The sequence below is a fragment of the Lactuca sativa genome, chromosome 1 (assembly GCF_002870075.4).
Source record: "Lactuca sativa cultivar Salinas chromosome 1, Lsat_Salinas_v11, whole genome shotgun sequence".
Taxonomy (NCBI): Eukaryota; Viridiplantae; Streptophyta; class Magnoliopsida; order Asterales; family Asteraceae; genus Lactuca; species Lactuca sativa.
Genome location: NC_056623.2, coordinates 68,203,655 through 68,275,743, shown reverse-complemented (window position 1 = coordinate 68,275,743; position 72,089 = coordinate 68,203,655). Strand labels below are relative to the sequence as shown.

Genomic DNA, 72,089 nt, shown 5'->3' with positions numbered 1-72,089 from the left:
ACTTTTGTATTTCCACATATAAAAGTAGTTATAACATTAGACAGTAAAGTGGCCTTGAGATTGTGTGGCCTTGAGAGATTGTGTTTACCTTTCAAAATTAATATATATATATATATATATATATATATATATATATATATATATATATATATATATATATATATATAAGAAATGAATCTTATGTGTAACACCGTGAATTTCAAAATAATTTTTCGCAATATAAAAAAAACATTTCTCATTTAATTTCATAAAAACATTAAATTTCAAATTCCAATCTGTATCATACAAATCCCAAGATCACATAAATATATCAAAGTCCCCTGCGTGTGTACAGATCATGCCGGCGCCTTCCCACGGTCATCGCTAGTACCTGAAACAACAACACTAACACTGTAAGCACGAAGCTTAGTGAGTTCCCCAAAATACCACACATAAAACACATATTAGCCACTCGAGGCTATAACTCTATGGGTCCGTGCACCCAACTCTGTGAACCCTCAGGTTCTAACTCTAGGAACCTTCCGGTTCCAACTCTGAAATCATGCACAGCATAAATCACATAGAAATAATGCAGTACAACACATGGCACATACATAACATACATACACTAACACATAGCTCTGATTACCTACTCAAGGTAAAGTATAGTGAGAAGACTCACCTCGCGTGTCTCGGTATCTCACGAATCCTGGAAATCCCTCGTGCTCGATCCTACGAGCTCTAATCCTCCTATAACATCACATGACTCTAATTAGCACTTTTTATCTCTAAGGTTGACTATCCCTAAGAAGTCAACACAGGTCAACGGTCAACGGTCAGCTTTGACCGGACTCGGCGAGTGCACACGGCAACTCGGCGAGTCTAGACGTTCTCACCAACTCTCTAGGATTCCCTTTCTACACGTCGAGTACTCCCCCCGACTCGACGAGTTTCACCTGGCAGAAATCGCGGGGCCACCCCGACTTAACTCGCCGAGTCTCAAGAACGACTCGGCGAGTCCCAGCTCGACTCAGTCCACATGACAACCCTCTCTAACTCACCCTGACTCACTGAGTCAACCCATGACTCGACTGGACCACTCACTGGCCGGTCCAAGGCAATCTTCAAGATACTCGCCGAGTCTGCTCATCGGACTCGGCGAGTCCATGCCATGCAAACACTCACACTTGCTTCTAAGGTCAGATCTATTCCAACAATTCATAGATCTGGCCTTCCTAGATGAATGAGGCTCTCTGGACCTCTATGGATCCAGATCCGAAGTCTCATCACTAGCAAGGGACTATTTGGCCATCCAATCAACTCAACAAGGTCACAAGAAACCCTAAAATCAATTATACTTCACAAAACAGGAGATGAGCCGAAATCATACCTTTAGATTGAAGGGCTAAGCTTCAAATCCACCGAATAGCAGTCTCCTTTGCCTCCCCTTGGCTAGAACCTCCCTCTTCTTTGCTAAACAACACACAAATGTCAAGGAATGCTTCCTTTCTCTCTCAAATCGCTAAAGCACTCTAGGGTTTCTTTCTATGGACTGTTGGGTGCAAATGACGGCCATAAGGCCCTTTAAATAGGTCCCAAACCCGAGAAATTTAGGGTTTCATTAAACAGCGTGGACTCGCCGAGTCCAGACGAATCCCGCGTCCAGAATCGCGACCCTACTCGGCGAGTCTGAGCTCCAACTCGCCGAGTCCCCTCTCAAAACACCAATAAAAACAAAACAATAAAATACCTGGAAATCTGGGCTGTTACATTATGAATAGTAAACTTGCCATTTTTTTGGCAACTTTGCTCCTCATTCTTTGGCCATTTTAACACTTTTGGTCCTTGCAATCAATAATTTTACATTTTTTAGGAACCTTTTAATATTTAAAGTTTGGTCATAAAACTTTAATGGTTTGACAACTTTGATCCATTTTCGAAAAAGTTGCTAATTCTTACCCCTTTAATTCTTTAGCCATTTTGACACTTTTGGTCATTGCAGTCAAAACTTTTATATTTTTTCATAAAAACATGAAAAAAACGGTCCGTGGAAAAGCCCGAGCTTTTCATCCTTGCACTTTCTACGTCTGTCATATTTATCGATTCGGAAACAACATTAAAAGCTTATGGCCCCCGCGTAATGATGGGTTTTGGCCATATGAACATTCCTATGTGCACATGCAAACCCTAATGCTTGGATCTAGGTTTCTCTAATTAAACATGCTTTGAATCCAAGACTTCTAATGACTAATTAGGTATAAGAACAATAGAAAATCAGATCTAGAAGTTTACCTTTGAATCTCTTGTTTGATCTTGTTGTCTTGGAGCTCTAGAGCCACAATTGTCACTCCTCTAATGGCTTACAAACACCAACTAGCAAGGAGGATGATTTGAGAGAGAGAAGAGGGATTAGAAATTGGCCAGGGTTTCTTTGCTTTAGCAGAGGTGCCGATTTCCCTTGCCCTAGGGGTCTATTTATACTTATAAGGCTCCTAGGGTTTCACCCTTAAACCCTAGTTGGATAATCTTTCCTTAAAGCAATCCAAATCCTTTCCATGATAATGCCTTGGACGAATTTGAGGCTATCCCAAGCCCTAGAATTCGTCCAACCTCTATCCAAGAAGGATTTACAGCCCAAAGTGTAACTATCAAACAATTGACAGTTTATACCCTCTTATTTAATTAATCTCCTTAAGTCACCAAATTAATACTAATTAATCTATGACTTATATTAATCAAATAACAATATTATTATTCCTTATATTATTCTCATAATATATTAATAATATTTATTCTCTCATAATAAATCATCCTATCAAGTTGCTATGGTGAAGGCAACCCAAAAGGACCATGCACAATCGGGTCAAATACTTGCCTAATATAGTTGCATTCTTAGACACTATTCCAACAGTCTCCCACTTGGATAAGTCTAGTAACTATATGCACAAGTACAATTCGATTTGCAATCATAGTTCTTAAAGACGCTGTCAAACTCTGATCTAATCAATCTTGTCCTTTAGATAAGGGATCGTACAGTCCTCTGTCAGATATCATGCTGACAATTCTATGGAATGATTAGTCAAGCATTTAGGTTTCTCGATCTCCGATTTATCTGACAGAGAACTTAATCGAACACATCAATTCAGTTCTGACCGGGCCCGGCACATAAGTCAAATCAAATCATCGAGCGGTCGAGATATCACTTTTACTCTCTTGGGATAAAAGTTACAAATAAACTTCAACTTATATGCATTTACTTATTCATTAATCAACTATACACAACAATGTGTTTTATAACATCGAGTTACCAATGCGTTTTCGCATTATCAATGTACAATCAATTAACAAATAACAAACCATATATCTAGGTTTTAAGACTATATGATATTATCGTCTTACGATCACCCTTTTATATCATATTCCATAAGGTGATTCCAACAAGCGTGGGTTTGTTCCAATGCTCGAAACTAGTTCATAAGCACTCATGAATGTTGCAGCAACCCTTTGCTATGTCTAAAACCATTTAGACAATCTACACACCAATTCATGACAATCTTCATTCATATCTACTTCCAACATATGAACGATTGTGGATAATTTGAATAATTCGATTATTCTTAATAAATTCAATTATTCTGGAAGTCAAAACATGCAAAATGAAACAATAGTTAAACAATTAACATAAGACAGTAACATTACTCATAAATAAAACTCCTTTATTTAATCATCAAATGTTAATTACATTTATCTATTACACGTTTCTAATACTATCTAATCTATGCTAATATCATCCTTCAGCCCAATACTCCTAGCATGCTGCAAGTGCTTAACCCTACTCAGTCCCTTCGTAAGCGGATCTGCTGGGTTATCTTCTGATGATATCCTCTTCACTACGAGTTGTCCTTCTTCTACACGATGTCTAATAAAGTGATATTTTCTGTCGATATGTCGAGATCTGCCATGATCCCTTGGTTCCTTGGTCAAGGCAACCTCTCCTTCATTATCACAGAAAATCTCCATGGGCTCCTTTATGGCAGGTAAAACTCCAAGATCACCAATGAAGTTCTTTAACCATATTGCCTCCTTCGACGCTTCCCTCGCTGCAATATACTCTGATTCGCACTTTGAATCAGCTACGGTTTCCTGCTTGGAACTTTTCCAAGTCACTGTTCCTCTATTTAGGGTAAAGACCCAGCCCGACTGCGAATGGTAGTTGTTCCTGTTGGTCTGAAAGCTAGCGTCACTATACCCTCGCACCTTCAAGTCATCACTCCCTCCGAGGACTAAGAACCATTCCTTCGTCCTCCGAAGGTACTTAAGGATATTCTTAACCGCAATCTAATGGGCTCTGCCAGGGTTCCCTTGATATCTACTAACCATGCTCAAAGCAAAGGCTACATCAGGGCGAGTACAAGTCATAGCGTACATGATTGAGCCAACTGCGGAAGCGTATGGTACTCGGCTCATTTCTGCTATTTCAGCTTCGGTACTCGGACTTTGAGTCTTACTCAACTTGGCATTACTTTGTATCGGTAATTCTCCCTTCTTTGAGTTTTCCATACTAAAACGTTTTATTACCTTCTCTAAGTAAGTGTTCTGACTAAGTCCTATTAGTCTCTTACTTCTTTCTCTCGCTATCCTTATTCCCAAAATGTAAGAAGCCTCTCCGAGGTCCTTCATAGCAAAGCACTTCCCGAGCCAGGACTTAACCTCCTGCAGAGTCGGGTTGTCGTTTCCTATGAGTAATATGTCATTGACATATAGAACGAGGAAGCTTACTATACTCCCATTGGCTTTGACATATACACACGATTCATCTTCGCTTCATACAAATCCAAACTCTTTGACTTTCTCATCGAAGCAAAGATTTCATCTACGAGATGCTTGCTTAAGTCTATAAATGGACTTCTCAAGCTTACACATTCTATTCGGATGCTTCGGATCCACAAACCCCTCTGGCTGAGCCATATAAACATCCTCAGCCAACTTTCCGTTAAGGAAAGCGGTCTTGACATCCATTTGCCAAATCTCATAATCATGAAATGCTACAATAGCTAGCATTACACTAATAGATTTTATCTTTGCAACTGGTGAGAAGGTCTCATCATAGTCAACACCGGGAGTTTGAGTAAAGCCCTTCGCGACCAATCGCGCTTTATATGTGTGTACGTTTCCATCCACGTCTGTCTTCTTCTTGAAGATCCATTTGCACCCAACGGTCTTACGTCCGGGCACATTATCAACCAATTTACAAACTTGGTTATCATACATGGATTGGATCTCTCTATCCATTGCCTCTTTCCATTTCGCAGACTTCGGGCCTGCCATGGCTTCCTTATAGCTATTAGGTTCATCAAGGTTTATTAGTGTACCATCACTAATATACATGTCCCCTTCGGTAGTAATATGAAAACCATAAAACTGGGGTTGAACTCTAACTCTTTCGAAACGTCTAAGAGGTAAGGACTCGTCAATCGGTTCAACCGAAGTTTCCTCGTCGGGTTGAGTGCCAGCGGTATAGGTTCCTTCATCTATCGACTCTTGAATCTCTTCAAGCTTGATTTGCCTCCCACTGTCTCCTTGGCCTATGAGTTCTCGCTCTCAGAAAACTCCTATCCTCACAACAAAGACAACATTGTCCTTCGGTCTATAGAAGAGATATCCAAAGGATTTCTGCGGGTAGCCGATGAAAGTACATCGCTCACTACGAGGTTCGAGCTTGTTGTGAGTATCTCGTCTTACGAAAGCCTCGCAACCCCAAACCTTGATATGTGCCAACGAGGGAGCTTTCCCTGTCCACATCTCGTGAGGTGTTTTGGCAACCTTCTTAGTAGGGACTCGGTTAAGGATATGGGCGGCAGTCTCTAAGGCATACCCCCAAAAAGAGATTGATAGTGAAGCACGACTCATCATAGAGCGAACCATGTCCAACAAGGTTCGATTACGCCTTTCTGCCACACCATTCAATTGTGGTGTCCTAGGTGGCGTCAATTGTGAAACTATTCCACACTCCTTGAGATAATCGTGGAATTCAAGACGTAGGTACTCTCCTCCTCGATCGGATCGAAGCATCTTGATTTTCCTGCCCAATTGATTCTCCACTTCATTCCTGAACTCTTTGAATTTTTCAAAAGTTTCTGACTTTTGCTTAAATAAGTATATATACCCATATCTACTATAGTCATCGGTAAAAGTCACATAGAAGCGGTTCCCATCCCTCGTGGTTGATCTAAACGGTCCACATACATCGGTATGTATTAGGTCCAATAGACCCTCACCCCTTTCACACGTACTTATGAAGGGTGACTTAGTCATCTTTCCAAGTAAACAAGACTCGCATGTGTCATCTTCCCTAAGGTCGAATGACTCCAACACTCCATCATTTTGGAGTTGGGTTATGCATTTCTTGTTGACATGTCCAAGACGACAATGCCACAAGGATGCTTTATCCATACTATTGGAAGAATCTATGTTCAAAACATCATTTCCTAAGTTATCAACAATCATAACAGTTTCATAAATTCCATTACACGGTATTGCTTCAAAATAAAAGACACCATTTAGATAAGCCAAAATAGAATCATTCTCATTATTAAAAGAAAATCTAAAACCTTGTCTAAACAAACCATGAAATGAAATGATGTTTCTAGCCATTTCTGGCGAATAGAAACAATTGTTCAAATCTAAACTTAAACCATTCCTAAGCACTAAATAATACACTCCAATCTTGGTCACAGGCGACGATCTTCTGTTCCCCATGATTAGATTAATCATTCCATGCTCCACATCCTTATTTCTTCTTAGTCCCTGCACATTAGAACAAATGTGGTAACCATAACCGGTATCAAGAACCCAAGAAATAGCATGAGATGAATCGTTAGATTTAATTGTGTATATACCTGCGAAAGACGGCTTGATCTTTCCTTCCTTGATGGCTTGCAGGTACTCTGGGCAACTTCTCTTCCAATGTCCTATCTTATGGCAGTGGTGGCACTCTGCCTCCTTTGGGTTAGGGTAGGGCTTAGCAGAATCAACTTTGGTTCCACTAGAAGAGGCATCATCTCGGGCTTTAACCTTGCGATAGCTCTTAGACGAAGCCTTCCTCTTCTTTCCCTTTCCTTGTCCAATAGCCAAAACAGGAGCAACGGGTGGATTGGGAGTTGGTGCAACAGACTTGTCCTTGAAGTTTCTCTCAGCGACCCTCAAGAGACCTTGGAGTTTGCTTAGGGTGACCTCCTATTTGTTCATGTGGTAGGTCATCCTAAATTGATTGTAGCTTGGAGGCAAAGAGTGAAGCACCATGTCGATCGCCAAGTCTTCCCCAAAGTCAACATTCAACTTGCGAAGACGGTCGACATACCTTTGCATCTTCTGCAGGTGCACCGTAAGAGACTCTCCATGACCCATCTTAGCGGAAATCATGTTAGTGAAAATCTCATAACGCTCTTGTCTCGCGTTTTGGTGGTATCTCTCCAATAAGTCTTGATGCATCTCGTACGGGTACATGTCCTCATAGGACTTTTGGAATTCGGAGTTCATAGTGGCAATCATGATGCAATGTACCATCGTTGCATCTCGCTCGTGAGTTTCAAAAGCGGTCATTTCAGCCGGAGTAGCGATTTCGGGATTGATTTTCTCGAGCTTCTCATCGAGGACATACTCCTTGTCCTCGTAGCGAGCAATTGTGCGAATGTATCTTATCCATTCGCTAAATTTCGTCCCATCGAAAGTGACCTTTTGACAAAGGCTCATCAATGTGAAAGAACTAGTAGCAGCGTTGTTCGTGTTCGACATCTACAAATAGAAAGGACAAAGATAGATTAGAATATGAATCTCTAATTATCACCCAATAAGAAAAATTAGGGCTAGGATCCAACAACAATATTTACATATTAGAAAGTGGATGTCGTAATCTAACATGAAAACAATTTGAAGGTAAGTGAATGACGATTCACTAATTCTCCACCATGAAAACCTAACTTTAAGTTCTAAATGAATTTGAGAATTCCTAGGTTTAGATGAGATTCACTGAAACATTTCAATGGCATGTTTAAATCTCGATATGCCCCTCTTGTTTGTGACTGGGATACCGAGGATCACAAAGCGGGTGTGAATTACCATGCAAATTCACATGGTGCCTTCATTGTAACGATCACCTATTCGATGTGCCGGTAAACCACACACGCTCCAACGAACTATGATAAACAATGAATCACCCTTCGCCACCTTCGCTTAGAACCAATTAGTGTGCCAGTAAACCACACACGCTCCACTAACTTCTTAGCAAGGTGCAAAGTGTAATTTCATGGGATTGCATCAATTCACTTTTCCTAAAGTAACTAAAATTGAGAAATTTTTGAAAACATGTAGTTACTTTGTATTTCATATTATACTTTTAATGAGAGGATGAGGTTGCCCTATCCTACCCGTTCGGCTAACGACCCTCCACCGATCAAGCAAGCGGTGGGTGTGAGTGTACATCCATTAAGCGCCATTTTATAGGCCGCAACCTTATACCCACCTTATAGATCAGCTTCGTGAATGAGGCCTACTAACGGTAAGACTAGCAATTTAGTTATATATATATATATATATATATATATATATATATATATATATATATATATATATATATATATATATATATATATATATATATATATATATAACTAAATTGCTAGTCTTACCGTTAGTAGGCCTCATTCACGAAGCTGATCTATAAGGTGGGTATAAGGTTTATATGTTGTAATATTATATTAGTATAGGGTTGTATTTTAAACTTGTAAAATTCTAGGGTTTGAAATTTAAATTTTCTAAATTAAAACTTTTAATCACAAAACATAAATTTCAAAACTTGAGGACAAGTTTTAAACATTTAAAACATGGAGGATCAAATAACAATTAATCTTAATTAACAATTAATTCCATAATTATCCATATTTGATTTATTTAAGATTTCTTGCATAATAATTTACCAATTTAATCAAAATAATTAATTAATTATCACATAAGGAAATTAAATATTTTATTAATTGATAAATATCTTTAATTAGATCAAGATTATAGTCATATATATCAAAAAATCGGATTATGGTTTATCTAATATGATAAAGGCAAGTTTCCATAAGTTAAATATCAAAAAATCCCGAATTTGGCCCTTCCTGACGCTCGGACTCGCCGAGTCAGGCCAACTCGCCGAGTCCACTATGGGACTCGCCGAGTCCATGACTCAGAAACATAAAATTCGAATTTTTCAAGCAAGATTCAAACAAACAAGCAACATGCAAACCCTAATGCTTGGATCTAGGTTTCTCTAATTAAACATGCTTTGAATCCAAGACTTCTAATGACTAATTAGGTATAAGAACAATACAAAATCAGATCTAGAAGTTTACCTTTGAATCTCTTGTTTGATCTTATTGTCTTGGAGCTCTAGAGTCACAATTGTCAGTCCTCTAATGGCTTACAAACACCAACTAGCAAGGAGGATGATTTGAGAGAGAAGAGGGATTAGAAATCGGCCAGGGTTTCATTGCTTTAGCAGAGGTGCCGATTTCCCCTGCCCTAGGGGTCTATTTATACTTATAAGGCTCCTAGGGTTTCACCCTTAAACCCTAGTTGGATAATCTTTCCTTAAAGCAATCCAAATCCTTTCCATGATAATGCCTTGGACGAATTTGAGGCTATCCCAAGCCCTAGAATTCGTCCAACCTCTATCCAAGAAGGATTTACAGCCCAAAGTGTAACTATCAAACAATTGACAGTTTATACCCTCTTATTTAATTAATCTCCTTAAGTCACCAAATTAATACTAATTAATCTATGACTTATATTAATCAAATAAAAATATTATTATTCCTTATATTATTCTCATAATATATTAATAATATTTATTCTCTCATAATAAATCATCCTATCAAGTTGCTATGGTGAAGGCAACCCAAAAGGACCATGCACAATTGGGTCAAATACTTGCCTAATATAGTTGCAGCCTTAGACACTATTCCAACACGTAGCGGGGGTAACCTTTCTAGTTTATAGCAAGAATTCATAACCTTCTTGAACCTTGCTTCATCAATGTTTGTACACACAAAAAAAAAATTACAATTTACATAAGTAATGTCTGTACACACACACGCATAAACATAACAAAAACGAAGTAGTTGCAACCTAACTGGTTTGACTTTAACACTTTAAAGAGAACTCATACTAACTAAAATTTTTAGAAGATATGGAAAACCTGAAAGAAGAGCACACAAAAGAGTTGAAAATATATTTGGGGGATTTACATGCAGCAAAACATGCAAAATATGCAAGAACTGACAAAGCAAAAAATAATTGCAAAAAATAATATTAATCGAGGAGTTACGTGATACTAAAGATCAAGAAACAATAAAGAGAATTCAACACCAACACTTCATAAATGATCAAATCGAAGCTTAGGAAGCATCACATAGACTAAGGATCATAACATTAGACATGGAAAATGAAGATTATCTGATTTCTAATCATAACGTAGAGCATAAATTTTAAAAACAAAATTGAAAAAAATTAAACATGAACTCATTTAAATTAATAATGTTTGAAATAGTAAATGTTTTGAGGACTTACTCCTTGGCGGCCAAACAATGCTTAAAAAACAATCTGACCCCAATTAGATTATGTTCTTCACATAAATTTCATCCATAAACCCATAAACACATATTCGACTGGACATATATGTATCACTATAGAAACACATATTCTAATTGTTTTAGATTTCTTGATTTGTACTCCTAGAGTGATAACTTATACAAAACACCACAAAAAATTTATTGGACCTTAATTTCTTTCTAATAAATCTCACCGGAAGGAGCTTTTCTTATCAAGAATGATAGATTCGGTGTTGTAAGTTCATAAAAGGGAATAAGAAATCACCTCGATTAAACATGTAATGACAATGGAAAGGTCCAGGCTGTCGACGAGGATGTGGGTGTAGCGCCCGATTCCTGGTACGTATTTAAACTCAAGGAAAATGTTGCAATTTACTCTGGGATGCGGCGAGTTGGAGGCCCAACTTTTCGAGTAGACTTGACTATTGATCGGGGGCTTAAGTGACCTGCTCGACGTGTCGGAATACCGACTCGACGAGTAGGAGCTATCTGGACAAAACCCTAATATTCAGGGTTTGCATCCTATTTAAACACTTTATCTCGTCCCAAACCAACCTTCATCACCCTCCCAACTCAGAGAAACCGTAGATTGAAATCCTAAACCCTTTTTGAGTGATTTTGAACTCTTTGTGCCATTTTGTGCAAGTTAGAAGGTTGGAGAGAAGAAAAAGGAGCTTGGGATTTCAGAAAGAGCAAGGAGACCCACAGGTTTTGCTTCATTTCCTGTTTTATTGGAGGTAAAGGTCCATACCTTGTTTCTTCTTTCATTAGATACTCTTTTTGGAGTAACTTAGGGTTTTTAGAAGCCATTTTGGAGCCTCGCTTGGATGCAACCACGATTTTGGGATAAGGACTTCAGATCTGGAACCATTGAGGGTTCCCATGGCATAAAGGTGCCAACTTTATGGCCATGGGAGACCCATGCATCATATAAACCCCTTTTTATGGCTTTTTGAGCCAAAAACCCCATGCATAGACATCAAGTTCATAACCTTACGTATAAAAGGGACCCTAGGAGGTCAGATCTATGTTTTGGATGAATTAAGACCCAGTATAATCGAGTGTATAGTCATGGACAAAAAGGGACTCGGCAAGTCGGGACGGTTTTTCCCCCAAAACGTCTTCTAGAAATGGTTTTGGTTGAGTAGAAGGAACAATCAGCCTGCTAGGGGTTTGTCTTGGAACTGGAGATCATAGGACTTGGCGAGTGTATGAACAGACTCGACAAGTCCAAGGAAACCTCCTAAATCATGAAGACGGACTCGACGAGTTGTTCATAGAACTCAGCAAGTCATAGACTGGACACGTTCGTATGATGAAGATGAACTCGGCGAGTCAGTTGAAGATGGTCCCGATACTATGGATGAAGGTGAACTCATCGAGTTCTTGCTAGACTCCGACAAGTAGAGTCGGGGGTTGTATCATTTTGAAATAATAGGGACTCGACGAGTTGGCGGACCAACTCGGCGAGTCAAGTCAACTGGATGTTGACTTTAACCAAAGTTGACCTTGACTTTGACTTTGACCTAGATTTGGGTTGACCATTGTAAGGGTTATGAGTATGCATTAGTAATCAAAAGAGGTAATTGTGTAGGGATTGAAGAGTGGAGTCGAGGACTGTGCAGATACTACACGATATCTAGGTGAGTTACCTTCCAGTAGAGGTGGGTGTACAACCACAATGTCGGCCCGCTAGTAGGGATTGTTTGTCGAGTAGTTGTTTTTGTGATAATTCCTTGGGTTTGCCTCTATCTGATGAGTTTTGCATGCTAGTATAATATGATGTTATGTGATAGCGACAGTGAGGGGGATAGTCCCCGATTACCAGTCGATAGGGCCGAAGGAGTGGTATGGTACCCGACTATGCTGGATAGTATGGTTATGTTATATTATTGTGTGGTAGTAGTAGGAGTGAAATAGTACCCGGTCGAGATAAACTGGAGGGGTAGGTCGGACACCCCGATATGTCTGACATGGGTAGGTTAGGCACCCCGGTATGCTTAGCAGGGTAGGTCGGGCACCCAGATATGCCTAACATGTAACACCCCAAATTTATAATGTTCAAAGAAGGGCCAAAAGTGTAAATTTAGGAAAGGGACTCGACGAGTAGGTCTGCTTACACGCCGAGTCGGAGCGGGATTCTGTCGCGGTTTAAGCGTCCAACTCGCAGAGTCGGCGGCTTGGACTCGACGAGTTGGTGATGGAGAGAGAAAACCCTAATCCCGGGGGTTGTGTCCTATATAAAGCACATTATAACCCTAATCCCAGGGGTTGGGCCAGGTTTGAGTGGTTACACGTTATGTTTGGTTGATGGGTTATGGGAGTTGAAGGATGCAGTATCCTGTCAGCGCGTAAGGGATAGAACCAGAGGGCAAAACAGGATTCGTTACAGGTTGCATGTTATCAGGGTTATCGCCAATTTTGGGTGAAGGAAGATGGATTAGTGTCTTAGCAGAGCTTAGTGGGTGTTTGTGGTATCTAGCGTTCGCAGGGCGCGAAGGTGTGTTCCTGATATGAAGGGTAAGTATTATCGGGTGATTCGTGGTTAACTCGTGGTGCTATTGAGTTGAAAGGCCGATGATCGGCTTGGAATAGTGGCAAGGATGCCACGTGAGAATAGGCCATTTTAAGAGAGATGCAGAAGTAGGGTTTGTAAGAGCATGAGTTGATTGAGAAGTCAGAGTCTGCAGTGCAAAGGGTTTGTTCTGAGGCGTATACTGCAGTAGGCTTCGAGGACGAAGCCTAATTTAAGTGGTTGAGAGTTGTAACACCCCAAATTTCTAATGTTCAATGAAGGGCCAAAAGTGTAAATTTAGGAAAGTGACTCGACGAGTAGGTCCGCTTACTCGCCGAGTCGGAGTGGGATTCTGTCGCGGTTTAAGTGGCCAACTCGCCGAGTCGGCGGCTTGGACTCGACGAGTTGATGCTGAAGAGATAAAACCCTAATCCCGAGTGTTATGCCCTATATAAATCACATTATAACCCACCCTCAGCCTCTTTGCTACCCTTTTGAGATCCAGAAACCCTAAATCGTGAGTGAGAGCCCTTGGAAGCAATTTGAAGCCTTGATAAGTGATTTTGGTGGAAAGGGGATTGAAGATCAAGAGTTTTGCTGCAAAGGAGGGGTGTAGATCCAGGATCTACTTCAGTTGGAGCTTATATTGGAGGTAATAATTTGTTGCTTGGGCTCTTTTGCATCTAGATCTATTATCATGTGAGATTTGGGGCATTTTTGGTATGATTAAGAGTTATTTCGAGTTAGAGGCTTAGATCTGAGGTTGCCACTTCATATCTAGGCTTGTGATGATCCATAATGTCATAAAGTTTCAGTCATTGAGTTGTTGGTGAAGCCCCTTTGTCTAAAACCCAAGCCCTAGTGTGTTTTGGGCCTATATCTCCTTGATTTCACGTAAAGTTTGCAACTTTATGTGAGGGTTAGGCTGTAGAAGAGTGGATCTATGGATTGGAGCCCCTGTATAGCTCGAAAAGCCTCTATATGGATTAAGAACTGAAGAGACTCGACGAGTTACATGGGTGTACTCGATGAGTTGTATGAACATGTGCATGGACTCGGCGAATTGGGAGAACAACTCGGTGAGTCTGTTGAAGATTGCCTTGGACTCGGCAAGTTTGTTCTTGGACTCGACGAGTCTGGTTGCAGAAACCAACCTCTTTTGGTTAAAGCTTTGGATTAGTGAGTCAGTTGGCGACTCAGTGAGTTGGTCAGGATGGAATTCCGAGATCATTCAACTCGGCGAGTCTTGGGGCGACTCGGTGAGTTGAGTCGTGTTGTGGGATTTTCTTAGGTATAGGAACTCGACGAGTCGACGGGCTGACTCGGCGAGTAGAGTCAACCAGGAAGGTTGACTTTGACTGAGGACTTTGTCTTTGACCAAGAGTTGATGTAGCACCTGGTTCCTAGTATGTATAACCTATCTAAGTAATTTACATTTTTAGCCTTGGACTCGGCGAGTTCTAGTCCCGAATCGCCGAGTAGAGTCGAGATATTAAGCACGTTTAAGTTGGTGACTCGGTGAGTCCATATTCTGGACTCGGCGATTCCCCGTTGTCTAGATGAAACCCTAATTTCAAGGGTTTGCACCCTATTTAAACCACCTTATGCGCCCCCAAGCTCGCCCCCTTCACTCTCAGAGCAACCTTAGCCAAACCCGAACCTTCCCCTTTGAGATTTGAGTGTTTGTGTGTGCTTCATTGAAGTTTTGAAGAAGATAAGGAGGGAAGATCAAGGAGAAGGAGGATGACAGAAGTTGTGAGCTCATTTCAGAGAATAGTAAGGTAAAAACTCGACCCCTTCTTCTGTTTCTAAGGTTGAACCTTCACTGGAGCATCTTTAAGACTTTTTGGAACCATTTATTGGCTTGGTTGTGGTTTAGAGGACTCCTTGGTTCGTTTAGCCTTCAGATCTGACCACATCTGGGCTCTAGAGGCTCATATCTACAACCTTTGTGGGCCATTTTCATGAACAAGCCTAAATCTACACTTCTAACCCCATAAAAGTCCTTAAATGGCTTGTTTGAGCATGCATGCACGTAAAGTTGGAAGCTTTACGTGTAAAATCAACCCTAGGAACCCAGATCTATAAATGGTATGCACTGGATTCAGGCAGAATCGAGTATACAGTTTTTGCATGCATGCAACTCGGCGAGTCGTTCTTTAGACTCGGCGAGTCGAGTCACGAGTCCTTAATTTTCCCCCCTTTTTGCGTGTATGCTGAGTAGCAATGAGTCATGGGTGGACTCAGTGAGTCGGAAGCCAGACTCATCAGAAGAGAAACTCGGCGAGTCAATGCCCTGACTTAGCAAGTCCAAGACAATCTTCTTACCTCAAGAATAGACTCGATGAGTTGTTCATATAACTCGGCGAGTCTCAACATAGGGTGTTCATCGGATGAAGATGAACTCGACGAGTTGTTCATGCAACTCAGCGAGTTTGGCGAGGCCTTAGGACAAGAAATACATTTAGAGTATGTTTTCTTTATGTGCTAGTATGAGTATATGATATTGTTGTATGTGTATAGCTAGCGGGTCCCAGAGATAGGCGGAGCCTAAGAGAAATAGAATTGTATACCGAGCGGTGCTCGATGTCAGGCGGGGACCGATGCTGGATTCGTCCGATGTCGGGCGGGGTTCGATGTAGCAGGTAGGGGCCCAATATATGTGCTTATGTGTATCGTATGTGGTAAGTTGGGAAACTCACTAAGTTTGTGCTTATGATTTTCAGTTTTGGTTTTAGGTACTTCCAGTTGCAAAGAGAAGAGCTCAGGATGACTGCATTGCACACACCAATATGTTTTAGACTGGGATGTTTACTCTGATGTTTTGAAACTCTGATAACAATGTTTGACATATTTAAAACGAATTTTTGGACCGTATTTTTGGGATGTTTCACATTCCATTTTTGTGATCATTTCATTACCTTGTCCGTTCATTTATTTGGTTATTCTTTTTCATCATACTAAAGAGAACCAATGTGTTAAAGATGATAAGAGCCCATCTTAGCACCATAATCTCTTTTGGTGTGGATATCAATCGAAGGAGGTAATTTCAGTTCCTTTTTATACTAGGTTTTCAATCATATATCAATCGGAACACGCCTCAGTTATATACTAGTGTAATGCATTGTGGTTGTTTTAAATATGTTTGTATGAAAGCATGGTCAATATCATGTGTCAATATTCCATTTTATAAAAAAAAGTGTTGTATTTATGCAAATGTTTTGCACGTTATAAAAACCTAAATTATGTATGTTATGCATTTGAGATGTTTAAGACATTATGATTTGTTTGATGACGATATTAACATGATATATATGACATGTTATACCATTAATAGCTTACTTATAAGTTAACATGGGTAAATGCTAAAGAGTTTCGTGAAGGAAACCCTAGCAAAGATAATATTTTGTGGTGAAAAGTATAAGCTTTTGAGCCATTTTTATTGTACAACAGTAATGTGACAAATTACATAGGCGTTGATTTTGTACTTAGTGAATTGTTATTAACAAATTTAGTTGAACGATGAATAACCATATGAAAGTAAAAGTGTAGACTTCATCCCAAATTGAGGTTAAGAGAAACTTGCATGTGAGTTTAATAAAACCACAAAAGGTTATTCATCGGTGACCAAAATTTATTTAAGATGTATGAAGAATATATATATACATATAGATTAATTGTGTATAAAGTATATTTTTATTGCTTATTAAAAGCTCAACCTCACCTAAAACCATATTAAAACTCAATATTGATACATCAAATCCTTGAAGACTTTGAAAAGAGTCATGATATGTAAGTACAAGTTAAAATCGTTGACGTGTAGGATGCTCATAAAACAACATGGCAAAAAACAAGACTCGTCTCAGTGGGATCGATTATTTGTCATCGGACGGGCGTAAATGTTCTTTCTTATTATCTTTTAATTAATGTGGACATGTATCCTACATTGCTAGATACTCATAGAGGATGCCTAATTGGGGAAGTGAAAGGATCTAATCGTAGTGGCGTAACAAAGATTTTGTTTTAGGGTAGGCCACATAATATACAAAATATAAACGAATGACAAAATTCTTCAAACGATAATAAAATGTAACTATATATGCATTCTTAACTAAATTGTTTATTTTAATTTGCACAAGATCTTATCTTGCATCATTAAAATAATATAAAATAGATTCTAATCGACATAGACAACAATATATTCTTTTCTACTAATTTCAAGTTTTGAATGTAATAGGCCATATCACAATCCTATTTCCTTTTATTTAACAAAAATATATATTATAAATACCCTATATATGTAACCTTAATTTTGTGTGGGTGGGCCAAGACCTAATATTACCCTATATTGGCTACACCCCTGTCTACCGGCCCGCTGTTGATGTTATATGTTGATCTCATGATTGTGTTACATTAATGGCATATGACGCCATGATGGGTTGCATGCCATGTACCATCGTCGGGTGTGTCGACAGTAAAAAAACATGAACCCTTCTTATTTAACCCCATATATCTTCTACTGGAATCTTTGTGTTTATATAGTGGATTGACACTTATTATGAAAAACAATCGTTCGGCGCCATTAACAATAAGAGAGGTGGGTATAGGCAACGCCACAAGGGGCGTTATTGGGTGTTATTGCGTGTTATAACACGTGAACACCGCCCCCTTCCCCGCTATCAGGCGTTATTAGCCTGCGCGTTACTCCCCGTTACCACCATAACATGTTATAACGCGTTTTTTTTGGTCTTTTTCCTAATAACGCTGGTATGGGCGTTGCCCACACTTACCAGTCTAATAGATACCTCAAACACCAATTACATCTCTAAGATAGGTTGGGTTTATCAGTCATATTTCAAGGCCTTAAAAGATTTATTACTCACCAAAAAAGTTATATGAACGAACATCTTAACATATAAAGATTTGTGTTCTTAGGCACCATCACTTAAAACTCAATAACTCAATGGACAAAGTTATTTCTCCGTATCCTTAAACCTCAAAATCTATCGATTATAACATGTTATCCTTTTCATTGATTTTCATTAACAGAAACATTAAATTAATTTTAATCTATCGATTATAACATGTTATCCTCTTCATTGATTTTCATTAACTGAAACATTAAATGACTTTTAATTTTATTTTAAATATCAATTGATCCGTAATAAAATAATTATATTTCTTAATTTAGTAATGATTACTTAACTAATATATGTGATAGCTCCTATAATGAACATCTTAACATATAAAGATTTGTGTTCTTAGGCACCATCACTTAAAACTCAATAACTCAATGGACAAAGTTATTTCTCCGTATCCTTAAACCTAAAAATCTATCGATTATAACATGTTATCCTTTTCATTGATTTTCATTAACAGAAACATTAAATGAATTTTAATCTATCGATTATAACATGTTATCCTCTTCATTGATTTTCATTAACTGAAACATTAAATGACTTTTAATTTTATTTTAAATATCAATTGATCCGTAATAAAATAATTATATTTCTTAATTTAGTAATGATTACTTAACTAATATATGTGATAGCTCCTATAATGAACATGTTTTCCAATTCTTTTGTTATTTAGACGTCATATCAATTTTTCTTTATCATTTTTCTTTCATTTTCTCCAACCTTCAAATAAAAAAATTCCATATTACCGACCTACTCCCAATGTACAAATATTGAAGCATGTGGTACAAGTTTGTAGAGAAAAAAGAGTTGTGGGTTGGAAATGGTTACCATCTGGCTGAACCAGTGGCAGAGTTAGGATTTAGATACATTGGGGGCACATAACATTTATCAAATAATTTTTGGGCCAGTCAAATCAATTACAGTTTTTCGGGTCGGTCAAATCGGTTATAGATTTTCTGGTCGGGTCAAACCATTTATTAAACATTTTTACAATTTAAGTGGTGTTAAATGTCATAAAAACTTAAATTGAGTTAGAATGTTAAAATGTGTAAAATGTAATTAGGAGTAAATTACAAAAAAGTCCCTATGGTTTGATCAAATTCGTAAGTTTGGTCCAACCTTTGAAATTTTAACAAATACCATCCTTGTGGTTTTGAGAAATTACAGCGATGGTTCTGAGTGATAACCCCATTAAAAATCAGATGTAAAATCTTAGTAAAATGACAAATATACCTCTCATCTTTTAGTTTAAGATTTTTATTTTAATTTGTAGAATTACAAAAACTAAAAATAAAACTACAAACAAAATAAAACTACAAACAAAATAAAACTACAAAAAAAATAAAACAATAAACCCTAACATAAAAATCCTCCATCCTTCATTTCACACATACTTTCTATCTCTCCCTTACCACTACCACTGTCTCCAACATCATTATCGGCCATAATCGTCACCACCACCTACATCTCCTTCGATAACTCCCACTTCGTCTCCCATTTGTATGTCACAATCAGTATGGTCTCCCCCTACTACAACTACCGTCACCTCCACCCAGCCATTCTTTTCCTCTTCCCATCCAACAACTTGAACCAACACCATCAAAAGAAACTAAAGCGATTCGCCATGCTTTCCCCCATCGGGTTTTACTCAATCATGACAACACATTATAATGCTTCTCCAACCAGATTCACAAGCAACAACTTGTTCAACCTCTTAAAACCTAAAAACCTATTAAAATCGGCTCAATAGAACCCAATATGAACTCGAAATATATGCAAATTAGATGTTGAATTTGTTTACTTTTGCTTGGGTTTATAAAATCCAGAAGTTGGATTTGTAGTTTGTCGATCTCCTATTTGTTGTTATCACGACCAAGGATTCAGGTTTTTGTTGTGTTGGTTTGATCTAATTGCAGGCGGTGGTTGTGAATCTGCAATGAACTTTGAAAGAAGACGAAGATAGTTGTTGTCGTTTTAATGAACTGGAACAAAGATGGTGTTTGCAAGGGGTGGTTGTGGATTTAATGAAACTTGGGACGAAAATGAAAGATGATATGCATACCATATTCATTTTTTGGGTACTATTTGCTTTTGATTTTGTGAATTTGGAATGAAAAATCATGGTAAATCATTGTGTTTTTATTTTTATTTTGCATCATTGTTTTGGTTGATTAATTATGATCCTAGTTTTGATTTTGTAAATATGCTTGAGAAGATGATCAAATGGAAGGAGAAGGACAATGGTTGGGTGGTGGTTGTGGTTGATTGATGTTCATGGGCGATGTGTCCGAGAAGATGATCGGATGGAAGGGAGGAACGATGGTGAGGGGGTGGTTTGTTGTGAGGTGTTGGTAGCCATTAATACATACAAATGATTAAAAAAAAATAAAATAATAATAAAATGATCGAATAATAAAATGGGGGTAGTTTGATCATTATATATATATTTAATGGAGTTTTTCTAACGGATTTAGACGGAAGGGACGCTTTTGTAATTTTTTGAAGTCATATGGATGTTAGTTATCAACTTTTCAAAGATTAGACCAAACCTACGAATCAGCCCAAACCATAGGGACTAAAACTGTAATTTACTCTATAATTGGGAAAATTCAAACTGTTATTGTGTTATTTCTGTAAGTATGAAAAGATAAAGAAATTTAAAATGGGATTATATTATGAAACATAAAACATAAATAAGGGACTAAAGGTATGACATGTGATTATGTGATTGAATTAGAAACTTGCTTCGACTTTTATTTTTTCCCATGCTTTTCTCTTTCTTTTTTCTTTTGTTGTGAAATCATATGTCAAAAGAGAGCAAATACCAAAGGGCTTCTAGCCCAGCGGTATTAAGGCCCCGTTTGGTAGTTGCTGACTAAGAAAGTGCTGATTGAGAAAGGTCTGTCTGAGTAAGAAATTCTGACCGAATAAGAAAACATGTTGTTTGATTGTACATCTGACTGAACGTGCTGACTGGTGCAAAATGACCATTTTACCCTTGGTTCTATTTGCAACTTAACATACATTTTTTCATAACAAAATATATATATATATATATATATATATATATATATATATATATATATATATATACACACACACACATACACATACACAACATCCAAACATCAACCGATACAAATTCATCTTTTCTACATAAATAAAAATCGTAACTACAAAAATAATACTAGAAACTTCATTTAGCAACAATTTATCACCACCAACAAACACACGTGTATATGAAAGAAAATTGCAATTCAAAGTGCTAAATGAATGGCTTGAGTTCATCATGTTGGCACCAAATGTAATTTCCATTACCAAAACATCTAACCAAAAGTCCATGATTGTTTCTTGATCATAGACAACAATAAACAACACACATCGACCCCACATTGTTGCTAAGCAGCAATAACCTAGCATTGATATGTTGAAAGTTTTGGTCAAATTACATGTTTGTAATTATAGCACTTTGACTGTTATTTATGTTCCATATGGTAGCGTTCCTTTGTATACTCAACAATACCTCCCTGTCACAAATTTTTGTTTCACAAGCATATATAAGAATTATCCTTTCGCAATCAATAATCAACAAAATAACTAATTCCAAATTTGATCCCTAAGCGTATAAAACTAAAAAAAGGTTTGACCTTTGACATATCAACATATTGATTAAAAAAAAGAAAAGAAAAAATCCACATAAAATCAAAAGGAGGGGGGGGGGGGGAGGAAGATGGAGTACCTGGACGGCGCTGCTAGCTTCGGTGGAGAATGGAAGAGCAAGATGATGTGGTCGGTGCTGATGAAACAGAAGTCGGTGATGTAGAGGCCGACAAAGTGTGAAGAAGTCGCTGAAGAGAATTTTTGTTCAAGGAGGAGGAAAAGAAGTTTGATCGATTTGTTTGGAGGCGTCACTGGTGGAGGGTCGCCCAACAGCGGCTCTGCTTGGTGAGAACGAAGGAAAGGGAGGAGAGAGGTGGGAGGATTTACAAGGAATTAGATGGGAACGGAAGGAAAAATACGACCTTAGAGAAGGAGAAGGGCATGTGAGGGATAAAGAAGACAATCGGTCTCAGTCAGCTTCTCGTTTTTTCCTTACTGGGTCAGATGTCCAAGGGCCGAGTAAGATATTTATTTGCCCATATCAAACAAGCGGATCTGACCGAGTCAGACAAAAACATCTGATCGGACCTAGCCATATCAAAATCAAACAGCCCCTAAGTGTTGCCTTCCCTTCTTGAGGTTGAAAGTTCAAGTCTTGTCGGAGACATAGGTGAATTTAGGAGTAGTTTAGGATCGTATTGTATGCGTAACGCGTGGGTATCTGCTAAACAGTTCGGGCCAAATCCTGAAGAAAGCTAAAAAGCGTTGTTTGATGAGCCTGCGTAGTATTAGGTAGTTGGTCAGGTAAAGGTTGACCAAGCTAATGATGCTTAGCTGGTCTTTTTCGGATAATCAGCCAGGGGGAAGTGTTCTTCGGAATGACTGGGCGTAAAGGGCACATAGGCGGTGAATTGTGTTGAAAGTGAAAGTCGCGCCGTTAAAAAAAAAAGAGCAAATGACAAGTTTGCCCTTCCTTGTCTCCTCTTTAGAATCACCTAGCTCTTTTCTTCTTCTTTTGCTTTGTGTTGTTTCCTTTGCTTTTTTTTTTTTCTCTTGTGTGTTTTTCAGTAGCAGCCAAGAAAAATATACATTTCCTTCCAATCTTCTGGTCATGGAGGGGCACATCTATTTTGTGGTTGAGGGCACCCAAGGAAATTACAAGAAAAGTGGATACAATTTTAAGATTATCCCATATAAATTTTTTCTACCATTAGGGGCACTTCCCCCCACTATCTCCTTGCTAGATTTGTCCATGGGTTGAACACCTACCATTGTCACGAAATGGTGGTACCGCCCCTATCATTCACCGCCATTCACCCCATATCGTATGGGTGTTCGCAGTTGTTGTTGTTGTTGTTGTTTTGTTTTTTTTAGGTCAATACGAAGCCAATAACACTCCAATGTCATTATTTTATCAATTAAATACAACTTAAAATAATAACACATAGTACGGTCTTGTCATATTTTTTTTTCAAGATATTCATTGACCAAATCGATCATTTGTCCATATATCATATACCAACCCAATCTTTATATAATTATCAGGGCCGGGCCAAGACGATTGGAGGCCTGGGGCAAAATCAAAAAATGGGGCCCTTTCGAAAATTTTATGTATTCGTATATTACACTATTTTATACATACATAACAATACATTTAAATTCGTACACCATAGAATGGGGAAAACTAAAAGTGCAATGCTATTAGAAGTACAAAAATACTAAAGTCCCATCCTCTTTATTTCTTCATTAACTTGTTCACTTCTGCTTCTGTACATAAGTTGTTGACCTCCAACTGAAATAGGGGTGTTGATCAGGTAATTTTTTCGGGTTTCGGGTAATTCAGGTCGGGTAATTCAGATTTTTCATGTTAGAAAAAATATCTGTTACTCTACCCAAACTAAATCCGGGTAATTCAGGTTTGAGTAATTCGGGTATCGGGTCGGGTTTGGGTAATTTGGGTATTACCCGAAATATATAATTTTTTTTTTTGAATTTCACCTGAAAATAAATTTAATGAAAATAAATACGTCGTGCTTTATTAGTCTTGTTTATATAAACAAACGAGACATAAACGAAGTTACTCGATATTTGAAAATTGAGATTTTTTAGTCAATAATACATGAGATATCAAATAAATTTTTAACAACTTAATATAATCTAATAAGATGTTAAAAAAACAAATACTTAAAGATCTTAATTTAAAAGTTTAAAATGTTTAAGATAATTCTAGCCATAAGTTTTGCCATGTTCTGAAGTTTCGTAAATATAATGAGTTTGTTAGTTGCAACAAAAACTATAATCTAGAAAACAGTTAAGTTTTAAAGAACATGATGATATATAAACAATTACTTTTAATATTGTTAGTGTCATATTTTCATAATAAATAGATTCATGTTTTACAAGAATGATAGTTAGTTTAAGTGTGATCAAATACCTACTATATAGTATAAACTCTAAAAAAGAGGAATTTTTAAAATAATTCGGGTAATTCGGGTATGCCCGAAACCAAAACAATGCACCCTTTACCCGACCCGAAAAAAAATCGGGTTACCTGATTACCCGAAAAAATTTACCCGATACCCAATTTACCCGATACCCGATACCCGAAAAAAACAGGTGGGTAATTCGGGTATCGGGTATTTTCGACAGTGCTAAACTGAAATAGATTTATCATCGACAAAAAGTTGTTAGGTGAATTGCTTAAATCGAGAATACTTGTTGTTGTTAATAACCTGTAAGTAGTTGAAAAAACTATACAACAATAGAAAATTCTATACATATAAAAAACATAGAGATAGAAATAAAAAAGAGTATCGTTCATAAATCAAAAATAAGAATATTAACATTGCAAACCGAAATTTAGCAATAAAGTTCAAGAATTGTCTTTAACTCAGAAATATTAACATTTGATTATGTCTCTAACTTGAACAGCCTCATAAAAATCAAATTTCAAAAAAGAATAAGAAATTTCAAGAGAGATAGAACATACAAAGATTCACAGTCATATTATCAGAAATCAATTTCACCTGTAAGAGTCGATTCTGAAAACTGAACCTTCAAATTTCTAGAAATTGAGAAAGAAATCCAATTGAGGTAGTGACTGGAACTCTCGATTCAAATCTCTAGGCGAGATTCCTAAAATAAATCAAATAACCTGATTAACTTCCCATTGGTGCTATATCAGAAAAAGGAAATCGACAACAAGAAGGGAAACAATAGAGGTTCCTGTTTTCTGAAATCATGAAAAGAACGAGATACAATCAGTCTCTCAATTCTAAAATAACATTCGATTCACTAATGGTTGTTATAGAAGGATTTAGAAAATCAAAAAGAATGAAAGAAATCGATTAACTTGAAATCTTGAATAAGAAATAGAAGAATGATCGTTAACTCTTGCTTTTGGAGAAGACGTTGTTTGGATTTTCCATGACAATGTTTGGATTTTCTATAAAAATCTGATTGTTGAAGAGTTACGACGCCTTGGAATTAGGACGCACGCCAGGTAAGTCTCGTTCTCTCCCACGCTCCATCTTTTGGATTAGTTCCTGATCAGAGTATTGGGGTTTGAAGTAGTCCAATAGGCTAAAAAGTAATGAGCTATTAATATATAACCAAAATAACAAGTTAAAAATTAGGGCCCTGCTATGTAGCATTTGGGGGCCCGGGGCGGTCGTCCAGCTTACCCATGCCCACAGGCCGGCCCTGATAATTATAGAAATTAAGTATTAGAACATTCTAAGATTGAGAATGACTCACAATAATTTGCGTAGGTTACAATCATCATAAACAAACTATGATTTGGTATGACATTTAGACATTACGCAAAAATCCCGAAATTAATAGTCCAATTTTTTGAATCAAGTTAAATTGTCGCAACGAAGAATTTGCTTCATGAGGAGGAAGAATGTGGTGACCCGGGTCGAAAGTAGGATCACGCTATCTGAATGTTTGCCTTTGTTGCGTACCAAACTTTGTGTAAAAAAGATTTAAGCTTTTGATGTATAACAGAAAAAAAAAAACTAAAAAGATTATTATATTATATTGAAACAAAAGTTGATGACCCGACCCATTTCATGAAACCATAGTATGACCCGACCCAGTCTCAGTCCGTTGTTGTCCCTACGATGCGATTTTACTTCATCCTACGGTCAAAACTTGTCGGTTTAGAGTTTAAAAGGGGGAGATCTCTACACTTTCTCCATCTTAGCAAGTCTAGGTCTAAATCGGATTTGGGGGAAATTCGCCAAGGTTCGTTCGTTCATATCTCTGATTCTTCATTTACTCACTAAAACACGAAATTAATATTAATGAAATTTTTGATTCATCTTGAGATTTTTTTATTTAACGAATCGATACGTGAGTACAGTAGTTTCTGAAAATGTTCTTGCGTGAGTGAATTTTATCCAGATGTAACGAAACAAGCAAATAAGTTACGTATATGTTGTTTATCGATATTAATTTTGGGGTAATTCATGGACGGTTTCGTAATTAGGTGGATAGAAGAAATTCACAACCGTATGTTTTAGGAACAGTAATCTTAGTGTTCGGTAGGAGATGCAGTAGAATCAGTTGATAATATGGAATTAAATCATACGTGATTCCAATTTCGAGACTAAAATTATTGCTTTTGAAAGATGATTTGGTTTTCACGCGGAATCCCAGTCGTGGATGAACTTGATGCGCATAACACTTTGCGTTTTTATGTCTCTTCAGCGAAAGTTCTCTTATTGAGCAACCCTAGCCTTCTGTTGCGTTTCTTTTTATTTTTGGTTTGTATTTGGGGAAGTGTATGTTCAAAGTAGCAATTGTAAATCGTTCTGATTTCACTAATTTGACTATCGTGCGTTGGATCATATCTATGTATAGCTCTGTTCATATGTCATTAAATGTTTCACATGTATCAGGAACTCTTTTTATTGCTTCACCTAAATGATTCCACCTTCTTCTGTTTGTAATCTTGCTGATCTATAATGTTTAAGATCATATTGTAATCCATGGAGTCTTTATATACCTGAACTTTGTTTCTATCTACCATTCATTGTAACATAATAGTTATCATGTCAGGTTGAAAATGCCTCGCTATGATGATCGATATGGTACAACTCGCTTATATGTTGGTCGTTTATCTTCACGGACACGCTCTCGTGATTTGGAGTACCTCTTCAGCAAATACGGGAGGTAAGTGTGTATTTTGATCCCCCAAAAGATTTCTTTCTAGTGTTACTCTGTACACCATACATGATCATACATATCTAGGTTTATTGTAAGATGGTTTTGGCTGAAAGTGTCAATCTTTTTGGTCATATGCGTGTCTAGATGCTTAAAAACCTTTAGGTTTTAGGAAAAACTTTAGCTGTGGCAGTGGTTATGGTCAGTTTTCCATTAGAGTGTTGGAAAATGGGGAATGAATGAAAACTGAAAGAGAGGTGATTATGTATGCAAATGCAAATGCAAGGGGCATTGTGATTGTACCTGTAGGTAGTATGTGATTTAACTTGAATGAATTTGTTGAAGGTTTTCGGGCTTTTGCCTGACCTGGAGGTCAATGGTGATTGGTGGAAAAATGGTGGGAAGTCTTGCCGAGTGTTATAGGAGACTTTTGGCGAATACTTTCCCTCTCCCTCTCTGTAGTCTTAGTTCCTGTTTTTATGGAATTGGCAACATTCCAATCCAAATTCCAAACTGGTGTTTAGTTGGTCTTGAAGGGCGATGTGATGTATGATGCACTCTCTTCCTGTCCTTAAGTAATGATGCCCTTACTGTTTATGGAAACCGTTTACGCAGAGTACGAGATGTGGATATGAAGCACGACTTTGCCTTTGTTGTATGTACCCCTCTTCTCTCCTCTTTCTCTTCCAAAATCACTTTTTATTTTTATCACATGATTATGTGTTTCTGGGGTTTTGTTCCCTTTTCTCTTCTTTCTTGATTTCAAAACAACAGGAGTTTAGTGACCCTCGGGATGCTGATGATGCAAGATACAGCTTAAATGGTAGAGACTTAAATGGGAGTCGGCTGCTTGTGGAATTCGCCAAGGGTGTAAGTAGTAACTTTTTATAACAGTGTAAAATTACGAATCTGCCCTTTTATGATTTTGAAATTATACATTTCCCGGTTTTAGACTCCACGAGGCCCAGGTGGCTCTAGAGAATATGTAGGAAGAGGCCCTCCGCCAGGGTCAGGGCGGTGTTTCAACTGCGGGCTTGATGGTCACTGGGCCCGCGACTGCAAAGCGGGTGACTGGAAGAACAAATGTTATCGATGTGGTGAAAGGGGCCACATTGAAAGGAACTGCCAAAACAGCCCTAAAAAACTCAAGTTTGTTTTCCTTCATATCTCCACCTCACCTTTATTGAATGCTATTTTTATTTAAAAAATAAAATTTAATTTATATTATTTGTTTTTCAGACGTGGCAGGAGCTACTCGAGATCACCGGTCCGATCACGCTCTCCCCGCCGTCGCCGGAACCGCAGCCCAAGTTACAGCCGAAGCCCCAGTTACAGGTAAGTAAAGTTGATTCAAGGACCAAAATTGCCAAAATCAGTTATACTTGGGGACCAAACATGTAATTTATTTATTTTTGGTAGCAGTCGTTCGAGGTCACCTCCTCAAAAGAAAGAGCGTGTGGAAAGGAGGACAAAAAGCCCGCGATACTCGAGGAGCAGGAGCCGGAGTCGCAGCCCTGAGCCATCTAAAAGAAGGAACCGTAGCCCAACACCCAATGAAGACCGAGTTAGCCCGTCTCCTGAACGAGTTAACTCGGAGTATAGCATGAGCCCACAGAGGGGAAAGAGCCAGAGTCCAGGTGGCAGCCCGTCTGAAGCCAATGGGCGTAGTAGGAGCCCTAGCCCGGTTGGTGATGTGGGCCAGGGTGAGGGTGAGGGTAGCCCGGTTGATGAAGAAGGTGAGGGTCCGGTTGTTGAAGGGAGCCCGAGCCCGGGTGATGGTGAGGAAGAAAATCGGGAGGGTAGTGAGTAGTGAGTGATGAAACGGTGAGGGAGGTGTCTTTGTCTTTTGGTTTTAACCAAGACTTTGAAAAACTACTACATGGCATGTTATGTCATATCTGTTTTTTTTTTTCTTGTTGAGAAATATGACTTAAATGTTGAGATATTTACCTTTTACATATCCTGAATTTTGATGTTGGTGCATGCACGTGTAATTCGTGTTCTGAACATCCCAATACCTTTAAACATGTTTTGAAATGTTATTTTTACCTTTTTCCACTTGTTTGCTTTGGTTAACAGTCCAACTTTCGGCCATATGGTTCATTTGTGGAAGATATAGACCAAGTAGGGACTTGTAAAGGTAGTTTTATTGACATTTTTAAATTTCATAAATAATTTTTATAAAAAATCAGCATATTAAATATGTAGCTATAAACATTATAATAATTAAACTAATATTTTTCCTGGTTTTAAAGCATGCCATGGCGCGATGAGTTGGTTTAGTTACGAAGATGTCCAAGGCGGGTTTGTTAGGTGTGTCGCCCACATAATGTGTCAAGGCGCGACTTATCGCGTTATGATACGAGTTTTTTTCAAGGCTGAGTTTTTTTTTGTTTTTTTTATCGGGCCTAAAATAGATGAGTTTTTGTTAACTTTTTTCTATTAGATATTAATATAACAATTCTAAAAACTTTATATATAACAGATAAAATTTAATAATTATATGATTTATATATTTTAATGTATATAATATAATCACGTCTTGAAAAACATCATGGCTCGCCAAGGCTTGCCATGACTTAACTTTTACCTTGCCACCAAGTAGGGGTGAGCAAAAACCGCACCACAACTAAAATTAACCGCAAAAACCGCAACCGATAAACCCAACCGCAATAAAAATCGATGGTGGGGTTTTCTGTTTTTCAAAAACCGCAATTTGCGGTGCGGTGCGTTTATTAGTTTTCAAAAACGTAAAAAAAAAAAAACCCGCACCGCACCGCATATATTGTATACAATTTTTTATTATTAATTATTAATATATTAAATATTAAAAATAAGACAAGTTTCATGAATGAAAGATGAATAAAATACTAAAAGACAAAAACATGGTTTTTTGTTATGTTTAACTTTGAAAAATGGAGAAATTAGACAATTTTAAGAAATTTATTTTTAATTACTATTGATTTGACATTTTTAAAATATTAATTGTTTGTGATTTAAGTTAATTGTTTTATACATTATGGTTTTTTTTATTTATTTTATTTTATTTATTTATTTATTTACTATTACATGTAATATGATTGAACTCTTAAAACCGTTTGAGCTCTAAAATATGGTTAAAAACCACACAAATAACCACGCCAAATCCATGCAGTTAATAACCGCAACACAAGAAATACAAAACCGCACCGCAAAAATAACCGCCTAATCACACCGCAAAAATAACCGCACCAAACGGTTTTGAAAATGGATTAACCGCATTTGTGGTTAGTGATGAGGTTTTGGCTAATAACCGCACCACGCTCATCCCTACCGCCAAGCCACGTCTTATATTATTTAGAACTTTGATATCTTTCAACATATCACTCTTAGTCTCACTCTTAGGTTGTGTTGGTGCGCTACAATTTACTTATTTTTTGAGTTTTGTCAAGTTGTGATGTTTTGAAAAACGTAGCTTAAGGAGGACGAAATCGATTTGCTGAAACACTCCAACCCATCGAACCCAAGGTGGATGAAGTCGAACCCGCCCAAGCCGGATCCCTCCCAACCCATCTTCCCCATATTCCTTCTCCTCCAGCAGTTTGAGGAACCCTCAATACGCTCTGTTTCTCTCTTGCTCTCCTCGCGCCCATCCCTCTCCTCTTGCCTGGTCAAACCCTCTCAATTACTTATAATAGTTTTTCAGAAGTTTTTTTAATAGATATTTTAAATATATTCTTAATTAATTATCAAAAACACATCATCCTAAATGTCATTTTATATCTTCTAGCTAGTTTATCAATTTGTTTTTACTAAAGTTATTTTTTATCGGCTAATATTTGAACTAAATGATAGATTTTCAGTTAATAAGCCAAACATAACCTTACTAGGTATTTTATTTTTTTATGTTTTAAGTTGGATGACAACTAGTACTTTTTCTAACATTAATGTTATTTTCAGCCTAAGCTTAATAGAAAAAATTATCCAAATTGATTAGACTGTAGAAATATCGCTCCATGTACTACAGTTTGATATACATTTTCTGAGTAAAAAGGTATTAAGAAAAATGAAGACCATTAAAGTAAATTTTATGTAAAAATAGGCCAAATTAGTCAAAAGTTGTCTAAATATTGTTTTCAGTGGTATGGTTTCCTGTATTGTTTCATTCAAAATATTAGATTAGATATTTAAAATATTGGACAAAAAATGTTTGACATCAACATGACAACTAATTTTTTTGTTTCCTTCATGCCATCCAACCCCACCCAACCAATTGCGCCACTTTTAAATTCTAATAATTAGTATAATACTTCCAGGATTCTCTATCAGGCTATTATGCATTTAATAACAATTTTTCTTATAGAATATACACTACTACAATAACAAAATTTCATTTTCTATTTGTTCAAATCAATTCATTCCCTCTTGCAGTATAAAGAAACTACTATTATCACATCATAATACCATCCATATAACCACTCTTTCAGTACAAAAATGCTCTCAACTGTTTTCTTTCTTTCATATACACGTAAAGGTAAATCAAACATTTTTCAGATTGAATCACTAAGAGGACCAAGACCTAAATCATCTTCTATATCATCTTCTTCTTCAAACAGTTTCAAAAACCTGGCTTGGTCTTGCTGTCTTTTCCTCTTCAACCAATACTTATATGCCACAAATACTCCCATCATCAATAAAATTGAACCCACAATACTCACAACTATAATCACTATATACCATTGCACCCCATGTCCTTCATTATGATGATGCGAATCACCATCTAAGTTATCAACTGCACCTATATCTCAATCATCAAAATATTTTTACATAAAATCAATTTCTTGATTTAAACTCAAGTTAACATACCTCTTTTCACGCATTCATCACACAAGAATGTGGCATTGAATTCCTTGTCTTTGGAGTGAATGTATATACCATTAGGGGATGTAAAATCAGAAGGACAGAATTCCCACTCATCAAACACATCATCGAATTTGATACGATCCTTTTCATAGAACCCACATCTCTTGCATTTTTTACTTGTGAAATTCGTGAGAGGCTGGAAATGTTGAGGAAAGTTATCAATGGAAGTTATGAAGCAGTGAGAAAAGATATGATTGTTGGTTGCATACCTGGAAAGATTCTTCACCTTTAAAATGATACACTGCGTGTGCTTTCTTCACATCTGGAAGAAGTGTCTTCTTCTCCTCATTACATTTGAAGTAGACTGTGGGTGTTGATGTTAGCCATTCATGGGTTGTGTATATTTCAAGAGAATCGAGTGTAACAACTGCTGACAATAAGAGTTCTGCAAACAGAAAAGGAAAATCATATTGGTGTCTTGATCGTTTGATTGGTTCCTAACAGTTTGAACCAAGATTCCATTTTGTTATGCGATTTATGATTTAAATCAGAAGCTCAATTTCTTATATAGAAATGGTCGATAACCAATAATATACTCACCACCTCATTCAGATACAGAATCATAAACAGCTAAAGCTAATTTATTCATGAATGGTTTTCAATCTGATAATCAGTTCTCAAGTACAGTAATTATCGAGAAGAATTTACCTGGAAAACAGAAAAGAAAAATAATCGAAACCCTAGAATTCCAACGACTCGCCATTGACGTGATGGAACAAATCAATCGGTCATTGATAATCTAAACTTTTTAGGAGGAATAGTTAAACAGATCAATTGCTTCGTCTTAACGGAGGCGATGGTGGCGAGTCTTGCTCCGGCAGCGACAGAGAGAGGGGAGGATTCGCGCGTGATTCAATATTTGTAGTGATGGGTCCGTCAATTTACGTCGAAGGTGCAGTTTAGATCAAGATCATGTTGTTAACCGACTTTATTAGGTTAGTTGATTGTTTGATATCATATAATACAAAAAACAATATTAAACAAGATAAGTTAATTGAAGACTAAATTACATAAACAGTCCTCTGATTTATACAATAAATAAATAAATAAATACTTCAAGATAAGTTAATTGAAGACTAAATTCCTAAATGGTCTTTTGATTTAAAAAAAAAAAATTCACAGGTTTAATTCCTAACTTCTTTATGGTCAATGTCATTATAAAAATTTACACTAGTCGTTCTTATAGCTCACTCCCTTTGATTTTTGCCGTTTAGTGTAGATTATAGCCCACTCCATTTGATTTTTGCAGTTTGGTGTAAACTAAGAAATCATGGAGTACCTATTATGCAAATTGCAGAAGGAACGATCTCACTTTCCACAAATGAAGGGCAGTATCCCAACGTGACCTAAATGTAACAAAAGCAACAGGTAGCTCCTACAAACTCCAAATTAAACGGGGGTTAATATGGTAAATTTTTTGTATGTGAGATTAAATTACGAAAATTAGTACGTGAAGATGGTTTCTAGCATATAGAATTTGATAGGAATGAAAAGCATTAGGGTGGGTTCCTTCGATCCATGCTCTATGTTTGATTGCAGAAATAATATTTATACCCTAATGTTTAGTAATTCCGGTTTCCAACTGGGGCAAACGAACCTGTGATGATCAACACATAAGCAAGTGCAAGAATGAAATTAGAATCACCTTTGGGAGCGGCTATCCGATTTAGGGAAATTAGAATGTGAATGTTTACCTTTGATTTGGAATTGTCTATTCCATGCAGACGATTACGATGAACAGCAACGTCAAGCCCATTCCCCTAAGGCAAACCCTAGAACCCATCAACTGAGGCGGTAGAAGAGAAAGAAGGTGAAAATGGAAGGGAGGATAAAGATCTTACTTATTTCGGAAGCGTTCTTCACCGAGAGGAGGAATGAGATCGGGAGTCGATAAGTTGGGAGACGATGGTTCGTCGTAAGGAAGAGGAGCCGGCTTGCAGAGCAAATAAAAAAATAGATTTTCGATGAAAACGGAGCATCCTTCTTAAGGACACGTATCTAAGCAGTGGAAAACATAACATAGACACGTGTTCCAAAGGTGGAAAATAGAAGGTAACACACGTAACCCCAATCTCTTAAACCCCAGCCAGCAGCTTTTCACTTAAAAAAAATAAAAAAAAATTGGAGACAAATTATCAAAAAAATAGAAAAAACTAAAAAAAAATCAACCAATAAGAATAGAGAACTGTTCATGTGGTGCTTCTCAATTAAGTATCTAAGTAGTGGAAAACATAACATAGACACGTGTTTCAAAGGTGGAAAATAGAAGGTAACACACGTAACCCCAATCTCTTAAACCCCAGCCAGCAGCTTTTCACTTAAAAAAAATAAAAAAAAATTGGAGACAAATTATCAAAAAAATAGAAAAAACTAAAAAAAAATCAACCAATAAGAATAGAGAACTGTTCATGTGGTGCTTCTCAATTAGTATATATATAATTATCGCTCACTCCATTTGATTTTTGCTGTTAAGTGTAAATATGTGTCCATCATGTGAGGGTAGTTTTGACACGTCTTAAATGACAAATTAGACAAAGATTTGCACAATCAATCCCTAAACTATTATTGTTCATCGCCCCTAAGAAACCATGTAGGATGTTGTGGAATAAAGTAGGGTGATGGCGAATGATCGGATTTCTAATAGATCGTGTAAGTTTACTTTCTGAATTGATATTTTTATCATATGACTTTGTTTTAATAAATTCAGTTTAGGATAATCTAAAATGACACATGAGTATCTATGGGTGTCAATTGATGAAACGATACGACAAAAATACAGGACACAAAACGAAACTGAAATTCAGATTTGTGTTCGTGTCGCGTTTGTGTCAAGTGTAAAAAACATGACATCGAGTTGTGTCGTCTTCAAAATTTGATACGAAATTGACGTGATTTAGCATCTGTTTGTTGTGTTTTTCGTGTTATGTATAATTAAATATTAATTAGATAAACTAATTGTTATATTTTGTTATCATTGTTGTGTCGTGTTTGTTGTTTTTTAATTGATTCGTTTTTTGTGTTAGTTAAAAAAAACATAATATCGTGTCGTGTCGTGTCAGACAAAAACACGACAAGATGACCCGATTTACCACCCCTATGTGTATTTAGGCACAAAACACAAACCAGATTGTCAGAAGAATTTTGAAATTGTAGTAGAATAAAGAGAGCCCATAAGGGTTATGTATGACTCAAAAGAGGAGCCATATATATGCATGGCAAATTAGAGTTTTTATTTCTAACTTAGTTACGAGAATCTCAAAATTAATGGCTTAATTAATGGTTTCCAAATCTGAAAAGATTTGTCAATCTTACCATTCAGTTTTTCCATAATGAAACTAATCCAAATTTTCGAAAACCTTTTGGGGCGCTACCCCTAGGACCCTGCAAGGGGGCGCAACCCTCTTGACCCCCATCATTGTATCGTACTGACTTATAATTCGATCTTATATATGCATGCATTTCACATTCACCGAACATATAATATATAGTACAAATAATAAACCCCTTACTTAGCTCACATTTTAGCTCCGGTTACCCAAAATGTCTGACGTCACTAAAATCAACAACATATGAAACTAAACTTAACTGTACATCTTAATGAATTATTTGATTTTAATCCACCCCAAACCCGTGGAGTCCCTTCAGTCCTTTCTCCATTCAGATGATTTTAAGCCACCCAAAAGCTCCATATTGCAGATCTAAGCTCCTAAGGCATACTTCCTACGTAAAGTTGCAAACTTTACGTACATACAAGGTGATAATGGCCCAAACAAGATAAGGAAGAGGTTCAAGGTAAGGGAAATGCATTATCTTGCTAAAGGATGAAACTTTATCATTATAAGGACCAAGCTGAGCCTAGATCTGAGGTTGCAACTTCAGATAATGGTCCAACATCCGAAATGAAACACCAACATGCTAAAATGGTCCCAAAACTCAAATATAGAAAGATCTAGCAAGAAAGAGATCAAGGTAACGACTTGTTACCTTCAAAGGATGCTAAACTATAGTAGACTTCATATCCACAACCGTTCCTTGCCTCAAACTTCTTAATCTTCAAGCTTCTTGCAACAAGATCTTCCTTCCAAGCTTATCAACACACAAATTATGGAGAGAAAACACGATTTAGGGTTTCTGAGCTTAAAGGGGGCTGTAAGGGAGGCTAATGACCCTTTAAATAGGGTGCAAAAACCCTGAAAATTAGGGTTTCATCCTCCAGCTCCAACTCTTCGAGTCGTGTCCTCCGACTCGTCAAGTTGGTCACTTAAGTTATGCGGCCAAAACAGTTCCTATTTGACGAGTCAGGGCATCCAACTCGTCGAGTCAACCTTTCAAAATGAAAATATAAGACTGTAAAGTTTATACTTGAGAGTCGGGGAGTTACAAAAACCCTAAAATACACCACAAAACCGTCCACCGCCTTAGGAAGGTTTTGGAACTCCTTTTGTTCAACTATCAAACAATTACAACTTATGTCATAACACTTTTAATTAATCCAATTAATCCCAAAATGAATTCTAATTAGTTTATGATTAATTCTTAATTAAATAATACTATTTATAATTGATATATTATTTTCATAATATAGTAATAATCATTTATTTGTATTTATTAATCATATAATAAAACAATAAGCCAATCTTTCTCTCTAGAAATCATCCAATCCAATTACTAGGCTTGAGGCAACTCAAAAGGATTTTGCTTTTAATTCAAATATATACAAATTCAGTTATTGACTTATACACCTAATCCAACAATAATTACATAATTTTATTCACATAACAAGTAGTAAATGATCCACAATAACAACCAATAACATAAAATTTATCCATTAGGTCATTGAAGTTTTAAATGCACCAAACTGACCAACAAACCTTGTTTATGTTTTATTATACATTGATACTAGTGATAGTCGATTACCAACCCATGTGACGTCCATGTCACCGGTTGTGTCCATGAAATCGAAAATATATTATAGTAAAAAAAAAGTCTGTTGGTCAATTAGATACAATCATATAAGTTTGGTGACTTAAAAAACAAATAAAATGTTATTAGTTGTCATTTTATTATATTTTCATAGAAAATATTCGAAAAATTTTAAACACCATTTATATATATATATATATATATATATATATATATATATATATATATATATATATATATATATATATATATATATATAAAATCTTCGATTTTGACTCAACTTACTTGTCTTAAAAATATTTAGATCAGTCATAAGACAATAAATATTTTTTTCAACGAGGGTTTTTCATTTTCTTCTAACTTCATTGTTAAACCCATATAACCATTTCTAAGTCTTACCAATTTATATGTAATGAACTGTTTGTAAAAAGAAATAATGTAATAAACAAAATAATTTTTAATATCTTTGAATATATAATGCATAAATTGTTAAGCCTTAGAAATAGTTATATAAGTTTAACAATAAAGTTATAAGAAAATAAAATATTCTCATTGAAAAAGATCTTAATTGTGTTTGAATATTTTTAAAACAAATAAGTTGAGATAAAATCGAAGATTTTGGATATATCATATATAAATGGTGTGTAAAAGTTTCTAATATTTTCTATGAAAATATCATAAAATGGCAACCAATAACATTTTATTTGCTTTTTAAGTCACCAAACTTATATAGCTGTATCCAGTTGACCAACAATTTTTTTTCGATTTTATTATACCATCGATTATGTGGACAAAACCGATAACGTAGACTCCACATGGGTTGATAACCCACTGTCACCGATATCAATGGTATAATAAAACAAAAAAAAAGTTTGATGGATGCAATTAAAACTTTAATGATCTAATAGATAAATTTTGTGTTATTAGTTGCCATTTTAAATAATTTCCTATATAAGTAATAGCCATATAAAAATCCTCAAATATTTAGTCCCAAAATAAATGGAAACTAAAATATGTTATTCTGAATAAAAATTATATCCAAGGCCCACCAACCCACCCAATAGGGACAGCACACCCCCACTCCAAGAGCACCTTTGTATTGATCCATATTATAACAAGCTATTATTGCATTTGCATCATCTAACCCTTTATTTTGTAGGAACAATACAAATTTTAAAACTGTTAGCAGCATCTTTCTATGTGATATTTAAATTCAAATTTAATTGAAACAAATATTAAGACAGGTATGACGGAAATTTGAAAAGGAAACTATAAATGCTTCAAATGCTAACAGTCAAAAGTTGCTAAACGCTCATTAATCATCCTTCAAGTAAAACTTCTTTGTACATGTTCTTCGTAACGCCATAGCTCACAGCTCTCTGTAGCTTTTCAATCTTGTAATCCTCTCTCTAACACACGCACAAGAATACAAAATTACCATTTTGTTTTTCTCGAGAAAAAGGTAGTATTCATCGCCGATCGTTTGTTGACTTCTTGACTTGTCTCTAATCAGCCGGCTGTGGTTGTTTACCGACTTTCTTCATCACTTTTTCACTGTTTTTTCGTTGAAAATTTTGTAATTATTGATCAGGGGATCACTGTATCAATCTAATCTAATCACTATACCACTAATCAAGCAATCATGTACGTTCCCCACATGTTTGTAAATATGCCTCTTCCAGAAATTTTTAGTAATTCGTTAATTTTTTTACTCCAAACATGTTTCTAATTCGTAATTTTGATATGGTAATCATGTAGCTATATCGATTCAAGTTTTTTGACATGCTCTGCGCTCATAACTTCCGTTTAATTATGAATTTTCAGGCAACGAGTTGCTAATCGGGCTTCATATATGGATAATACGAAGCTGCATCAACAGAGACGAGGGAGTTTAATCCCTCTTTCACCAACGCAGATGCTATGGTCAAGTGAAAATGGCACCACGTGTATCAAGGATGATAAAGGTGTCAACGTTCAAGTTATCCTTCGTTGCAGGTTTGTTTCAAGCATCTTTTTCTGTATTTTTAACTTATAATTAACATAAACTGAAATTCTTTCTGTTTATCAAGGTTAATTTCTTTGTTAATGTGTGTTTTTCACTTTTCAGGCCATTTAGTGAGGACGATGTAAAGGCAAAAACACCAGTGGTGGTTACTTGTAATGAAGATAAACAAGAAGTTATTGTTACCCAAAACATTGGTAATAAGCAGACAGATAAAATCTTTGGTTTTGATAAGGTTTGTTTGTTTCTTAATTGGTGTTTATTTATAGTTTTATATCGAATTCCATTTTTGTTTCTTGATAAAAGATCTCCTTTTTCTATATAGGTGTTTGGTCCATCTTCAAAACAAAAGGATTTATATGATCAAGTTGTTGATCCTATTGTGAAAGAAGCTCTTGAAGGCTATAATTGGACCATTTTTGCATATGGTCAAACTGGAACAGGAAAGACTTACACAATGGAAGGCGAAGGAGGAAAATCCAAGGTCAAAACTTTTGACTTTTGAGGTCAAATCCTGAATGGTCAAACCATAGCATAAGAACTAAATTGTTGTCTTGTTTATGTGCAGAATGGAGAGTTTCATGAAGATGTTGGAGTTATTCCAAGAGCTGTGGAGCAACTTTTCGACACTCTTGAAGCTCAAAAAGCAGAATATTCCATGAAGGTGACATACATTGAGCTTTACAATGAGGAAATAACAGATCTTTTGGCTACAGATGAAAAGTTAAAGAAACACATATCTTTAATGGAAGATGGAAAAGGTGCAGTTTTTATGAGAGGCTTAGAAGAAGAACTTGTAAACAGTGCAGATGAAATACACCAAATTTTACAAAAAGGGTCAGCTAGAAAACACAAAGCTGACACTCTCATTAACACACAAAGCAATCGTTCTCATTCTTTGTTCACAATCACAATTCAAATTAAGGAAATTAGTTCAATTGGGGAAGAAGTAATCAAATGTGGAAAGCTAAATCTAGTTGATCTTGCTGGATCAGAAAACATATTACGGTCTGGTGCGCGTGAGGTACATACACAATAACTCCACAAAAAAAAAGTTTGACTTTTTTCGGTCAAAGTCAAAATGTTGACTTTTTATGTTTATGACAGGGAAGAGCAAGGGAAGCTGGTGAGATAAACAAAAGCTTGCTTACACTTGGTCGTGTTATAAATGCATTGGTTGATCACTCTGGACATGTTCCTTATAGGTAATAATTTGTTACAAAAAAAACATTAAAAATATAAAGTGATTTTATTGAATTTGTGGTGAATAATATCAGGGATAGTAAATTAACGAGGTTGTTGAGAGATTCTTTAGGAGGGAAAACAAAGACATGCATAATAGCTACTGTGTCCTCTTCTATTCACTCTTTGGAAGAAACACAAAACACTTTAGATTATGCATACAAGGCTAAAAGCATCAAGAATAGACCAGAGGTTAGTGTTCTTTTCTAGAAGGGCAAATTTGGAAAATAGCAACGTACTTTATCAAAAAGTTTAATTTTTTTAATTTGTAATCAGGTTAACCATAAGGTGACAAAATCAGCGTCTGTTAAAGAGTTATACACGGAAATAAAAAGTCTTAAACAAGGTAAAAAAAATCATATTATTTTTTTTGTGATTATTGATAATTAAAAAATACTTAACTTTTTTTTTGTATCATTAGAATTACATGCTACAAGGGAGAAAAACGGAATTTACATACCACATGATCGTTACATGAGTGAAGAAGCTGCCAAGAAGGTTTACTTCTATATTATTTTTTTCTTATTCAATCTCATGAAAATCGCATGTGTTACTTAACGTGTAATTTAATGAAAGTGTAGCATTGTGTGACTCCAGATTAAGTTAATTAAAGTTTCTGATTAGTACTCAAATGTCCAAAATACCCTTTAAGTAATAAAAATAGTATCAAAATCAAAATCATGGATGATTTAATTTCAGTCATCAATTTTTTGTAGGCAACATCCGAGAAGTTAGAGTTAAAAAGTAAGGTAAAATATCTATTTTTAAATATTATACATCCCCTCTCGTTATACTATCAAACACTGAGAAAATTGATTATTTTTAATAGGAACTCATAGATCTTCAAGAACTCTTAATTCATCAGCAAAATTTGACTTCAGAACTAAGTCAAAAACTTGAGAACACCGAGGTTAGATTGAATTCCAAAAATGGCTCATTTTATTTTAATTACAATTTAAGTATGATTTTTTTTTTTAAAACTTCAGAGAGAACTCAAGCAAAGTAAGCAAGATGTCTCGGATCTAAAAGATAAACTGAAACAAGCGAATGAAACGACAAAAGAAAAGGAATATTTTATACTTAATCTTCTTGGATCAGGTGAGTAAATTTAAAGTGATATCCACTAACAAAAAAGTTGCATTTTCTAACAATTTTTAGTAATGTTTAGAGAAAACACTCACTGAAAGAGCAGTTGAGCTTCATAGTGAGCTTGAGAATGCAACATCAGAGGTATCAAGCTTGTTCGCGAAAATTGGTTTGTATCTTTTGTTTGAAAAACAGAGCCTTTTGTTACAGTTTGATATATAAAAATTGTAACAATATTGTATTTTACGTGTTATATAGAGCACAAAAACCACATAGAAGAAGGAAATAAAGCGGTGATCAAGAGCTTTCAGAAGCTTTTAGCTCAACACCTTGAAGTTCTTCACAAGACAATTGTTGATTCAGTAACGCATCAAGAGCAACAACTAAATGCAATCGAAGAACATATGAAATCTTTTGTTTCTGAACACAATTCGGTAAGTTACATCTCGTTTAGGCATTTCATCGAACAGTTGGTGTGCATTCAGCTGTCAAAATGTAATGATGTAATGAATAGGCTGCTGAAGGACTTCAAATTCGGGTAGAAAAGATTAATGACGTATTTGCTGGTGGAATCAAATCCTTAGTTGAATTAGCGACCGAATTCAGTGGTAATTCAGAGAAAACACTTGGAAATATAAATTCTGAAGTCGTGAAGCATTCTTCAGCCCTAGCAGAAGTGAGTAAACTAAATCTTGTTTAATTACGATTTTTATTCAAAAACTTGATTTGATGTTCACAATATTTATGGTGCTTTTTAGCTAATAAGAGAAGCTTCGGTCAAAGTTGGTGATATACTTGATGATTTGCATGGTAACCTTGATGATCAGGAACAAAGTATAGCTGCAATTTGGCAAAAACAGCATGAGGTACATAAATAGATATTAGTCAAATGTCTGAAATACCCCTGACCATGACAAATAAGAGTATGAATTTAACCTTTTTTGTGATTTTTCTGTGTAACCAGAGTCAATTGAGAGCTTATCAGACAACTCAATCTGCATCCAGTATTACAGTGAAGTTCTTCAAGACTCTAAGCACAGACATTTTGAGTGTGATTCAAATGTTGGAAGAAGCTAAAGGGATGTATGATCAGAAATTAGATGAATTCAGCAAGAAATATGAGGTTTTTTTTTTTGTATCATCAATTATATCGATAACTCCCTTTTCATCTTTAATCACAATCATTTTATAATCATCTTAAAAAAATTACCTTTTTAGGAATATGCCGATGATGAAAACAAGCAACTTTTAGACAAAATGGCAGAGCTTTTAACAAATTCAAATGCCAAGAAGAAACAGATGGTAATTAACTAATTATGATATCTCTTGATCCCTTTGATTGGAAAAAGTAAAGTGTTGATTTTTTTTATTGTAATCTGCTTATTAAAGAATGTTGATTTTTTTTATAGGTTCAAACAGAAGTGGATGGAATTCGAAGCTATATTGGGAGTAAAACCTACACGCTTCATGGCAAAATGTCAAATATTCATAGTCTCACATCATCAACAGACGATGAATATGCAAGTTTTTTGGGAAAAACAGAAAAGAATTACATTGAGGATAAAAACACAACTCAAATTGGGAAAGATGGTTTCATATCCATATTCCAAAACTGGTAAAAGACTTCATGCATTATAGCAAAATATAGCAATTTACTTTCAAACTCCTTTCGTATTATAAAAATTGCTATAATTTGGGTAATGAAGTATGTATTAATGATGTTTTACTTTTACTTGAAAATGAAAAGGACAACAAAGGCAAAAATGGGTAATGAAGGGTGGAGCCAAGTTCAAGAATCTATTAACAGTCTACAGAAAATGCATTTAGAATCTTTTGATTCCAAAATCAAGTAAGTTTATGTAAAAAAAAAAAGTTACTTCAATTTTTTAGGTCAATAATACTTTCAATTTTTATTAGAAAAGAGTTTTATTTATTTGTTTTTTTGTTTAATTTTTATGATTTCCTAATTCAGGGATGCTCTTGAAACAAATCAAGCAATCCATAATCGATTGTCATCTGTGGGCTCCACAACACTAGAAGAAGTACACAGTCAATCTCTCACATCCACCGAATGTAATCCATTTCTATATATGTAATTTGTAATGACATAACTTTTTTAAAATATTCCTTGATTAAACTAATAATTGTATTATGTTTTAATATTTTTATGTTTAATTTGTGCAGATTTTTTGAAGCTTAACGAGGAAGAAAATGAGGGGATTGATTCCTTAACAAGAAATTCTCGTGATGCTATGAAAGATATGGAAACTGCTCACTCTTCCAAAATAATTGAGATCACAAAAGATACCGAAAAGTGCTTGATAAATGAATACATGGTATAGGAAAATATTAAGAAAAAACTGCTGTTTTTTTTTTACTTTGTAGAAAAATATTCTAAGCTATTTTTGCAACAAACAGGTGGATGATTCTTTTTTCTCAACACCAAAATTCTATAAATTACCTAGCAAGATAAACACAGAACTCAATACTCCACCATTTGAGGTGTTGTTGGATTCATTTCAAAAAGTACAAGAAAGTGGAGATGCAAATGGAGCTTTTTTAGGGATCATCAATGGAGGGTGAAGACTTATTATGCACAATCATCTTTTTTTCTTTCACCTCTTTTTATAGTTTTTGTTATTGGCTAGAAGCTATTTCAAGAGCTCAACTTTCGGGTGCTAAGGTTTTAATCTTAAATAATCTTTTATTAAATTGTATGTCAAGTTACGTGTTGCATTTATCTTGGGACGTGTTAATTTAGGAAGTTGTATATTCCTTCTCAAATGTAACAAATATAATAATACATGTGAAAACCAAAAGTGTGCATCAATACCAATTCTTATGCAATTTGTAGCCTCCTTGAATTCTATGCATTGTGTTGGACCGGGACCCACATTGGCACCCGTACCGGTTTATATACATCAAGCCGGTTATCAGTTCTTGCTAAGCTACAATACTGATTCCAGGTAACAATTCTAGACCGGAAGTTTAAAAGACATAATCTTTGAAAAACTTTAAAATATCATAACTCATTCGTTGAAGTTGGATTGACATATATCTTTCCCAAAATATAGTTTAACTAAGGGCTTCAACCGATGCCTTCAAGCTCACCTAACTTGGTTCTAGTGTTGTGACTGACACTGTTTTTACTGCATTTTAGGCTATAGTTTCACTTTTTTGGGTTAAATATTCATTAAGTTAAAGTCGAGGTGTCAAATTGTAATTAAAATACAAGTTTTGGTGTTACGATAATTAAAGAATTATTTTTGTAAGTTTTGTCATAACAATTACTTTTATATAGTTTTGTCGGCATAACTTTGTCATAATAATTTCTTTTATAAGTTTTTGGGTAAATTACACCATTAGTCCCTCGTGTGCATGCCAAAAAGCGTGTTTAGTCTCTATTTCAAAAATTAACTCGGACCGTCCCTCGTATCGTTAAAAGGTGCACGTTACGTCCCTCGCAGACGTAAAATGACTATCTTGCCCTTTTTTTTTTCTTTTTCATTTATTTTTTAATTGTTTATAACTTATCTATTATTTTTTTATAATCATTATTTTTAGAAAAGGAAACATCCCTTAAAAAGGAGTTCAAACCCTTTTGGCCATCAACCACCTCGAACTACAGTCACTTCCGGCTACCATCCACCTCCGGCCACCCTTGACCTCCGACCACCATCCACCGCCACCGGTAACCACCGCTTCTCTCTCTCTCTCTCTCTCTCTCTCTCATCCCATCCTTAAACTCCGACACCTACCCTCCCCGTTCATTATTGCCATTCACAACCACCAACATCCATCATAATCGACCATCAGGACCATCACCTACCCTACCATATCTACTAATCTTCAACTGATCAGACTTGTAACCCAAAAGAAAGAAAAAAAAAGAAATTTGAAGAGGAATCTATGATTGAGAGATATAGGGTCGAAGGTTGGGGGACATAAAACCATACTCCTATGATCAATTAAGAGGAGGTGCAGGTGAAACCTACACTGTTCATCGCCTTCTCCACCTTACACCTGAAATCATCCAACCACCACGCTTACATTGACATCGACTTCAAATGTGGAGCTCGCTGGTCTCTATATCACAGTCACGATGGAGGCAGAGATCGATCTCTATAAATATGTCGAAATGCATAGAGCTTTATGACATCTATCGAAACCCTAGCCGACGCCGATGGCAGGGTACATGTGACGAAGCCCTAGCTGAGGGACATCGGAGATCGAAGACTGAATCACAGATGGAGGCATCGATTTTAGACGATTCAAAACCACTTATGTCGGAAAAGATGGTGGCTGGAGTGTGATGTGTGTAAAACGGCGGTGCATTCCATGAATGTGGTCGGAGTGTAAAACGACGGTGGTATCCACTGACGGTGGCTTAAAGGGCATTAGGGTTTTTGAAGAGTTTGGAGAAGAGAGACAATAAAGGGAAGGTACGGTGGGTGGAGAGATGTGATTGGGTATGAAGTGGGACCACATGTTTTTTTTTCTTTCTTAATTAATAATAATGATAATAACATAAAATTAATTGGAAAATATAAACATAAAGGACATTATGGTCATTTCAGATATGGAAAGGACTAATATTGCAACAAAAATGTGTATAAGGGACGAAGCGTGCAAGTTTTAGACAAATGAGGGACGATCCGAGTTAATTTTTGAAAATAGGGACTAAACGCGCTTTTCAGCACCTGCACGAGGGACGATTGGTATAATTTACCCTAAGTTTTTATAGAGAAAATAACTAAACTAACCATTTTCCCAAATTATCTATCAAAAAATAGCCAAAAAAAACATTAGTCAAAAATAGCCCATGAAAGAGTAGTTCGGCCAGCGTTGACTACGGTCAACGTGCGTAGACTATGGACAATGGGAGAAGTCTATGAATTTAGGGCAATAGGCTATTGTTTCCCAGTCCGTCTATTTTTTCGGGGCCCATTGGCCTATAGCATATAACGTATTGATTTTCAGATTAGGTTATTTTTTACTACTTTTTTCTTAGTTTATCTACTGTTTTCTCTCAATGGAGCACCCGAAGAACAATGAGATATAGGGATGGAAATTTCACTCGACCCGGTGGGGAACCCGGTTGACCCGCTCCAATCGGGGACGGGTATTTTGCGCCAAAACGGGTACCGGGTACGGAGTTAGGGATCCCCATTATGCTAAAACCAGGGATGGGGCAGGGGCCGAGTATAACAATCCCCAACCCGCCCCGCCCCCGCTTTGATAACTATATATATATATATATATATATATATATATATATATATATATATATATATATATATATATATATATATATATCGATCATTTATTGAATTTGAATTAAGTCCACTAAAATGAATTGATCTACATTAGACCATCAGAGACAGAGTCCATAAACCAAATTATGTTCCTAATTCCAAGAGTTCATCAATCGTCACTTTGTTCGTCGATCTATATACCAAATCGTCACTTTTCGTTTTGATGTTTGTTAAACTTTATGAATGATGTAAACAGAATCTAATTATGACATATGGTTTTGATCATTATTAAACTTGTTTTTTTTATAAAGTTGAGTTTATTATGTTGATAGATTGGGGATGGCCTGGGGATAGGTTGGGGAAAAGCCCAAAATACAAAGGGGAGGAGATTTGATTCCCCGCATCCGTCGGGGATGAGGATGAGGAAGGGGACGAGGTTAGACAATCGGGGATGGGGACATATATGGTCAAACCCGCCCCATTTCCATCCCTAATGAGGCACGTCTATTTTTACCAAAATTTTAGCGTATTCTTGATTAGGAGTAGTTTTTGTACATGGGGATAACCAAAAAAAATTAGTAAAACCGTAGGCTTCATACGAAACCTACGGTGTACAAGTTCACAATGAACAGGTTGTGTAGTGTGGACTTGTATACCGTAAGTTTTGTATGAACCCTACGAATTTTATTTTATTTTTTTCTTGTAACACCGTAAATTTTCAAACAATTTTTCACATTTTAAAAACATATTTTCATTCATAATATAATAAAAATCTCATTGTATCATATATCAATCCATAAAACACAACCCAAGATCATAATGTATAGAAACTCCTCATGTGTGTGTACTGATCATGTCGGCGCCTTCCCGCGATCCTCAATGGTACCTGAAACACATAACACAACACTGTAAGTATAAATGCTTAGTGAGTTCCCCAAAATACCACATACAACACATATTAGCCACTCGAGGCTATAACTCTGTATGACCCTCTGGTCAAAGTGTCTCAGTGGGACCCTCCAGTCCCATAACTCTGTGGACCCTCTTGTCCTAACTCTATGGACCATTCGGTCCTAACTTTGTAACTCTGGATCACATATAGCACAAAATCATATAGATACCACATCATATAATAGCATACAACATACTCTATCACATAACTCTAATTACCACTTCAGGTAAAGTATAGTGAGAAGACTCACCTCGGATAACTCGGTAAACCTCGAACTATGAGATACTGCACTAGCCTCCGCCTAATCACATAAATAATTACTTTAATTAATACAACTTCTAAAGGCTAGGCTAACCCTTCTCTATAAGTTCTCTAAGAAGGGTAAAAGACCATTCTACCCCTCTAATGGCTTATATGTCCAAACACTGACTAAACCCTAAAAGTCAACAAAAGTCAACGGTCAAACTTTGACCAGACTCGTCGCGTGCACTCGTGTGACTCGGTGAGTACATGCGTGTCCTCTTCACCCCTGGTCCTCACTCGACTCATTGAGTCAACCCTACACTTAATGGGTTATCACAAGTCACGAATCGCGGGGCAACCCGACTCGACTCGTCGAGTCCCTTATGGGCTCGGCGAGTTCCTCTCATGAAAACACTCATCTGTCATCCTGAGGTCAGATATGCTTCTCTAGTCTATAGATTTGACTTCCCCATGACCAATAAACACGTAAAGGTCGAATCTTGGTACACATGCAAGGCACTCTAGGCTTATTTTGGTGAAATCCTTTCTAACATGGCAACCAATGTCCCTTTCCTCCATAGAACCACAAAAAGCAAGGTGGCTCAAGCTCTTTGGACCTCAAAAGGTCCAAATCTGGAGTTGAGCACTCAATGGGACACTATACTCAACTAAACAAGCCATAAAAGGGTATAGAAAACCCTAAATTCAACGCCCTTAGCAAAACAGAAGGATAGGATCGAATAGCTACCTCAAACTTGAAGATCCAAGCTGAAAACCCACTGAAATGCAATCCTCTTGACCTCCCTTTGCTGGAAACACTTTCTCCTTTGCAAAATCACACAAAAAATGATCAAAATAGCTCATTCTCTCTTACAACTCGCCAAGCTCTCTAGGGTTTCTCTCTCAAGACTGGTAGCCGCAAATGGAGGACATAAAGGTCTTTAAATAGGGCACAAACCCTGATAATTAGGGTTTCAATCCACAACGCGGACTCGTCGAGTCCACCCTTTCAGACTCGTCGAGTCCGCTCATTAATCCAGTCAGCAACCGCGGTCCTAATCGACGAGTCTACGACTCAACTCATCGACTCCCTCTCTTTTTCTCAAAAATAAAATGATAAAATATAATACCATGAAATCCGGATGTCACATTTCTTTTTAAAAAAATGGTTGTAACCTGTAAACAATTGTATATATGATACGATTCCGTGATTTTTTTTTGGAAAAAATAATTTTTTTTTACAGAAACCGTAAGTTTTTTGGAAATATACGATGTACAATCAATTATTGCACAATTTGTGTATTAAATGGTTGTACACTGTGGGTTTCCTTAAGCCTATGGTTTTTAATTTTTTTTTTCGTTTTAAAAAAAAAAGTAGTTGTAACTTGTAAACAATTATACATACGTTACGATTCCGTGATGTTTTTTTATCAAAATAATTGTCAAAAAACTACTCTCCATTTATTTAAAAAAATTATAAAACCATAGATTTTTTACCCAGAACCGTAGGTTATGATTTGGGAAACCGTACTTCGTCGAGAGGAAATCGTAGGTTATAAAATAACATACGGTTTTAGAATTCCAAATATTTTTTATTTATTGTTATACTTAACCCGAAACAGTAAGTCATTTGGCGAAACAGTAGCACACTCTAATTACCTACGATTTCGTGGCTATTTTTGGACAATTATTACTTTTTGGCTAAAAATAATTAAGTAACTAGTTAATTAGACTAGATTAGTAATTTTCTCTTTTTTATATACGTAAATACGGCATTTTCTTAAATAAAACATCATCTTATGATTGTATTTTCTTAAACAAATATCATCTAAACTAAATAAATATTCAAGCAAATAACTCATCTAAACCTTTAGATAGAAACTGTTTCATCAACATGTACCATACGCATTGCATATTTTACCAGTCCAGCGGTCCAAGAACCGGAAAACCGACATCGACGCCAATACACACCTATCGGTCCGGTCCATGGTCTAAAATTTTTTGGCTTTAAATTTTGGGACGTTACACTATTGTTTCATGAAAGCTCACAATAACATAGGTTCTTCGTTAGTTTAAGAAATTTGGATATGTTTTCAAAGACCTCTTAAGGATATAGATGAACTAAATAAACTTACATAGAATGATTAGCATTGGTTTCAAAGAACCATCAAATCTAATTGTAATTTCAAAAGCTCAAAACTACTAATTAGAGGATACACTAAGGTTTGAAGATATAGTAAGGATCTTCTTTTCAAACTATTTGTCACTAGATTTGTTTAAGAAATTGATTGTGTAATTATGGGATACAAATTACAAAAATCATTATAGTATTTTGAATCAAAAGTTTGACATAAGAATAGTCTAGATGTTCGTATAAATTTGTATTCATATCTTCCTACTCTAATAAAAAAAATATGTTTCATATCCTTCTGCCATGTGTTAAAGTATTCCTTATTAATTTCATATGTCACCTCTCACTTTTGTGGTTCTCTCTTTTGAATTGCATTTTCTCGCATTAAATAAGGGACAAATTACATGAATGGTCCCTATGGTTTGGTGTTTGTTACGCACCTAGTCCCTAACTTCATTTTTTAACCCTGCCAATCCTTAATAGTTTGGTTTAGTGCACGCCTGGTCCCTTATCTAACCTTCTGTTTGATTTTGGAGTTAAAATCCCCACGTGCCTTGCACGTTGAGGGTTATTTTCGTCATTTTACTTATTCATCCTTTAAAAACCCTAGATCAGTGCATCTCCCTTTTCTTCCTCTACATTTGTTCTCTCATTTCATCTCTCGTTTCTTTAATGGACAAAAAATCAACAATGATGAAATGTAATTGCGGGTAACCAAGTGTTATACTGACATCATGGACCGACGACAACCCTGGAAGAAAGTTTTATGGTTGCACAAAAAAGGTAAGGTCGTTTTGATTCTAACTCAAGCTTTTGTGTGACAACGACCGCAAATCTGTTGGATTTGAACTTGACAGGGACCTAAATGTAAGTTTATTGGATGGGTTGATGAGGAAGGATGTGGACGATGTACTAGGATAATTCCAGGGTTGTTGAAGGCTAAGAACAAAGTTGAAGCTGAGAATCGGCTGCTGAAGATAATCATTATTTTAAGTTGGGTGTTCATAGGAATCATTATTTACAAGTTGTAGTGCTTAAGAAGATCCAACTAGTATGCTATGTAGGATGTTTGTCTTTTTTGAACTTATTTTGACTTCTATGATCCATCTAGGTGGTTGTTGTATGTGAATTTGAAGTGTTTTGAAGTGTTTCTGGAATGTATTTTGATTAAGTGTTTGTGAATTTGATAATATTTTGGTTAAGTGTTTTTGGTGCTTATTTTGACTTCTATGATCCATGTATTTTCATCAAGTGTTTCTGGAACTTATTTGGAAAAGTAAACACTAACATTTGACAAAAACAACCAATAACATATGCTAACAATCGACATAAACAACCAATAGCACAAGTGGGATTTAATAAAGGGTAATTTAGTTTCCATACTTTCCATAACATAGTTTCATACATCAACAAAATGGTTAACCAAAAGAAACATAATTTACCCAAAAGTATTAACCATAAGGACACAATTTTACCAAAAAGACACAGTTTAACCAAAAGAACTGATTAACCAACAAAACAAACTTTCACTAATGGATCAAGTCCCTTTCCCTCAACCAGCTTTTCCTTTTCCCTTACCAGAACCACCAGAACCACTAGGAGCACTAGGAGTACTAACTTTTTGTCCCTTACAACTCCTTACATTATGACCAATGTTGTTGCACTTTGAACAAGTAATTGACTGAAGGATTCTTGATGCACTATTACCCTTCACCATGTCATCAATTTTATAAGCTGATTTTCTGCGTTTCTTCTTTGCTCTACCTATTTTGACACGATGTTTAGGAGGAACCAAAGTTGTTGGACACACAGAATTTTCCCACATGCTTCTCCCATTAATGGGCTCAATTTTGAATGAGTACATCTGTTTCCAAGTTTTTAGCCAATATACCTCATGCACCCAAGTTTCTAGTATTCCAACATCCTTACTATTCTTCCTCATCTCCCATATAGTAGCAACAGCATGTTTGCATGGCATCCCAATGAGTTCCCATTTCCTGCAGGAGCATGTTTGCTGAACCACATCCACCGCGCATTAGTCCATCCAAGGTCCACTTATCTGATACTTACCATTTCCACAAAATACAGATCTATAATCTTCTGCCTTTTTTTATATATTTTCCAAAGTCTGCATAGTTGTAGGTGTCAAAGGACTAGTACATTTCCCAATGGCCTTTTCTACATTCATAATCTTCTTCATTAGATATTCCCTAATGAACTCTAGGCAAGTAATGATTGGTTTATCACAACCCTCATTTAGTTTTCCATTGAATGTTTCACACAAGTTATTAAGAATCACATCAGAATGTGCTCTCCCTGTCCAATCACATCACTTAAAGTCAATTCTAAAAAACTACACAAACCAGGAAAACATAAAGAATGTTATTAGAGTGAAATGTTATACCAGTGAAATGGGACCTAGACCAGTGCTAAGGTGGTATCTTCTTAAGCCACTCATAACAATCCTTGTTTAATTTCTTTAGCTCTTCCATGCCTTTGTTAAACTGTTGTACATGTGTTGCAGTTGCACATGTCCATAAGAGGTCTTCGAAAGGTTTACTCCTCCATTGCTTCCTCATGTTATCCCGAATGTGACGAACACATTAACGATTTTCAGCACAAGGAAACAAGGTTGCAATTGCATTTAGAATACCCTAACAATCATACATATATTTTGTTAGTAAACAATTTAGAAATAAAGTAAAAAATCTATGATTTTAGTACCTTTTGTCTGTCTGTTATAAAAGTGAAATTAGAATTAGTATTCAAGCCAAGATCCTCCCCAAGACAACTCAAAAACCAAGTCCATGAATTGATGTTCTCTGTTTCAACCACCGCATATGCCAATGGATATGTGCCATTATTACCATCTAGTCCCTGCATTTTATGATAAATAACAATCATGAATAGATTTTTACTTATTTTTATGTATAACAATAAGTAAAAGAACAATAACTAAAACTTACCACGGCTGAAAGAATTTGTCCTGGAAATGGACCCTTCATGAAAGCATCATCAAAGCCAAGAAAATCCCTCTTTCCAGCTGCGAAGCCTTTCTTTAAAGCTCCTAAGCATATGTAAATGCGTCTGAATGTCCTCGTTTCACTGTGTGGATTTCCTTCACTTTAAACATCAACCCTAACAGTCGTATCTGGGTTACGAGTTTGCAACTCAACAATGTAATCTCTGAGTAAACTATACTGAGTAACGAAATCTCCTTGCACAAGGTTTAGAGCCTCAAATTTTGCCCTAAATGTTTTCATCCTAGAAAGATCTACCTTAAATCTCCGTTGTAGCTGTTCTTGCAAAGCCCTAATTGGAATAGTAGGGTTACTTTCAACCTGTTCAACAATGTTAGAAGAGAGGAATTTATATGTACATGCTTTTACTGTTCTAGTTTGAAGACATTTATGGACTTTGTTGTACGTTTTAACTGTCCAGTTGACATCTTTTTCCATTTACTAGCTAATAAGACCCAAGGACATATTTCTTCTTCATCGTTGACTTCTACATTAGGCCCAAGCTTTGGTATTGTTCCCTTACAAACCCATCTCACTCTATTCTTGTCATTTTTTTCAAGGGCTAGCTCCCTTCTAGTCTCTATGGCATGGAGTTTTACCTTATCCTTAAACTCCTTTGCTGAACCAAATTTTTGAAAAATATAGACGGGTTCACTAACAAGTGCTTCATCATTCTCATGTGCCCTTTGAATTGCTCTTATTGACTTCTTTCTTTGACCATTAATCCCCTCATCTGATGATGAATCAGATGCTAAAAAGTCAGTGTTAATCACCTCTAAAGCTTCATCCTGTGTGCCTTCATCAACCACAGTGTTAGACGACCCTCCAACCCATTCCACATCTTTGTCGATATTCATTTCAAAGTCTTGCATATCCACATTAATATCATCCAATATATTGTCAATGTCCACAAAAAAAATCACTATCATCACTTTCATCATTGTCACTCTCTAACTCACCAAACTTACCAAATTCATTAGCATCATTAACCAAGTCATTCTCCATATGATCAGTGAGAGTAGCATCATTACCCAAATCATTCTCCATATGATCAGTGAGAGTAGCATCATTACCCAAATCCTTCTCCATATGACCAGTGGGTGTAGGATCATTACCCGATTCTTTCTCCATGTGATCCATGTCATCCTCCAAGTCAACAGCAGGTGTGTTATGCCACTCCAGGAATAGTCTCTTTGAACAAGATGGAGGTTCAATAATCTCCGTTATACGAACTTTACTGTGGGTTGGGGACATTAAATAGGTGTGCAAAGTATTTTTGTCATGCTCTATATATACCTCAATTAACTTATGCTTAGCCACAAAACTCCCCAAATAACAAACATCTTCATCACTAGCTAAAGCGAATAACCCAAAATCTAAATCGTCTAAAGGCCTTTGAAAGTGATAGTAAAGTGGTTTACCTATTGAAGCATACCCTAGGTCTTCCATCATCTCATCAATGTCATGAACGGAAAAGGTATCAATGTCCAGTAAATCAACAAATGTTTGCTTCCCATGAATATACTTCCTTCCAGGAAAGCTTGTAAACTCACCTCCATGGTGCATTCTTATTGAAAACACTGTCGGATGTCCAGCTGTAGAGGAGAGAATCGTTTTTAGCTAACAAAATTAAACCTTTAACAATCAATATCATTCAAACGAAAGTCAATCAAACATACCATAACTTTGATCAACGTCGATTTCAGCCATTTCACCACGAATGCGCCAAGAAACCATTGCAATTCTTCGTTCTTGCAGTCGTCGCTACTAGGGTTTTCACATAAGGGTTTTGCACATAGTTGTGTGTTTTTTTGGGTATACGATTGTGTTGTACAATGTAGAGTATGATCGTTTAATTGAACGCATCGATTTCTTAAACTGGCGGTATGAAGAATAAGTAAAATGACAGAAATAACCCTCAACGTGCAGGGCACGTGGGGGTTTTAACTCCAAAATCAAACGGAAGGTTAGATGAGGGACCAGGCGTGCACTAAACCAAACTATTAAGGATTGGCAGGGTTAAAAAATGGAGTTAGGGACTAGGCGCGTAACAAACACCAAACCATAGGGACCATTCATGTAATTTTTCCTTAAATAAGTTTTCATAAAAAAATAGAATTACTTTATTTCCTTCTTGGGCGTTAGTATGCGATGACTATAGCCATTTTCTTATATATTGATACATATTAAAATTTAATTTAATTACTTAAATTAAAACATTACAATTAAAATCTAAATTTAAAATCAAACAAATATATTTATAGATTTTACAAAAGAAATATATTTTTTAAAACATTATAATTAACATGTAAATTTAAAATTAAACAAATTAAAAGGTGATATATTTACAGTTTTTACAAAACAATTAAAATATGAATTTGTATTACATTTTGAAACTAAATTTACCATGATAATATATCTTTTCTAAAGCCTTCACAATATCAACAATATATTTTTTGCTTTTTAGCATACATAATTATTTTTTTGTTTTCTGTTTTCATTTATTGCATGATATCACATGTTGGTCAAATTGATACTCGAGGATGCAAGTACAAATCCAAGATTCCAAGATGCCAAATATGTTTTTTATAACCTACAACATCGATGTATATTAACTATTTATATTGGAATAACCAATAGTATTTTTTTTGTTAGTGGTTTGCAATTGGATGTTAATCTTTAGGGAGATTATAGTTACACATTGTCACATTATATCTAAAAGAACCCAAACATTCTCCATATCGTCGTAATCCTTCAATTTGGTAGGATCGATGTTTGGCAAGGTATAATGATTCTTTCATTCTGTCTTATATTGTAACGATTCTTATTCATTTTATATATTTTTTTTATAGATCGCCGATACATTAATACCTACTTTGATGTATCGAACAACTTAATATATGCTTATTTGAACAACTTAATTATCTAATTTATATAACAATTTTGATTTATTTCATTAACATTCATTGTATTATATCGTTATTTTTTTATTTTATTCACAATTAAAAACTTTCTAATCTTGAAAATTAATTTTACATTTTTATTTTAATCAACGATTATAATTTTACATAACTAAATAAAATATCTTTTAGTTAATAGTTTATTTAAATTAATTAATTAATGATTATGTGTTTCTACTATGAAAATGTAATTAATTTGGTAACCATAATTGTCACGGTTTATAAACTAATATAGAAAATAAAACCCTCGTAAATCTTTATTAACTAACCACTTGTTTTTTTGGATTTACCTAATGTTAGATACAAGAAACTTAACTACACATAATCGTAAACAAAAAAATAAAATGTACTAAGCAACCCACAAGTTCACAAGTTTAAAGCCTACATAAATGTCTTTAAAAACCTTCAAAACTCAAGAGAAAAATGCTCCAAAACCTCTATGTTTGATTTAGGAAAAACCCACATAACATGCCACAAATAACAATCAAAACGTGAAATAACAAAAATGTTCCTTAAGTACTTACATGAACCGACTAGGTTTGAGTGTAAAATCCTACTCGGACCAAGTAGTCCTGCTCGACTCCGAATTTTGCAGCCACATGTCCTTTTCGATGAGATTATGTATTTCTTGTTGTCTCTTCTTGACTTAATGAGATTATGATGTCTTTCGTGCTGTCTCCTCTTGAATTATTTGGACTAACAATTTAACCCATCTTTAGTCCACTTCATTTGCCTTCAAGTGTTAACCTAAGTTTTCTTTTTCAATCTCTTCGTCGTAGTCTAATTTGCACAATCTCACCTGTAATCTTTCGTATTTTCTCTAGTCTTTTAAAATTTTGAAATTAAATACAAAAACTATAAAGTACCTAAAATAGTCGTAAAAATGAAAATACACATGATGATTTACACAAAAACAAACAAAAATATGCCAAAATAAAATATAAAGAAGTAAATAGCATGCAAGTATCATTACATCACAATACTATTGTTTTCTATGTGATTAATATACGTATGTTGTTGCATCCATAAAATCTATTTGAAAAGGATTTTCTTTGGAAAATACTATATATGATTGAAAACGTATCTAAGCATATCGTACTTGTTGTATATCACATAGAACTGATTGAAGTATATGTTTCCAGACACTCATAGGGATTTACTCCCATTTTTGTTTTCGTGACTATACATAATAGAGCATTTGAGTTTAATTAATTAAATCTCTCGAGATCTAAAAACAAAGAACTCCATATTTAACATTATTTCTCAAGTAATATATTAGACCGCAAAAATGCTTTTGGGATGAGGGTGGATTTTAAGTACATAAAATTAAGTTATTTATTGTTTTTGTGCATTGTTTCTATGAAAAAATATTGAATACTGTAGCAAAAATAAAATAATAATAATAATAATGTTTTGCCATAAATGATAAATCTAGTAGACACGACAGGGAGACTAACTTCTGAACCCAACATACAATTTGGTCCCTTATTGGGTTAACAATTCAACCAATGTAGCCCATAACATGTTATCATGCAGCGTCACTAAATTTCCACATTTTTTTATATTTATATAATATTTATGTAACTTTTCATGTAAAAACGTTGTGTATCTTTTTTTAACTTTACAAAAGAGTAGGAAATTGAAATACAATAAACGATAGAAAATATACAATTAAGCTCAAAGGAAATACTTAGTTGTTTAAATATTTTTTTTGTTAATTAATTAAACTTAAATATATACAATGTGCTCTCATTTACTTAAATACTTCTATAATACTATTTATGTAGACTTACATTGAATGATAAAAGAGAAAACATGAAACCCTAGAACAAAGACATCCAATATATCCGATATATGCAATTTTTTATAAATAATTGAACCCATAATACTCTAAAAAATCATATGTGAACAAATGGTCCATTTTTGGTTGTTTGTGCCTTTGTTGGTTCTTATGCATTAGAAGAAGAATGGAAGTGCTACACTGCTATGTAAAGGTCATGATTTATGGGTGTGTGGGCCTAAAAGGTCTCCTTTCATTTCATGTGTCGTACATATAACATAGGGACGGAATATGGATGGTGTTAAAACATGTTTTAAAACAACTTAGGTCATATCAAACTATAGTCCAAATAAATAAATAAATAGAATACAAGTAAGTGTACCCAATCCAATTGTGGTTTAGAATTTGCTCTCAAATCGGACCAAAGTGTATATAGTCCATACCCTGATAATGTTTTTTTTTTTTTTTTTTTTTTTTTTTTTTTTTTTTTTTAAGACAAACCTAAGATTGAAGTTTATGGGATTTAAACATATGTTAGCTATATTTTGGAGTGTTTTATATCATCAGACGATCACCACTAATCCATATTGATGGTGGTAGACTGATAATGATTTTTTTAACTTTGAAACTGAAAATCAAGTTGAATATACAATATGGTATGTCCTAATTGTGCTATGATAGTTTATCATCGAATATGTAATATGCGAACTATGATTGAAACACCCACTTTATATTGCGAGATAAACATTTTTTATTTATTTTATTATTTACATATGGATGAGTTTTGGACATCAGTATTTTCTAATTTTCTTGCAACTAAAAGTCTAAAATCTCTTACTATGAGATCTATCATTGTCCAACTTGGACTTCGTGCGATCTTTGTTGCTTATCTAAAAAAAGTATTTTATTGAAAACGGTTATGAGATCCCACTCAAACGAAGCCCTAGGGAAATTGTTTGAATTTCTTTAATAAAAAACAATAGCAAGCAAATTTGTATATTCTAAGTTGTAACCATTTCCTCTTAGGCTGAGCGAGTAGAGTTTGTAAAAGCTCGGTATTGGCCTAGGTGTTGTTTGTTTTTTCTTTTTTTAAATCACTTCAGACCACTTATTGCTGCGCCGCGCAACACTTGACACTTCGCAATTGTTTGTTTTTCAGAAGACTCCTGACTTAAAAACTGTTGCGCGTGTGCTGCGTGGTGTAACACTAAACCAACTGCTTCAAACCTCTTCACGCCTTAGTTTAACTTACTGCAACAGTCTGCAGATGTTAAAAAACAAACATACTTTTTATTACATGTTGTAGCCGTTTGTTCCACCTCTTCTGATACAGAGGATTGCAGAGATAGTCCGCAGACTTCACGTATTTTATCTTCGAAAAAATAAACAACACCTTAGTCAACTCGACAAACATCATCCCTTTGAGCTCGGCATGTCAAACCCAATAACACAACTTGGAAGCCACTTGTGGAGTCTCTTCTCCCTCTCTTTTCCCCACATTCCCTTGTCATAGTAGTGGTCTCAACATGTCTACCACCAGCTAGGATGGATGGTTGTTTGGCTGACGTAGAGCTCGTGAGCTCAACATCACTCCATTTTGCCATAACCATTGTTGTAAAATCCTCATTGACCATAAAATTAATATTTGAGGCTAAAACATTGTTTTAATTCGATTAATATATGAAAAAAAATGCAACTTTTTAGACGTTTCTTAAAAAACTCAACAAGTTTTTGTTTACTAAAACTTCATGTCAAAATCCAAAATTGTTGATGTTGAAAAACTATACAAATAATGTGATTTTGGACCATTTAATTAAAACAATGCTTCATCATATACATATATTAATTTGTCTTCATATATATTGCATGTTTTATGTCTAAAAAACGTTGTTTTGTTTATATGTTAATGTCATGTATATAATTTTTTTTTTTTGTTTTTAAATATGAGGTGTGATCGTAAAACCAGAAATTAGATTATGACATTTTAATAAATATTTCATATACATGGAGAAATGATAAATTAGTTGTGTTTTAGAAAAGACTCTTTATATGCTTGTGATAACAACTATTTATTAAATTAAACTAATAAAATAAAAAATAACAAGTCATTGAAAAACTTAACCATTAGACCATCTACATTCTACAACGGTTGTCAAGATGAGTTAGCAACAATCTTTTCAAAATCGGTTTGAACCGGAGGGTCGATCCGGTTGGACTAAAACCGGATAAAAAACGGTTCAGCTAGCACCAAATTTATATCTATTTCTAAATTGAAACGAAATGCCTAGGTTTTTTAAAAACCTAGCCGAATCCCTTAATTTGAATAAAATCACATAGAAATGAAATATTTTACATAACAAGTTTTGGTAGTCTTTTCGTATCTAATTAGATATTTCTTAAATTAAATAAAAACACATGATAAATGTTATGAAACTTTTTGATGCATTTGTATTCATTTAAAATTATATTTTGTTTCAATATTATAATTTATTTTCTTTTTGGTGTATGTGTATGTGTTGGTGTGTGTGTGTAAATAAAAAAAAATCATGAAAATTGTAGAAACTGATTTTACCCGATAGTCGAACCGGTTAAATCTAAAATGACCACCATACTTCTTATATTATTATACTTTTTAATCATTTATATATATACTTATTATATTAATTTATGATTATATAAATATATTTATGTATTAAAAATCTTTAGTTTATATATTATTGCTATCTGTTTAATTAAAATTTAAATTATAAATATATATATATATATATATATATATATATATATATATATATATATATATATATTTATTAAGTACAGAGAAATAGAATATATATTAAGATAGTTGTTGAAGGTTAGTGGTGACCGTCTTTGAAAATGCTGGTAATGGGTTGATGATGATAGTGACATAATTAAAAGATGAATATATACACATAACTTAATTAAAAGATGAGTTCAATTAAACCGATATTGATGACATAATTAAAAGATGAGTAGACTTTTAAACCGATGTGGATGACTTTAGATGACCATCTTTGAAAATGTTGGTATTACACTAATGTTGATATGATAAATGATATACGTAGAAAAACACAACGAATTATATATATATATATATATATATATATATATATATATATATATATATATATATATATATATATATATATATATATATATATAAACCCTTTATATTATTTTTATGTTAAAAAAAACCCTTATATTAATAGTTATCATTTGAAAAATACAAAAATACAGGTTTTTAAGAGAAATTGACGACTACAAATATGATGTTGCTTACATTTTTGTTTTTAATATGACATTGATGTTAATTATGCTAAATAATATTTGTTAAGGAAGGAAAAAATCAATCATATAATTTAATATGGAAAACACAATCGAGCAAGAGTAATCGAAATAAATATAGGTTTTAACATGTTTTTGCATACAATCAAGGAAATATAAGGAATATCTATGTTAAATCATATATTTTAGCTGATCATTTCTCTTATATATTTACAATTTGGTTTTATTTGAAATGTAAGTAATAATATAAGAGTTTTTCTTAATATAAAAATAATATAATGGTTTATATATATATATATATATATATATATATATATATATATATATATATATATATATATATATATATATATATATATATATATATATATATATATATATATTACATAAGGGTGGAAATAAACCCAAGTGGATGATATAATTAAAAGATGAGTAGAATTAAGTGGATATAGATGACCTAATTAGAAGATGAGTGAAATTAAACCGATGTTAATAGCTTATGAATAATCTAAAATCCAGCATATCTTCATCTTTATCATCATTTTAATTTGTTATTTTTGTTTTCTTTTTCTTCAAATGGAAATTGAAAATATATTTAACAATTATAAAATTAGAATACAACTTACAAAAATATTTGATCAAATCATGGCTTTTACCAAACTACCCTTAAAGTAAAGGAGTGGTCCACATACATGTAACGAAACATTCAGCCAAAAAAGGCTAAAAACGTGGATTACTATTCGAACAAAGTCATAAAATTTTAATATTCAACCATCCACCCACAAAACAAATCCAAATAAAAAGGAGAGGTAAAAGAAATCAGAAGGTCAAATTCATTTCAATTGGGGAAGAAAAATAAACCCTTATTGCTAACAATTTCTAGAGTTTTTCTCCTTTCTTTAAAAACCTCATCAGCCCATCATCTCCAAGATCTCAAATTTACAAAGATTGTCTGCCAAAAAACGCCAAAAACCCTGCCTTCTTCATCTGATCCATGAACATACTCTGTCAAAAAATCAAAATCTTATGGGTTTTACAGCTAAGGATGTTCTTGAAAAGGGACAAATAAATAAGAGGTATAGGGTATGTACTTGAAGAACACATCTCCATATTCTCTGAACTCCATTAAAGACAGTTGTTTTCTTGTCCTTTGAGTCACACTAGATTCGTTTTTAGGCAATTTTGACCCATACCCATTTTGCCCCCTTTTGCATTTCTTGACATTAATGGTGTCTAGTCCTTTTATCTCTTGTGGGTCTTTTATAAATTCAAGAATCTTGGTCGTTGGGTTAGAACATAAGCAAAAACTGGAGCTGAGATTGACTTTACGTTTGAGTCTTGATCATAATTCGATAAACATATTGTTTGCTGGTTGTTTTGGATGATAGAATTTTCGATAATGTATTTGGATTAATCTGATTGGTGAAAACATATAAGTAATATTTATGCTAAAGTTTCATGTGGGCTACTAGTTATAGCTACTTAGATATGATGAAACCTTTTTGGAGACCATGTGTTGGGGGTGCACAAAGTGGAAGAACAGATGGGTTGTTGTGGTATAAAGATTTGGGGTCTCATGTTAATGGAGAGTTTTCAATGGCTGTGGTTCAAGCTAACAGTTTGATGGAGGATCAAAGCCAGATCGAATCAGGACCGTTGGATTCGATGAATTTAGGGCTTTACGGGACGTTTATTGGGGTCTATGATGGACATGGTGGACCAGAAGCATCACGGTTTGTCAACGAAAATATGTTCTCCAATCTCAAGAGTAAGTTGTTGAATTCTTATATTGAATCCTTTTTTATACTTTGATTCAAGAATGATATGATATGAGCTAATGTGTGTCATTTTCTTTTTATCATTTTGTGTACCCCTGAATATTTTTCTTTTGTTTGTGTGTTTAATTGCCTGTGGTTATGATTTTATGACTATGGTTATGATTTTATGACTAGTTATTCTAAAAAGAAGGTTACGTGCAAGAAATAACAAAAAATTTACGTTGGTTTGTTTATACTAGCATCCATATTTTCATTATTTCATATTATAAAATTGTATTTTGAAAAATCTATCAGAATTATGGCAATGTCATCCAAATATAAACAATTTTTAAGTACAACTCTATGATAATAAAACAAAGAGAGAAAATACAATGCTATGATTGGACAAATCTTTCAAAGTACAATAACATAATAAGAAAAAAAATTCGAAATTAAAAAGCAATTCTCACTTGCTATAATTTGGTAGATATTTCTAAGTATAATCTCCTAATAAAAGAATCTTGAAAGTACAATGATATTGTAGGGTAGTTCTTTCAAAGTACAATGTCATAATAACTAATAATTTTTTTTTGGAAGTACAATATTGTAATAGGAAGAAACGAAAGTAGAGTCAAAATTGAATTTATTTGTTAGTGTGATTTCAATTAGTTATGTTATTTATCTATTTAGATTTTTTAATCTATTTTAGATATTTTCTTAGAGATATATATTATAGATAAAAGTTCCAATCATACAAACAAAACTACAATACACAAATAAATGAAAGTGCGTTGTCGTTTCTTGCTTTTAGCCCACAAAAGTTAAACTTCCTAGAAGTTACTCTAAGAAAAAAACCGATCATTTAGATAAATGTAAAATTAACTACGCATCACCTAGCTACAATCAATTAATTATTTATTTATCTGATTATCTAATTTGGATTTCAGGGTTTGTATCCGAAGATGAAGAAATGTCGGGGGATGCAATTAGAAAGGCATTCTTGTCAACCGAGCATCAATTTATATCTCTTGTTAGAGATCAATGGCGCACGTGCCCACAATTTGCGTGTGTGGGCACGTGCTGTTTGGTTGGAGTTATTGTTGATGGGGTCATTTACACTGCGAATGCGGGGGATTCGCGTGTGGTTTTAGGGAGAGTAGATAAGGATAGTGGTAGCGTCTCTGCTATTCAGTTATCTCAAGAACACAATGTCAACCATGAGTGTGTAAGAGATGAGCTTCGTTCCTTACACCCCGATGATCCAAAGATTGTGGTTATGAAACATAACGTTTGGCGTGTTAAAGGACTCATACAGGTATAAGACTTGTCTTAATTCATTCAGATATATCATATATGTATGTAGTTGTTTCATTTAGCATCTTTTTAGACTTAATGTAGAAAGACCACTTAATCGTTTAAGGAAACTAGGGTTTCTCAATTAGGTTTAACTTTATACAAATTTTGTCCCATTTATTTTTCTCTTTCTATTTTCCCAAATGAGCATCAAGAAGTTTTGAAACAAATACGATTTGATTATGTTGATGAATTTTCTCTCAGGTGTCGAGATCGATAGGCGATGCGTATCTGAAGAATCCGGAGTTCAATCGAGCCCCACTTTTGCCAAAGTTTAGGATTCCACAATCGTTTTCAAAGCAAATTCTTAGTCCTGAGCCAACAATCTCCATACAAAATGTTGATCCAAATGACGAATTTCTCATATTCGCATCCGATGGTCTATGGGAGCAGCTCAGCAATGAAGAAGTCGTCGATATTGTCCACACTTACCCACGTAACGTAAGTTCATAATCTATTTCCCAGAGAAAACGCCTACATACCTGAGGAACTGAATCGAATAAGAACATCATTTTCACTGTTAAGTTGTTCTATTGGATTAAGCATCTTTATTTTCTGTCTTCATGCAGGGGATCGCAAGGAGGTTAGTGAAGGCAGCGCTTCAGGCAGCAGCGAAGAAACGAGAAGTGAGATATTTGGATCTGAAGAAGATCGAAAGAGGGGTGAGGAGACATTTTCACGATGATATTACAGTTGTGGTCGTTTTTCTCGATTCCGCGAACCCTAATTCGAGTGTCTCGATGAAAGGGGGCGTAGGATTACCGGCGACTAAAAAATTCTGAGGTAGACATGGAATGTTGGGCTTGGACCTGACCCGGCCCAAAGGTGATTATTACATGAGAAGTGAGCCCATTTGATTTCAATTCCATTTATAAACAACTTTATAGAAAGTATTGGTATGCATTTGAGTTCGACCTATTTATGTAATAATATATTAATTTGATATGTTCTATTGTCACATTTCAAATACATAAAAGGAAAGGTTTAGTTGTAAAGAAAATGGAGCAAATGTCTTTGTACTCTCAATCTACTAATATGTTAATAATAAGAAATGGATCTTTGGTTCAATTATATTTCATATACTAGTGTCTAGTTATATATGATAACTAACAACAATAAAAATTGTTTGTGGGTTCGAATGTGACATAATCCATTTCAACTCGAAGATAGTTTACCAATTTAAATCTAAACTTATTTTGAGTGGTTATTATTAAACCTGTATAGGAACCTTATGTCAAAAAACTGTCAACAAAGTATGGTCCTAGGAAATTTATGGGAAAATTTTTTCCTAAGAAATTCCTCAAAGATATAATTCGTCGTAACTCCTTGCAAGATGGGTATATGGGAAAAGTGTGGCGACTTCCGAGAAAAGAAGCTCCTTGAAAATGCATAAGCTTCCTTGGAAGTCCATCACAATTAGTTTCCCATGAGGTATTTTCCTTGGAATTTCTTCGAAACACATGTTTCTCAGGAATATATGAGGAATGTGTTCCTATGAAAAAAGCTTTATTTTAGTTGTGATTTGACCCTTTGTCACTTTCCTAACAATCTGCAGCAAAAGAAAGGAAAATCCATGGACCGACCCTATCATCTTCACCTCATATTTGAAAGAAGAATAGCGATATTATTAATAGTAATAAAAAAATAACCAACTGTATAATATTATCGTCTAATGAGTTATAATATATTAGTTGTTAGAGTATATTAGTTATAGTTATCACGAATAATGATAAATTATTTGTTGAATCATCAAATCTTCCTATTTTTAATTAGGCCAATGAAATCTATTGTAAAGATTATAGATCAATCAAATGATGTTAGTTTACATGTCTTTAAGGGGATTCTAGATTTTTACTTTGATCAAATTTCTAGCAATAAAGAGAAACATAAAATATTATTTATGATATTTAAATACACAAAAAAGTCATATATTAAAATTATATAATATATTTAGAGAATTTTCAATAGTTTACCTATATTATAACTCAAAATAAATCTAACGTCATCATCTTTTTAACTTTAACTTTTTAACTTTAACCCAAAATAAATAAAAGCTTGAATAGTTAACCTATTATATAGCCCCTCCCCCCTCCCCCTTTTTTTTTTTTTTTTTTTTTTTTTTTTTTTTTTTTTTTTTTAATTTAACTAATTTATCCTAACTATCTAAAATACTTTATAAAACTCTTTTATATGTATTGAAATTTACTAAAAGCATTAATGTGTTTGCTATGGTTTGTATTAAACTTTAATATGATTTGTAATATATAATAATTGTCATATATGGGTATTTAATAGAATAATTAAACATTAGAAAATAAAAAATATTCAAAACTCTAATATAATTAAAAGGGTAGTATGACATATTATTAAAAAGAAATGGGTTAGATGTTTAAACCAACATGGTATATTGACCATTCAATATATATTGACTGATCGCTAAAAAAATCAAATAGGCTATGTACTCCAATAGGGTGAGTGTTTATTAAAAAAAACAAATAATAATAAGTCATAAAAAATCTCCATTACCATTGAAAGCTCAATAAACACAAACGAACATGATGTAAGGCATGCCATAAATGAAACCGCTAATCATTTCATAAAACATATATGTTTAATCTTTCTCGATGCTTTTTCTGCGTGACTCACCAACTGCCCCAGTAACGATTGATGACAGAATGGTACGAACAAATCAAAGTCATTGGATCTGGTAGTTCTCCATGGACTTCTCTTTTTAGCCTTTTGTATATGCTCATAAATGGGTGTACACCTCCAGATAGGCGGGGGGCACCCTCCCACTCTCTTATCTTATGCAACATTTATTAGCGGTTGGGTGGATCATGCAATAAGCCTCTCTCGATCCTCCACGAGGGGAACAACAAACACATTTGGAGGCAAAATGTCACACCCCCGAACCGGGACGACGAAAACGTCCGGGGACGGGTGACTTCATCTTGAATATCATAACAATTGAATATGAATGAAACATATCAACCATCATCATCATACATTCCGATATCAACATACATAGTTTACATCATTGTGTTTGTTTATGAATTACATCCAAATACATAATGTATGATAAATCAACAAAAAATACATCAAATATCCAAAAGTCCATAGCTGCTAAACTGCTTAGTGTATTCCTGAGAATACAAGACGTTTTGAAAAGCGTCAACATAGAATGTTGGTGAGTTCATAAGTATGTGTGTACGAAAACTTTGTAATAGTTTGTAATCCTCCAGAAAATCCAATATTTTCTTGTAAAAATAGTTTGTGAGTCCTGTTTCAAATCATGTATAATTGCATGTGTATTCTTTGTTTATCTAGTTTGAAAATGTATAGATAGTGATTCCCAAAAAATCTTGTATTTTCTGTTTTATGAGAAATTGTGGCCTTAAACCCTAAGACCAGAGTGACGTGGCTAGTTACAAAATAGTTGACACAATGTTTGTACTTTGTAAAAACGAGTGGTGTGTATATCCAACGTAAATCTTAAAATAGCATTGTTATTTTTCTATGTGATTCGTTATAACCACACTAATATGACGGAGTGCATGTCTCGACGTTCTTTATAATTCGGTTTATGAGAATATATTCTTCACCCTAGACTAGCCTGTCTAGCTGTAGCGAGCAACTCAAGTGTGGGGTGTCAACCCCATATAGATCTATACACAAACTCCCGGTCTCCCTTCAGGAGACTCTGATTATAACTAGAGGACTTACGGTGTACACTAAGTGGGTACCAGTGAATGAGTGTATAACAAGAGCCTTAACGGAATTTACGTAAACATTGAGTTTCATTATTTAATGTTATAAATAATGTTACTAATGTATATTTTTTTTACTACAAACCATAGGTGATAAAAATATAATCGTTTTTACCGAAGGTGTCAAAATATCACATTGTTAATATTATTGTCACTAATAGTCCAAATAACATAAAATTTGTCATCTAAAGCCCAATAAAAAAATAGAATTGTCGTATATGGCCCAATTTTTACCCAAATTATTATAAGATGCCCATTTTTATTAAAAATTCACAAATGGCCCAATATTATACAAAGTGTCAATAATGGCCCATTATTATTAAGAATGTCGAATATAACCCATTTTTACTAGAGTTGTCCAAAAATAGCCATTTTACAAAAATATTCATTTAAGGCCCATTTTTACTAAAATGCTCAAAAATGACCCAAGTTTATTAAAAATCTCATTTGCGGCCCCTTTATACTAAAATGTTCAACAAAGGCCCAAGTTTATCAAAATGTTCAAAAATGACCATATTTACTAAAAAGGCCTAATTTTGGCCCATTTTACTAAAATGGTCAAAAATGGCCCTTGGTTGTTTTTATGGCCGAAAATGGCCCTTGGTTGTTTTTATGGCCGAAAATGGCCCCTTGTTAGTGAAAACTTCCATATTTTATCATTTTTCATGTTCTCATGCCAAAAACTTGTTTAAAACATATTCTTGGACTAATCTTTGTGATCTTTACCATGCATCAAGTGAAACACGTTTCATTTAGGAGCTAGTTTTTATTTTTAACAACATTTTATGTTAACTAAGTCCAACATCTTGGGATTTAACCAAAAATATCAAGTTCTTGAACTCTTGTCATGGATTTCACAACATTTAACACACACATATCATACAACACATGCACATACAAGCAAATATACAAAGATTTACACAAGAATTTGACTTTTCTCCTCCCCCAAAAGAAAGAAATGTTCAAAAATAGGGGTATGAAACTCACCTTGGGGCTTGATTGGTTTTGAAGAGAAAAAGTGTAGCGCACGAGATTTATGAGGTATTAAATTTGTATTTATATAAGGAAATGGTTTTATAAGTTCGGACTTGGGCCTTTGGGCCTTCACGATAGGGCTGATGACGGACGTGTTGGATTAGTGTTTAAGTCCATAACTATTTTGGTATGTACTTGACCCGATGGTGCATGGTCCTTTTGGGTTGCCTTCACCAAAGCAACTTGATAGGATGAATTATGGAGAGAGAGAGAGAGAGGATTAATTATGATTTATTAATATATTATGAGAATAATATATTAAAGGATAAATCATATTGTTTAGTTAATATTAGTCAATAGTTAATTAAGAATTAATTTTGTAGCTAAAAGAGATTAATTAAACTTAAGGGACTAGAACTGTCAGTTGTATGATAGTTGAATATTGGGCTAATGACTCCATATTAGTGGGATGGACGAATTCTATGGGGAAACTCATTAGAAATCATCCAAGGCCTCTAAGAAGGGAGTCATTGGGTTGCTTAGGACCTAAGCAGTCAAATTAGGGTTTCCTTGTTAGATAACCCTAATAGCCTCATTATTTAAGGATCCCTAGAGCACCAAAAACGTGGCCAAGAGTTTCCTTAGGGTTTCCACACGTTTTTGGATGCCTCCTCTCTTCTCATTCTCCATCCTCTTGCTCTTGGTGTTTGTGAGCCATTAGAGGAGTGACACTTGTGACTCTAAGCTTTCTAAAGCCATTACAAGGAGGATTTGAGATTGTTATTGTTATATAACAATCAAGGTATGATCTAAAACCTAATTCATATATTAATATTGATTATCATATGCTAGATCTAGGGTTTATAGTCTTGGATGAATGCATGTACAATAGAGAAACCTAGATCCAAGCATTAGGGTTTGCATGAGCACATAGGATGTTCTTATGGCTAAAACCCATCAGTGGTATCAGAGCCTTGATTGGTTTCTATTGTATTGATGCCTTGGTCATTTGTTCAAGCTTGAAAAACGATTTTTTGGCCCCCTGACATGAACTCGGTGAGTTCCAATGTGGACTCGGCGAGTAGCTCCAACTCGGCGAGTCCATAGAGGAACTCGGCGAGTTTGAGCGTCAGTTAGAGCATATTTCGGGATTTTTACCTGTTTTGACTTAATATAATTGCCATAATTGTTTAAAATTAATAAAATACGAATTTTATTGATTCCTTATGATTATCTTTGTCAAAATAAAAGATTTTGGTCATCTAATTAGATAATTGTTACCTTATTTGATAAATGTTAAATTATTTGAATTATTTGATCATTATCTTGCAATAATTTGAACTAGATCTAATTAGATAACCACCAATTAATTGTTAATTACCTTATTTGAATTATGTGATCTAGAATATTCTTGATAAAGTTTGGAAAAGTTTCAAATTAATCCTTTTAGGTTTTATAGTTTAAATTTGAACTTAAAAGTTTTGTTTTTGAAATTTAAATAAGTTAAACCCAAATGTTTTGAAATGTTTCTAAACTTGCCCTTAAGTTTTGGAATTTAAAAGTTGAGTAAAAGTTTAATTCACAAATGTTAAATTCTAAAACCCTAGTATTGTTTTGAAAAGTTCAATTCACACCCTTAAGGTTTTATTAATTAACTAAAGTGTATAATTAAAAGTGATTTAATAAATCCATAAAGTTTTGATTTACAATTTAATTAAATTAAAAGTATAATTATTAAATTTGACCACCTAGTATTTTAAAAGTGTAAAATACACCTTATACTATATATAACATTAAAAGTCTAGTATTATGTATATGTATGAGTAAACAGTCAGTCTTACCGTTAGTAGGCCTCATTCACGAAGTTGGTCTATAAGGGGTGTTTAAGGAAATTGCCTATAAAATGGCGATTGAATGGGTATCCACTCTTACCCACCGCACTCTTGACTAGTGGAGGGTCGTTAGCCAAACGGGTAGGATAGGACAGAAACCTTCCATTATAAGTATAATGAAGTACAAAAGTAACTAAATGCTTTTACAAAATTCCCAATCTTAGTTAATTTAGGCGAAAGTGAATTGATGTAATTCCATGAAATTACACTTTGTGCCCTTGCGAAGACATTAGTGGAGCGTGTGTGGTTAACCGGCACATCGAATAGGTGATTGTAACATTGAAGGCACCATGTAAGTTTGTATGGTTATTCACACCCTGTTTTGTGATCCTCGACATCCCAGTCACAAATCGAGGGGCATATCGAGATTTAAACATGCCACTGAAAAGATCAATGAATCTCAAAAGATCTATGAATTTTCAATAGATTTAAAACTTAAATTTCCTTTTCGTTTTTCATGGTGGAAATTAGTGAATCGTCATTCACTTACCTTCAAATGTTCTGCAATTTGGGTTACGACATCCCTCTCCCAAGTTGTAGAGTATTTTGTTGGGTCCTAGCCTTAATATCTCATTTGGGTGATTTATTAAGGACTTAATCAATCAACTAACTTGAATTTTTCTCCCGTTTTGTAGATGTCAAAGTATGACAACTATGGTCTTCCCAAATCTCGTGGAACACGCTTTTCACATGAAGATGATATTCCACGATTCGATCGAGGAACACGAGATCATGCTTCACTTCCTCCACCTCCTCCTATTTTTCTCCCTAACCACAAGTTCAAAAGATTGAAAAGTTCAAACTCACTCCAGCCCTTTTGGCAAGTAAACATGAAGAAGGAAAGTCAGTGTGTGCACACGTCCTAGAGATGAAGTCACACATTGATAAGTTAAGAATGTTGGTGTATGTTGTCTGTGAGGAGCTGGCTGTTGACTGGGTTCTTCGGTCACTTCCTGACTTATATAGTGAGTTCGTAAGAGAGTACTATATGATGAACCACGACATAACCCTCATTAATCTCACCTATATGCTTATTGTTGCTGAATCAGAAATGATTTGGCGTACTGGAAAAACAAAGTTGATTGGTGGATCTGCCTTCCAGACCTCTATGGATATAGGCAATAGCAACGAATGGCGTGCCATGATCGAAAAGTTTGATCATAAAAGAAAGGCAAAGTCTGAAGTAGTTCCATGTGCTATTCCAAAAGAGTCAATTTGCTTTTATTGCCAAGAGAAGGGGCATTGGAGACGAAGCTGCCCTATTTACCTAAGAGATCTAAGAGATGGGAGAGTCAAAACGTGTGGCTCTACTTTAGGTAAAATCCATTAACCAATTCTTTTAAGTTCCTATTCTAGATTCTTAATACATGATGTGATAAGATTACATTTCGATGTTTTGTAGGATCAAAGAAAAGAGAGGAAGCTTAAGGGAAGAAGTGAGCGGAATCTAATCGTGAAGAAATCGATTTCGATCGCATTACTTGAAGATTAGAATCTTGAGCTACTACTTGGAGTTAGAATAAGATTGCTAAGAAATATGTATTAACATAGTTTTTCAATTAAATTGCATTGTTAGGGCAAATTTTTTCCGCAATAAAATAAATTTTGATTTTATATTTATCCTTGCAATGGCGTGTATGAAAATTTGATGTTTGTAAGTTTCTATTATTAACAATAATGGATTTGATTCTTAGTTATGTTATTTGTGGAAA

At 34.8% G+C, this 72,089-nt stretch overlaps 5 protein-coding genes across 21 annotated transcripts; 3 read left to right on the top strand and 2 right to left on the bottom strand.

Moving 5' to 3' along the window:
• Nucleotides 1–25,806: 25,806 nt before the first annotated feature.
• LOC111887538 (serine/arginine-rich splicing factor RS2Z32) lies at nucleotides 25,807–28,817 on the top strand. 3 transcript variants are annotated; one of them, XM_023883708.3, is made up of 7 exons: nucleotides 25,807–25,913; nucleotides 26,730–26,843; nucleotides 27,450–27,489; nucleotides 27,609–27,704; nucleotides 27,787–27,983; nucleotides 28,074–28,169; nucleotides 28,257–28,817. In XM_023883708.3, the coding sequence occupies exons 2-7, from the start codon at nucleotides 26,737–26,739 to the stop codon at nucleotides 28,642–28,644; spliced, it is 924 nt and encodes a 307-aa protein (XP_023739476.1). In that variant the 5' UTR covers nucleotides 25,807–25,913; nucleotides 26,730–26,736; the 3' UTR covers nucleotides 28,645–28,817. The 3 variants fall into 3 exon arrangements, with proteins under 3 accessions (XP_023739476.1, XP_042757220.1, XP_023739478.1); XM_042901286.2 differs by having other exon boundaries at nucleotides 25,889–25,913; nucleotides 27,180–27,489; XM_023883710.3 differs by having other exon boundaries at nucleotides 25,889–25,913; nucleotides 27,180–27,704.
• A 2,421-nt stretch (nucleotides 28,818–31,238) lies between these two features.
• On the bottom strand, nucleotides 31,239–34,100 carry LOC111887552 (uncharacterized). 13 transcript variants are annotated; one of them, XM_042901297.2, is made up of 8 exons: nucleotides 33,578–34,099; nucleotides 33,431–33,496; nucleotides 33,187–33,333; nucleotides 33,016–33,118; nucleotides 32,385–32,662; nucleotides 31,946–32,121; nucleotides 31,680–31,872; nucleotides 31,239–31,611 (listed from the first exon to the last, which is right to left on the bottom strand). In XM_042901297.2, exons 5-8 carry the CDS (start codon nucleotides 32,437–32,439, stop codon nucleotides 31,364–31,366), a joined length of 672 nt encoding a protein of 223 aa, XP_042757231.1. In that variant the 5' UTR covers nucleotides 32,440–32,662; nucleotides 33,016–33,118; nucleotides 33,187–33,333; nucleotides 33,431–33,496; nucleotides 33,578–34,099; the 3' UTR covers nucleotides 31,239–31,363. The 13 variants fall into 13 exon arrangements, with proteins under 13 accessions (XP_042757231.1, XP_042757228.1, XP_042757235.1 ...); XM_042901294.2 differs by having other exon boundaries at nucleotides 33,016–33,111; XM_042901301.2 differs by having other exon boundaries at nucleotides 33,291–33,333.
• A 3,825-nt stretch (nucleotides 34,101–37,925) lies between these two features.
• Nucleotides 37,926–43,845, top strand: LOC111887547 (kinesin-like protein KIN-5D). Of its 3 annotated transcripts, none has more exons than XM_023883721.3 (23): nucleotides 37,926–38,121; nucleotides 38,484–38,654; nucleotides 38,767–38,896; nucleotides 38,987–39,145; nucleotides 39,230–39,685; nucleotides 39,769–39,866; nucleotides 39,939–40,095; nucleotides 40,180–40,249; nucleotides 40,325–40,401; nucleotides 40,620–40,652; nucleotides 40,733–40,813; nucleotides 40,890–41,001; nucleotides 41,072–41,158; nucleotides 41,248–41,423; nucleotides 41,504–41,665; nucleotides 41,748–41,855; nucleotides 41,954–42,112; nucleotides 42,208–42,291; nucleotides 42,399–42,604; nucleotides 42,737–42,838; nucleotides 42,962–43,062; nucleotides 43,174–43,325; nucleotides 43,408–43,845. In XM_023883721.3, the coding sequence occupies exons 2-23, from the start codon at nucleotides 38,512–38,514 to the stop codon at nucleotides 43,570–43,572; spliced, it is 3,018 nt and encodes a 1,005-aa protein (XP_023739489.1). In that variant the 5' UTR covers nucleotides 37,926–38,121; nucleotides 38,484–38,511; the 3' UTR covers nucleotides 43,573–43,845. The 3 variants fall into 3 exon arrangements, with proteins under 3 accessions (XP_023739489.1, XP_023739488.1, XP_023739490.1); XM_023883720.3 differs by lacking the exon at nucleotides 37,926–38,121 and adding an exon at nucleotides 38,156–38,303; XM_023883722.3 differs by lacking the exon at nucleotides 37,926–38,121 and adding an exon at nucleotides 38,268–38,405.
• Nucleotides 43,846–51,122: 7,277 nt separating this feature from the next.
• On the bottom strand, nucleotides 51,123–51,548 carry LOC128127471 (uncharacterized). The gene has a single exon (XM_052765952.1). It carries the CDS (start codon nucleotides 51,546–51,548, stop codon nucleotides 51,123–51,125), a length of 426 nt encoding a protein of 141 aa, XP_052621912.1.
• Nucleotides 51,549–61,428: 9,880 nt separating this feature from the next.
• On the top strand, nucleotides 61,429–64,811 carry LOC111887549 (probable protein phosphatase 2C 48). The gene is made up of 4 exons (XM_023883723.3): nucleotides 61,429–62,401; nucleotides 63,338–63,705; nucleotides 63,948–64,184; nucleotides 64,313–64,811. The coding sequence occupies exons 1-4, from the start codon at nucleotides 62,092–62,094 to the stop codon at nucleotides 64,523–64,525; spliced, it is 1,128 nt and encodes a 375-aa protein (XP_023739491.1). The 5' UTR covers nucleotides 61,429–62,091; the 3' UTR covers nucleotides 64,526–64,811.
• Nucleotides 64,812–72,089: the final 7,278 nt, after the last annotated feature.

Bases quoted from the DNA above. Each gene is read 5' to 3' on its own strand.
- LOC111887538 (XM_023883708.3), top strand. From the start codon at position 26,737: ATGCCTCGCTATGATGATCGATATGGTACAACTCGCTTATATGTTGGT. The intron at 27,490-27,608 runs GTATGTACCCCT...TCAAAACAACAG, and splicing joins AGCACGACTTTGCCTTTGTT to GAGTTTAGTGACCCTCGGGA. The intron at 27,705-27,786 runs GTAAGTAGTAAC...TCCCGGTTTTAG, and splicing joins TTGTGGAATTCGCCAAGGGT to ACTCCACGAGGCCCAGGTGG.
- LOC111887552 (XM_042901302.2), bottom strand. From the start codon at position 32,439: ATGGCGAGTCGTTGGAATTCTAGGGTTTCGATTATTTTTCTTTTCTGT. The intron at 32,122-32,384 runs GTAAATTCTTCT...TTCTGTTTGCAG, and splicing joins TTTTCTTTTCTGTTTTCCAG to AACTCTTATTGTCAGCAGTT. The intron at 31,873-31,945 runs GTATGCAACCAA...CAACATTTCCAG, and splicing joins AAGGTGAAGAATCTTTCCAG to CCTCTCACGAATTTCACAAG.
- LOC111887547 (XM_023883720.3), top strand. The intron at 39,867-39,938 runs GTAATAATTTGT...GAATAATATCAG, and splicing joins TCTGGACATGTTCCTTATAG to GGATAGTAAATTAACGAGGT. The intron at 40,653-40,732 runs GTAAAATATCTA...TATTTTTAATAG, and splicing joins AGTTAGAGTTAAAAAGTAAG to GAACTCATAGATCTTCAAGA.
- LOC128127471 (XM_052765952.1), bottom strand. From the start codon at position 51,548: ATGCCATGCAAACATGCTGTTGCTACTATATGGGAGATGAGGAAGAAT.
- LOC111887549 (XM_023883723.3), top strand. From the start codon at position 62,092: ATGTGGGCTACTAGTTATAGCTACTTAGATATGATGAAACCTTTTTGG. The intron at 62,402-63,337 runs GTAAGTTGTTGA...TTTGGATTTCAG, and splicing joins TATGTTCTCCAATCTCAAGA to GGTTTGTATCCGAAGATGAA. The intron at 63,706-63,947 runs GTATAAGACTTG...ATTTTCTCTCAG, and splicing joins GTGTTAAAGGACTCATACAG to GTGTCGAGATCGATAGGCGA.